The 60,948-nt window shown below is 38.0% G+C and overlaps 4 protein-coding genes across 7 annotated transcripts in view; 2 read left to right on the top strand and 2 right to left on the bottom strand.

Annotated features, from left to right (window-relative positions):
• Positions 1 to 5,726: 5,726 nt before the first annotated feature.
• DHX32 (DEAH-box helicase 32 (putative)) lies at positions 5,727 to 31,421 on the top strand (the record flags this gene model as incomplete). Its single annotated transcript, XM_084289911.1, has 11 exons — positions 5,727 to 5,996; positions 9,169 to 9,362; positions 10,814 to 11,186; positions 13,729 to 13,974; positions 16,055 to 16,154; positions 16,254 to 16,412; positions 25,360 to 25,551; positions 27,832 to 27,981; positions 29,019 to 29,209; positions 30,091 to 30,272; positions 31,178 to 31,421. 11 exons carry the CDS (start codon positions 5,727 to 5,729, stop codon positions 31,368 to 31,370), a joined length of 2,250 nt encoding a protein of 749 aa, XP_084146037.1. The 3' UTR covers positions 31,371 to 31,421.
• Positions 31,422 to 31,490: 69 nt separating this feature from the next.
• BCCIP (BRCA2 and CDKN1A interacting protein) lies at positions 31,491 to 41,218 on the bottom strand. The gene is made up of 7 exons (XM_084289912.1): positions 41,089 to 41,218; positions 39,147 to 39,221; positions 38,655 to 38,735; positions 37,424 to 37,516; positions 36,733 to 36,920; positions 35,202 to 35,382; positions 31,491 to 31,976 (listed from the first exon to the last, which is right to left on the bottom strand). The coding sequence occupies exons 1-7, from the start codon at positions 41,215 to 41,217 to the stop codon at positions 31,806 to 31,808; spliced, it is 918 nt and encodes a 305-aa protein (XP_084146038.1). The 5' UTR covers position 41,218; the 3' UTR covers positions 31,491 to 31,805.
• A 39-nt stretch (positions 41,219 to 41,257) lies between these two features.
• On the top strand, positions 41,258 to 57,202 carry UROS (uroporphyrinogen III synthase). 3 transcript variants are annotated; one of them, XM_084289824.1, is made up of 13 exons: positions 41,258 to 41,284; positions 41,852 to 41,933; positions 43,860 to 43,948; positions 45,707 to 45,832; positions 46,619 to 46,708; positions 47,469 to 47,552; positions 48,163 to 48,259; positions 48,988 to 49,062; positions 50,286 to 50,360; positions 52,248 to 52,331; positions 52,814 to 52,899; positions 54,582 to 54,680; positions 56,413 to 57,202. In XM_084289824.1, the coding sequence occupies exons 5-13, from the start codon at positions 46,646 to 46,648 to the stop codon at positions 56,578 to 56,580; spliced, it is 831 nt and encodes a 276-aa protein (XP_084145950.1). In that variant the 5' UTR covers positions 41,258 to 41,284; positions 41,852 to 41,933; positions 43,860 to 43,948; positions 45,707 to 45,832; positions 46,619 to 46,645; the 3' UTR covers positions 56,581 to 57,202. The 3 variants fall into 3 exon arrangements, with proteins under 3 accessions (XP_084145950.1, XP_084145951.1, XP_084145952.1); XM_084289825.1 differs by lacking the exon at positions 41,258 to 41,284 and having other exon boundaries at positions 41,542 to 41,933; positions 45,685 to 45,832; XM_084289826.1 differs by lacking the exons at positions 41,258 to 41,284; positions 45,707 to 45,832 and having other exon boundaries at positions 41,542 to 41,933.
• A 1,749-nt stretch (positions 57,203 to 58,951) lies between these two features.
• The window catches only part of EDRF1 (erythroid differentiation regulatory factor 1), a 20,341-nt gene continuing 18,344 nt past the window's right edge, over positions 58,952 to 60,948 (bottom strand). For both annotated transcript variants that reach the window (XM_084290620.1, XM_084290621.1), the window contains one exon: positions 58,952 to 59,752. In XM_084290620.1, the coding sequence (XP_084146746.1) occupies positions 59,581 to 59,752 (172 nt within the window). In that variant the 3' untranslated portion in view covers positions 58,952 to 59,580. The remainder of the gene's footprint in view (positions 59,753 to 60,948) is intronic.

Below are 60,948 nucleotides of genomic sequence, written 5' to 3'. Positions count from 1 at the left end.
CACTAACAGCTTGAAAAGAAAATGCTGGTCTAGCTTTTTCTAAACATCATAAAGTGAAAAGAAAGCAGATGAAGATATCCCATTACATAGAAGAACACTGATAAATTAGAGTAAAATTCCATTTAGGCCTCCTATCATTTGTCTTCTTTAGAAGTCCTGGTGTTTAAGTAACACTTAAAGCCATTCTCTAAAACAGCTCAGGAAAAAAAAAAAATACTCACAAATGATTAATATAGCTACTAGTTTACTTTTTATATCAACATCCAAATGAAGAGTAAACAAACAGATCTGATGCCTGGTTGACAGGTTTGGGGATAAAATCGTAACACAGCTATACTACAGAAAATGAGATATCCAATGGTTTTATTAAGCAAATGCTGGTGATAAATATGGTAATATGTAAGAAAACATGTTCTGAGCTTTCATTTCAATTATGCAAGTTAGAGGCATTCTGTCTGTGCCTCCTGCCAAGCCAGTCCACCTTGTGGTCCTTCTCTGGAGGTGACCCAAGGACACAGGGTTCAAACCTCTTCACCACCTTCTTCTCTTCCTGCCTCCCAGTCATGGGAAGAAGCCTATTTAATTTACTTTTTCTCTGTTTAAAAATAAAATTTACTTAAATTTCATCTCAAGATAACCTGTATTGAGTCCTGAACTCACTGCGACCCTTTGGTAGAAGTAATACTCAGGCAGTTTGCATTCATTGCCATTGCTGAACTGAGCAAAGTCATGGCCTGCTGGAATGATAAAACAACTTCTGACCAATACAGACTGCACTGCACATGAAAAGAGAATATTTTCATGATAAGAACCTAATTCAGATCAATAATTAGCTCATTTGAAGGTGAGTGGAGGAGGGAAATAATGAGTCACTTGTTGAAGGAGAGGGAAAACAAGCAAAGGAAGAAAACATGGGCAGAATTAAATTACAACACATTTAAAAACTTGTAGGATTGTGCTAATCTGAAGCCATCCTCTCAAGGCACTAGCTATATGACCGCACTTCCTTATCTTAATAAATCTGATTGGAATTTTTAAATATATTTTTGTTATTATTTACAATATTACTTAATATGTAAAACGACCATGCTCTGTATTTTCAATTTATAGTAATTCAACAATTCGATTTATTGAATTCCAATTTCAATCTACAATTAGCAAACAAGAGAAAAGAATAATAAGAAGTGTCTTTCAAAGTTTTACACTAATTTATGCACAAATTAATAATCTCAAAACCAAGCAAGTATATTGCTTACACAAGCAAATGGCAAAATTTCAGCTCAAAAAAACATAATGTTCTTATTCAGTGCTGGGCAATCAGTAAGTTAAAACTAGACTTTTTAGTCTAGTTTTTAGACTGCTTTCAGACTTGAAACTAGTTTTAGACTTGAAACACTTTGTTCTAAACCAATCTGTCAGTACTTTTAAGAGCAGTAATGCAAAACTAATAATATTTTACCAGCCAACAAAACCGTAAGTGGAAATTAAAACACAACAGAAGTGTGACTCATCTGTACCACTACGGTCTATTGGATATGAAAGAAATTCTCTATTTTAGTTTTATGGTTTACTCAATAAACAGTCATATAGTCACAGTATAAGCAAGGTTAAATGTTGCTGCCAGGAGGCCAACGGGGAAGTTAACACACTCTTCAAAGAAGAAGGAAATTTTTTTCCACATTTGTTTGCTGTCTGTTGGCCAAGCACCAAGCTTTCATATTCATATGATTATAAAAAGCAACAGAAAGAAATTCCTGCAGAGTATTAAAGTGTCATTTTTAGCAATAGGACTTCATAAATCAGGGAGATGTTCTCACTTCTAGGATCTAACAGTGCTTGGTGCCGCCTCCCCCTGCAATCAGATCTAGAGGGCTTATGTATACACATTACTGGTTCCACTTTTATTATACACAAGGCTATCTATCCCATCCTGTCCCCTTCTCACAATGGAAAATCTCTGCAGTGGGAATTTAATACTGGCCAAAATCTAGTTATCACCTGACCCTCTAACTTAAAACATCTGCCTTGTCACCCCTTGGGAACGGCGGCACCAGGGCATCATGTATGGTGATCTGCAGGTCCAAGAGATGTCCTGGGCTTCTCCTTGTCCTGGATAAGTTCAAGGCCCTGGACCTAATTCAATCACAGGGAATAAACTAAGCTATCTGTGCAGGGAAAACAGAAAGATGCTTACTTCTGGAGGCCATCTGTCTTGTGAAGTACGCTGACTACATAACCCTCCTTTGGTCTCATTAGAAAAAATAAAAAATAAAAAATAAATCAAAGAGATGACAACTCCTGGTCCAAAGCACAGTGGAGCAAGTGGATATAATAGCAGGCACGTTAATAGAAATATGTTACTACCATACCTCTTTTTATGTTAAAAGAGAAAAATAGCAAGCCTTCAGGACAAATATAACTCAGGATTAGGAATATTTCCTTCACTTTTTACTGCAAAGATACAGTTCCACATCCCAGTGGTTGCACACCCAGGAGTGTTGGTGGGGATTGGCATCAAAAGATTTTGTTCTGGAAAATAGGATGGAAAGAGGATCTGTTCTCGATAGCATCTGCTGGTTCTCATTGAACAAGAATAAGTTAAAATTTTGCCTTTTAAAATGTGATTCACTTCACATTTGTATTTCATAGGCTTCATTTGCTTCACTGTAAAGAAAATTTTATTTGAAACTTTGTATTTAAAATGACATTCCTGAGAAAGAAGTGACACTCTTAAATGTCCATTGCTATTGCAAACTATTGCTGCCAAAACGGGGGAAGAAAAATGGAACAGAGAAGAAAGACCATTGTATTACCATTGATACTCCAATTCCAAATTCTATATAATATATGCAGAGAAAATCCTCAAAGATTTAATAGCAAAACTCCAAACAGTACCTATAGATTAGCAAGGCTTTAGTAAAGATACAGAATATGTTATGGGGTAGTTACTGCTTTGCTACAACACATTATCATAAGCACTTAACACAACAACACATAATTTAAATCAATAGGAAAGCTCTCATTGATATCTTTAAAAGCAGCTTATGCCCTAATTTACCAAAAGCACTCATCTGCATTGGGTGTTACTGTTATTTATTAAAATTAATAAAATCCTACCGTATTATGCTAAAAAGTACATCTTGTAAATCCTTAAGGGCCTGCTATAATAGCAGCAATCAAGAAGAGATGATCAAGAAGCCTTATCAGAAAGGGTTTGCAACATTCTGGGGGGAAGAGCTCTCTCTAAACAGCAAAGCTGAAGCAAAGAACAAGTGTGGTGGGACCGAAGGAGACATTCAGTAGGCTGGCAAAAAGGAGGTACCATGGTGGAGTGACAGAGCAGGACAGACAGAATGACATCCAAAGGTCAAGGTCAAGGATTGGAGAGAAAAGATTAGAAGCCAATACTCTGGAAGAAAAGGGCAGAGTTGCAGCAATGGGGCATATTGAGCAGCAACAAGAATTGCTTGGATGTCTTAATTTGCAAAGGCAATACTCAATCATGCTCCTAGCCCAGCCCTTGGCTGCATTCATTAGTCTCCTCGTTTGCCAGGGAAGCTGGCTGCAGAGAGCTGTTGGGCTGGTGTGCCCGGGAGAGGCTCAAAGTGCTCCATTGGATACCTGGCTGCAGATCAGGACAAAACTTGTACATGGCCCATTTCTGCACAGATAAAGAATTTAGAATGGTTAGAAACTTGTCCTGTTAAAACATTCAATATCATGAAAGAAATGTTTGTTTCATATTACTTGGCTTTCAAATAGTAAAAGTTGTTCTTGATTTGGTAACTTGCTTAAATTTGTTTTTTTCTATCATAGGTACAAAAAAAGTAAGAACAAAAAAAATGTTGAGCTATGATCAGAAATAGAGATTTATTCAGTGAACCAGAAAATATTGCTTATGTTTTGAAGACAATAAGTCTATACTGTAGCTGAAGAAATTAGAGAGCATATACTACTGCTATTGCATATGAAAAACAAGCAAAATGCAGGAAAATAGCAATAGCAATCTTTACTTCGTGTCATTTTATGCTGGCTTTTGAGGAAACACAACCTTTGTAGGATTGTGCTCTGTTAGTGCCCTCAGGCATTATTGACTTATTTCAACCACATTTGAGAGAGGTAGTGATAACAAGTTTGCAACAACTTTGTGAAATTAAACAAAGAAGGATGTAACAGAAAGCCAGATACATCATCAGGTAGCAAGGGATCCACTAAGGTCACAACAGGAAAAGTGGCTTCCAGCCTCAGCTGAACGTGACCTAATTCAGTGTCACTGAGCATGAAAACCAGATTCCTGTCACCTTCACAGACATCATGATCAATCAGGTGTGTCCCCACGGATGGTTTGTCCAAAGCCTGTTTTGTGGCACTGATCAATCACCTGGTCCTTCTGCTTTTCAGAGATGCTCCCGCAGATCACATTTGGTTTTGGCCCTCAAACTGGGCAGTCTTTGCTGCCAGGCACACTAAGTGCCAATAATCAGCCTGTTTTGTGAGCAGCATATAATTAAACTTATCTCGTTTGGATTGAGATATTCAGGCTGCTGAACAAAAGATTTTCTCCTACTTCTCTGTGTTGGTTTTCTATGCTGCTGTCATCAAAGAATGCATTAGCGGCCTTGCAGCCCATATGGTCCAAGGTTATGAAACAAGAAAAATCTGTAAGAGGCAATAACTTTTATTATATTACTTAATACAGAAAAACCTTGACACAGAAAAAGCACATCAGCATTGTGCTCATGGTCTGTTTGTCAAGACATTATCAGTATCATTGTTCAACAAAAAACTTGCCTCTGGAACTGAAATAAAAAATGTTATTTAATATTTGTGTTACAGTACAGATCAGTCAAGATTAGGAGGCTCTATTTTGCTACTTATGAGCCCTAACAGTTGGAGTTACTGTACATCAGTGCTTCCCTCCTCTTTGAAGACCACTTCTGGTGCTCTTGAAGGATTAGAATTGGCATTGCTCTGCTTTTTTTAATGTATTGAGACTATTCTAGATTTTTAATTACAGCAAAGATTGATAAAGGACTTCCAAGAAGAGTTAATACACAGACTACATAAAAAGACACGTTACTACTCTCTAAAACTCTGCGTATAACATCAAACCGCTGGCTGCTCCTGGCAGATGCTTTCCAGCACCAGTTTCCATGCGTCAGCCCGCTCCCGGCCCCTGCGCCCAGGGGTGAGGCCCATTGTGCTGGGATTAGCTGCACACATGACTGTCCCACGGGGACAATAACCACCCTGCGGCTCCTATTCACAGCCACTGGGCACAGGCAGGAGCCACAGAGGTCAGGCTCAGCGCTCTCTGTCCCATTTATTCTCCAGTCCAGCCAAGCAGCAGCAGGCAAGAGCACCAGCAAACACGCTGGCTGTTACTTGTCGTCTGGCTTTTTTTTTTTGTTAAGTGCAAAAACTGCTACTGCTAGACGTCTTTTGGTGCAGTCACCGGTATTTTGAAACTTGGACCAACTTTAAAATGTATTCTCTTGAGGCTCATTTGGGTTATTAAGTGAGTTGGAGTGGGACGATCTGAGAACAAAGCAGGCAGCTGCACCCCATGACTGAACGTCAGCCCAACTTTTCAGCCGAAATACTAATCCTGAAGCAAGCAGGAATGGATTTCCTCAGGCTTACAGGGCCTGCGTGACCTACCGGTACAAAGGGCTCCCTCCATCATCCTTAATGTGCTTTTGCTGGATGTAGTATATGTAAGAAAAATGGAGTTTTTAACATTTTCTCCAGAGATCCACTGCTTTTCAGAACTGCTTGACTGCAGTGATGGTGATGAAGAGGAAATACTAGAATTTGGAGATGATTTACAGCTTAATCCTTTTGATGGCTTGCCTTACTCTTCCCGTTATTATAAACTTATGAAAGAAAGACAAGAACTTCCAGTATGGAAAGTGAAATATACTTTTATGGAAAGTTTGCTTCATAATCAAATTGTGATTGTGTCAGGAGATGCTAAGACTGGCAAGAGCTCACAGGTGAGTATTAGAAAATACTTTGTTGAGCTTTTCTTATTTTTAGAACACTTATTATTGTACACTTCTCAGAGATACTATTAATATTTTACTACTTGCACAAGTTTTTAAAATAGAAAAAAAAATGTTCACTTTACTGTTCACCTATACTAGATGCATCAATATCCAGATTTATGTTATCCTGGTGTCTGGTTTTGGTTAGTAGTGGGCTGTTGCTACACTGAGTGCTGTATGGCATTGTAATATAAAATAAAACAGCATCCAGTTCGGAAGAGTTCAGCTGCAGTGCAGGCACACAGCTGTGCTGGTGTCCAGCAATTCTGTGTGTAAAAACAGATGTGCAGCCATCTATCATAATCTGAGGTGTTAAGGCCAGAGAGAGTAAAGTAAAAAAGGTGACAGAAAAATCAGGCAAATATAGATGTAAAATGTATATAAAAATACACATTTGAATAAGTTTCTGCAAATACTTAGAGGCAATTGACACTTACTTTATGTTTCTCCATAAAAGCCATTTTTACATAGTTGATGGTGTTTTTGAGGCTTCAGGGTAAGCTGTGCACTCAGTAATAATAATTTTCAGCCTGTGATTGTCTACCACAGTGTCATAAAACAACTAGCAACAATCTCAAGCTACAACTTTTTACATTCTAAATACTAAATTTTAAAATTTCAAACCCTTTCTAAATACTGGCATGTGCATTAACTACTGTATCTTAAAATTCAGAACCAAATATAGAGAGAGGGAGAAAAATGTTGTATAAAATATTCTTGTATCTATCAGTACATGTACTGCAAATTTTTGTTTTTTTCCTATATGATAACATCACATCTCAACTTGAAAACCTACCAACTATATACTTTAAAACCCGTTACAAAACATGTCAGACACAATCCTTCCGTACTGATGTTACAGGTGCATTTCCACTGTCTTCAGAGAGTCCAAGGCAAAGTCTAAAATAGTCTAGGACTTATTTCAAGTTGCTTTAGTATTTTATCAGTAAATCATTCCTTTGGCATTTTGCTGGCTGCTATTTTGCTCAGCTGGAAAATTTTATCATCTCCTCCCTTGTATTGACTAAACTTGTCATTTTATCCTTTTTGTCCATCATCACATCGAACAGCAAGTGGAAATGGTAAACTCTGCAGTACCTCTGTTGGATTCAGCTCATATCCTTACTTGGAAAGCATGGTTTTGATCTGATTAATGTTATATCAGGAAAGAAATACAGTGGATTTGCAGGCAGGTCATAAAAGAAGGTGGAGAAGTTCTCAGGGAATGAAGGACTGAAATCAGTGGGGCTGTTTCTCAGGGAGAAGCCATAGTCTTTCTCTCACTCCAGCTAAGAGCAAATGGTTTTTCAAGAACACATGATTTACAGAATTAATGGGAAATGCATCACTGAAACCAAGATCTCAGTTGACTCCAAGCATATACATATCTAATAGGGCTATTAAATTCTACTGTTATAATAATGTATATAACAACCTAAGTCTGTTACTCCAATAAGCAGAGAATTGTCAAGCAGATATTATCAGCCACAGTATGAGTGTTTATGACTGGGAATCAGGAGGAAACTTTCCTGCATGTAAAGCTATAGGATAGCTTACTGTTACAGGGCTTCTCATACTTGTCAGAGACTGATGCTGGACACTGCTAGAGATCACATATGGAACTAGAAACATTATCCTTCAACTAAGAATTCCCATCTTTCCATAAAACATGCAAACAGCGCCTGGGGCCTGGAATATTTCTTGGAGTGGGAAGTCTTCACCCCCTGTAATTGACTGTGATTTATATAAAAGAAATTTTGTATAATAATAAACTACTTATTAACAACCTTTAGCTCTTTCAATTGTCCTAAAACAGGTTTAACAAGATGTAATACATTACTGGCTGTTTAACCATTTTTATAAACACAAATAACTATACAGAAATAAATCATATCTGGATGATGTTGTCACACCTAGTTTACATATATTAAGTAAAGCAAGGGATTTGAAACCTCATCTTTTCACTGAAATAATATTTACAATGGAATTGTACATTCTTATAGCAATAACACACTGATTTAGTATTTTCCAGTATTGATTTTCTACAGTAAATATATAAGCTAGAGAGCTACTGCATAACTTTCTGGAACAGTTCAGCTTCAGATACCTTGTTTGCAGAGTAATTAATCTGCAGTTGTTATTTATTTATTTATTCAGGCATTTATCAGTTTGAAATCCTCTTTCTCCTGGGACACATTCCTCACACAAACACCTGAATTCAGCACTCAGTGGCTGGGTTGCTGCTAAGCCAGCTAGAAGCCCCTGCCAGCAGATGCTCACAGTGACACTGTCCATGCTACCTGTTCTCAGATGCAATATATTTTCTCCTCAGCAATATATTCAAACTATTCCAAGTCCAGTTGAGAAACTCCCAGATGGACCTTTCGGCCCATGTCACTTCAACTCTTGACCATTTAAGAGATTCAGGCTCTTGACATTTAACTGGTGGATATTTTCCGTGCTCATCTGCCCTTAGTCAGGCAGAGAGTAAGCACCGGGCGCTCAGGTCGATTCAGTTCTTCCACAGTCTTCTCAGAGTACTTCAGGCCTCACCTGGAGTACTGTGTCCAGTTCTGGGCTCCTCGGTACAAAAAAGACAGGGATCTCCTGAAAAGAGTCCAGTGGAGGGCCACAAACTTAATACGGGGCCTGGAGCACCTTCCTTATGAGGAAAGGCTGAGAGACCTGGCTTTGTTCAGCCTTGAGAAGGAGGACTGAGAGGGGATCTCATCAATGTGTATAAATATCTGAAGTGTGGGAGACAGAGGGATTTGGCCAACCTCTTTTCAGTGGTTTGTGGGGACAGGACAAGGGGCAATGGCCACAAAATGGAGCCCAGGCAGTTCCGCACCAACATGCGAAAGAACTTCTTCACGGTGAGGGTGACGGAGCACTGGGACAGGCTGCCCAGGGAGGCTGTGGAGTCTCCTTCTCTGGAGATATTCAAGGCTCATCTGGACACCTACCTGGGCAACCCGCTCTAGAGAACTGCTTTAGCAGGGGATTGGACCCAATGATCTCTGGAGGTCCTTTCCAACCCCTACAATTCCGTGATTTTGCATGACAGCCTCTGTTAAATGTGTTAAGCACTGAAGATGCCCGTTTTCTTGTTCGCTCACAGATCCCCCAGTGGTGTGCTGAGTACTGCCTGTCCGCCAGCTACCGGCACGGCGTGGTGGTGTGTACCCAGGTGCACAAGCAGACAGCCGTCTGGCTGGCCCTGCGTGCAGCTGATGAGATGGATGTCAGCCTTGGCCATGAAGTGGGGTACTTCGTCCCATCTGAAAGCTGCTGTTCAACAGAAACCATCCTGAGGTTTGTGCGTTTGGTGTGGTTTTATCCCTTCAGGCTAGTGCTTGCCTTACAGTTCTTTGCGAGGATGCTGCAAAGGCTCACAGAGGGCAGCAGCCCAGTCCTTAGCTCTTCACAGCCCCGTTGCACTAACACAACAGGATGGACAGCCAACAACTGCATGTGAACAGTGATTTTGTGGCAAAAGGATTTTGTATCCAGATTGGGGAAAATCAAAACAAAAAACACTGCTTTGTAAAGTTGCTTCTAGTATTTTAAAATGTAACTGCTGGAGATTTTGCGATTAGCCAGCAAACTGTAAAATGCCTGAAAGAGGTATTTTGTATTTAATTGCAGTAGGGATTTAAATGATGTAATGTTAGCATCTGCACAAAAATTCATTAACCATCTCAGTAAACTCCGTATCCTTCTACTGTTTCTTTCTCTGTGTTCCAGTACAGGAGTGTTTGTAGCCATAAAAGAAAGCAAAGCCAGAATTTAAAAGCAATCAAAATTCTCTCTAATTGAAAAGGAAAATTCAGTAATGAGAAAAGCACTGTGGAAGATTTTTAAGGGATAAGAAATGTACATGAAATGTCAGATACAGATAAATAACAGCAGCAACACAAGGATCCAGATTATGAGCCACTATGAAAGCTCGATTTGTTTTCTCAGGTTATTTAATATGGCATATTAATAAATGACTATAAACTTTGAGCCTTTTACCCAGCCACATGAGCTCCCCCTGATTTCCAATGCAGGCGAGGGTACTCACCACTTCTAAAAATCAAGTTCAACTGCTTTTCCTTTTGTGTGTCCTTTCTCTTTCATGAAGAGATGCTTACCCCTCACCCTGCAGTATGCTGTGTATCATCTGCACCTGATGTGAAAGGGAGATGAGTCCTATCCTTACACATATTGAAACCTGGTTCAAGAAAATTCAAAGTCCTACTGAGCAACACAGCACAAAATAATATGCTTTGTAAAAATTTTGAGTAGCAGGAATAATAGGAAAAAAGTGGGAAAGGCCTTACAATATGAATTAATCTCTCGTCTTGCTTCTAGCAGTGCCTCAAGTGTGTCTGTACGCCTTCATTTCCTTATCTGAAAACATTAGTTCATAGCTCAAGGATTAGTTATTGCATGCAATATGCTTAGATAGTTTGGAAGGTGAAAAGCAATATAAGTTATGATTTTAGGGCAGAATTATTTCTTCTTTTGCCTAGAGCATCTTTTCAACTGTAGTTTCATTTAGCATCATTGACTTTCATTGAGTTTTTAGCCACTTAGAAGGGATTTAAAGAGGAAGCTGAGACAGTGATACCATCTACAAAATAGGCAGTATTCATTCTTATCAAATCTTTCTTAGTAGAACAGAAAGAGCAAAGCTGTCCCCAAGACCTTGAATTAATTTCTTAGAGTAAAACCTGAATATTCCAAGAAACTTTGTGCAGTTTTCTGTTTGCATGATGCAGATACTGTACAGATGATATGCTACAAAGGGAAATGATGTCTGCTCCTCTTCTGAACTCCTATGGAGTCATCATCCTGGATGACGTGCATGAGAGAACTGTTCCAACTGATGTGTTACTTGGCATTCTCAAAGATGTCTTGATATCAAGACCAGAACTGAGGCTGGTAATACTCACTGCACCTCACATGTCCATCAAACTGCAGAATTACTGCGGCAGCGTCCCCTTCATAAGAGTGGAAAGCAAACACCACGCAGAGGTTGTATATTCCTGCAGCATTCAGGAAAACCATTTTCTGTCTGCACTGAGACTGCTCTTTGAGATACACCACTCAAAAGAGAAGGGTGACATTGTGATCTTCCTGGCATGTGAACAAGTAAGTTATTAGCTCATTCTAGGATTTCTGATTTTAACCAAGAAAAAATTTACATCTGTGTTTTTATATGACCTATAAATATCTTGGTGCCAAAATTTAAGATGTTGGACATTGCCAACAGCTTCATTTCAGTTTTGTTGTTGTTGTTGTTGTTGTTTTCTGCAAAGGTGTTTTTGTATATATAATGCTGCATTATCTGCCCAAGGAAGTGGTAGAGTCCCCATCCCTGGAGGTATTTAAGAGACATGTGGCTGTGGTTTAGTGGTGGATTTGGTAGGATTAGGTAGTGGTTGGATGTGATCTTATGGGTCTTAACTCAAATGGCCCTATGGTTCCATTATTATGCATATAGTGTAAACTAAGAATCTATCAATTTTTTGTAGGTTTGAAGAAAAGCCATCCTGTGTGATGTAAAAAATAGCAAAGGTGGCATACAGGGACAGGAGTCACAGATGTAGGGAGTTAAGCCCTACATCTAGGTTACAATGCATTATCACACTTTATTTTATCTCTTTTTGGCAGGAATGGACACGTCCAATTCGCATAAACATCCTACTTCACATGAATGTTTTTACCATAAACCTGCCTACAAGGTCTTTCCATTTGCATTCTCTTTTACAGTTGCAAACTTCCCAACCATTTGTGTACACAGCAGCAGGAGGCAAATGTCACTCCAGAGGTGCTGCAGATAATTCAGGAATCCGTATGGATTTAGCTGTTCTAAACATTGACATCTCTGAATCCCTGAAGTGATGCTCTAAATTCATTGCTGTCAGGATTGCATAATTAGGTCCTTCTCAGAAAAATAAATAAATAAATGAATAAATAAATAAATCGTAAAACTTTATACCCATCAAACCGATGTGCCTATCAATGTGCCTGTATTCAAATAAACATTTTAAAACTTGGAATTATTTTAAAATATTATTATTTTAAAATATTATTATTTTTAATTTCCTGATAGTGGTCTCCATCCTTCCACTTCGTACAATTAAATCTGCTTTAGAACAACAAATTAACTTTCATAGCTCCAGATTTGTGAGATAATGACTTTTCACAGGCAAAGATAAATCACTTTGAACTACCCAAGGGTTTTTGGTTTTCTATTTTTCTTTTGATTTTATTCTTACTCATTGTAAAAAAAAAAGGGGGGGGGGGAAGGATATGTAACATTTTTAATGGTGCTAATAATCTGTTATAAGCTTCTTAGACACAAATTTTGCAAACATTAATGAATTCCCTGTATCAGTTCCTATGATTACAATACATAATGTTAGAGAGAAAACACAGTCTTTCTGTTTGGAAGTTCTGGGAACAAAGTTTTATTTCTGTTAAAAACACTTCTGATAGGCAAGCCCCACACAATACTAAAATAATAATTCACTTATTGCTGAGAAGAGATGACTTAGTTTTCTCTCTCATGATGAACAAAATTCTTGTTATGAATCGCTACCCCACAATTCACATCCCATGTGTTCTTGCTTAACTGTGATTTAAAGTTTCAGCTTGCTAATGGCTCGCTGTTTGCTAGCACTCAACTATCTTTTCTACTGAACAAAAACATGAATGAACCAAGAGCATTAACATTTTTGATGTTGTCTTGGTGCCAGTCTTGCTATTAGATGTCATTGCCATACTTTTATAAGATTTTTTTTTATGGGATATTGTAACTGTCACTGCTTCGAATGTAGTATCACTCTCAAAGAGGAGCTCAATGTGTTTTTTCAATTTTGAAAAATATAATAAATTAATAATTTTTTTTAATAAAAAAAAAAAAAGCAACACTTCAAAACTGAGTGAGTCTATGCCTTTTAAAAGTCATGCACAAAGTAAACTCTATTTTTAGAAAAGACAAAACCAAAACCAAAAAAAAAATTTAAATTTGTTTTTGACCTCTGAATTTGTGACTGTTTTTAAAGGTGGTGCTCCGTTAATGTACCTTAGGCGCATTTTATCGACTTTATTAGTCTCCACAAAATTTATTATTAACTAAGAAAACACAATAAAAACTTATATAAGTTTTATATAATAAACCTCACCAACAGCTCACCTGAGTATCTGTTACAGCATTTCCAGGCCTGCACACATGAAAAATTTGCAGCAAAATAATCTTTTTTCAGAACTAAATCACAGATGTGGATGCATCCTACATGTCCTATATACATAAAGGTTAGAGGCCATTTCATAATTTCTCATTCTTGATGTTCCTGTACTATATTTATGCACATCTGTCTTCCCCTGGAGGTGGGTTTGGATAAGATTAAAGCTGGAGAGAACTGTTTAGGAAATTGCACAGGAGAAAAAGACATTTCAAAAAACAGCCCGGATTTTCCATGGTCTACATTTAGTGGAGACATTTGTTAAATTCTCATATATACTTCTATTCCATTTTGTTTTTGTCTTGTAATGATCATTCAGTCAGTTTTAAATGTTGTTATAGTTCGATACATGGTTAAAGTTCATTTTAGATTAAAAATGTTTTGAATATTGATATTTGTTTTTCATATTGATGATAAGAAAATAATCTTTCACCTGATTACAGGAAATTGAAAAAGCCTACCAAATTATCAGACAGGAACAGGCTAATTTAAATCCTGACCTTGGAGAACTCATCCCAGTTCCTTTATATCCCACAAAAAGAGACTTAATTCCCAAACCAAATCAAGACAAGCAGAAATGCTACAAAAAATACAGAAGAAAAGTGTTGCTCACCACAAGCTTTGGAGAATCTTTGATTTGGATTAAAAATGTAACCTTTGTCATTGATGTTGGTGTTGAAAGAAGAAAGGTTAGTAAAGATAACCAAAATCAGGATGCCAAAAATGAAAAATGCATATATATATATATATATATTTTTTTTTTTTCAGAGTGCAGAAAAAGGAAAGGTATAATTGGTGCAAATGGTTTCTAGATATATGTATATTTCAATTCTTTCATAAATCAGATTGTATAACATGTTTAACATTCCAATTCCCAAAACGTAAATAACTTTCAAAGACATCGGTACGTCTTCAGTTTCTTAAAGACAGAGCAAAATACAATTTGTTCTTGGCTACCTGCTGGCATTTTACCTGGTTTAGTAAATTAACCTCATTCCTTGTTTCCTTAATTCCTGTGTAAGCAGTGTAGTGCCACAAATCAAGTAACACAGAAGGGGGCTCAGACAGGAAACCACTTCTTTTTGGAGCTGCTTCTGCATATGTACTTCCATTCAAGTAGCTCAAAACATTGCAATTTATTTAAGACCTTTTACAGTTCATTCTATGTCCTCAGTTCTTGTTTTGCGTGCCATCGTCGGAAGAACTACTGCAGCTGCAAAACTAGATCTTATTTCATTTATTAAATTTGTTTAAAAAATGATGTGAAGTCCTAACGAATGAGTGACTGTAGGAACAAGTCACTGCATGAGCTGGAAAGCTGCACTACTACAGGCTTTATAGCTGCCCTACATGTTCTGCTAGACAAAATAGGCAAAAGGAACAATATCAGAGGTTCTGTACATAATCTGCTATTGAATCACCCAAATTGAAATTAAGTGTTCCTAAACTTTTCAAACAGAGATGACTAATGCTTATTAGCCTTATGGGTTAGTTCAGGCAAAAGGCTGAGAACTAACACTGCCTCTCATTTTCATTACAATAAAAAGTGTCTAAAACTGGCATTTTTAAGGGTTCTCATTTGGGGGTTATAAAATAACTCAGCCTCAAGTCAAGGAAAAAAAATGTTCATACTTTTGTGTGGGAGGAACAAAAGTCTAAATACAGTTTTCAATTAGACTATGCATAACCCAGTTATTTCTGAACTACAGTTGTTGTTTCAGGTGGATGACTGAAATGAATTTCACTTCCATTTTCAGTTGGATGGAGATGAATCTCAATTCCACTTTAATTTGAAGCCTAAAGTAGAAGTCAGTGCTTCCAGATTTCTGTGAATCTAAAATATGAAGTGATGGGAACAAATCAGTTTCAACGCAGTCCTGATGGCTGTCAAATCACCTTTATCAATTACACAGTTTCTACCCTTTAATTCAATTACTTTGTCATAACAGCTGAAGCTCAGTCCTCTAGTATTCATTCCTCAGCAAATCAAACCTACATTCAATCCATATGGCTGGAAGTCAGTTCAATGTAGGCAAACGTTTGTGCAGAAGGAAATCCCACATAAGTCTTGCAGTTGGGATATATAATGAATTTACTCAGTGGAAAATAAATTTGTCTGTTGCACTGAAGCACATTTTATCTTTTGATTGAAATCTTGCTTAAAGTAGACAAGGTTGAATGAGATGACTTGACTAGAAAAATGCCTTACCCAGCTCTTGCTGTATTGTACAGAAACTTATGGACATCACCTGGTGGTTGGAAAAGTGAGTAAATCAGCTCCTTATTCTGACAAAATAAATGTAAAATTAAGGAAAAATAAATACAAGGGGACCTTGTAAATCCTCATTACAGTCCTTGTGTCCTGTGCTGAACTGACAGATTTCAGAATTAAGACAAAAATCTGGAGTTATGGAACAGAATTTTATCAGGCAGTGTTGGGATTCTGTCATTGAAAGAAATAAACTTTTTTCATGCTTTTATTAGTGATACCATAGTTGCATTTTTTTGTGCTTTAGTACGTTACATTTCTTCAGAAAAAGACATCCATCTTAGAGAATACTTACAGAGCTATTGCAAAACTTAAGCATCTGTCAATTTATCAAAGTGTTGACTGTTTTCATTCCCTAGCTGGTGAAATATACGGTATAAAAAGAAATGAAACTGTTAGTACACACTGGATTCGATAACCTAGACAAAAATGCAGTACAGAGCAATACTTTTGTAGTCTTCACTTACTTATCTGATGTTTAATATCTCTTTTATTTAAAGGTGTACAATCCTAGAATCAGAGCAGACTCTGTTATAACGCAGCCAATCAGCAAAAGCCAAGAAGAGATGCATAAACAAATTCTGGGCATGTCTTCATCAGGTAGAATTATTAGCTCAAAATGCAAACCCATCAGCTTAAATTATTAATAGGATCAATGTGACAATGCAAACAAAGTAATTTTCCTGAAAACTCTTCCAGGAAAACTCTTCTGCTTGTATCCTGAAGAATTTACACACAAAGAAATGAAACCAGATTTACCAGCCAAAATACAGGAATCAAACCTGACTAGCATGGTTCTCTTCCTGAAGAGGATGGATATAGCAGGCTTAGGACACTGCGACTTCTTAAGTAGGCCAGGTAATGATCATGCACCAATTTTCCATATAGTTTATATTACTTTTGTGGTTATTTAAAGATTAATTTTGCCCTGTTATTCACAGTACTGTTTTTACTGAAGTACTTGTAATCTCATTGCCACTGTTTTTAGCACTTACCTACTAGAACAACAGTTCATAGTGCAATAGTTGCACTTAGAAAAATGGTACCCGATATGAACCATTTGCTCTGAAAAAGACCATCAAGCATCTGAATGGAATTGGAATTAAAAAATAAAAAATAAAATAAAAAAATCAATATTTCAGATATCTTCTCATCTAGGTTTCATATTATTTTCCTGGAGCTCACAAAGAAAATTTGTGTCCCATTGTACAAGGCATCGTACAGATACCTAACAAAATATATTCCTTTAATCAAAAGTTTACAACCCAAATAAACTACTATTGTTACCTTGGAGATACATTTAGAGGAATTCAGTTCTCTTCTTATCCTCCAGCGTCTCCAACCTCAAATTTACCATAAGCTGTTGCTTAAGGACAATATTATTTATAAAATAAACCCAAATAAACTTTCAATATTCGGCAGGAAATACTCTGAATTTTGAGTTAAGAGAAAGTGGTTGTTTTATATTACTACTATTATTTTTTATTTTGCTGACTTCATATTTGGGGGCTTTTTCTACAAAAGAATATTCTCTTCTGTTCTGACCTACCTCAAAATGCTGTTGATTTGAAGCTAATTACAGTGAGGGAAATACCACGGATATAATTGTTTTGGAGATCATGTTGCTAGTTTCATTTATGATCATTTTCCAGTGCAAATAAGAAGACCTTTCATTATTGTCCTCCTTTTCCCTCTACACATGCATGGAATTAGAACAAACACTTGTCCTTCACATCCTGTGCACCGTAACAATCAGTGACAAAGTTTAATTCCCACTGTTGGGTGTTGTGCTACATTCCAAGTGGAATTTTAAGTGAAATTTATTCTGCTTTTCCCTTGTCTATCTGCTTTGCAAAAGCATACCTAACTGAAATGTTGAAAACAAACAACCAAACAAAAAACACCATTGCCCTCCTGAGCAGTAACTAGTTGAAGATTGATGAGAATCAGCAAGTATTTTGGCCTTGTGAGTGTCACCTCCTGTGCTGAATCCAGGAAACCTTCATGGAAAATGGTTATGGAACAGAGTTGGTTTCCACTAAAGTTTAGAAAGAGTTTTACTAAAAATAAAATAGAAATAAAAATCTAAAATATATTAGTGCCTTTACTGCATATGAAGAAAGCTGTTCTTGAACTGTAGAATGAATTAGTAATGTTACACTAGAAAAAGCATTCAGCATTTTTGGATTTAAAAGCACAATGGAGATAGAGTTGGTATTCAGTAAGAACAAAATGCTAGAGGCATTTAAGGATTTCACAGATGTACGAATTCTAAGTTTTTTCTGTATTTTGAGATAATGCAGCTGAAGAAAGGGTCTTGCTGATGTGTACAAAATCGTAAAGGCATTTGATGAATGCGTCAGCTTCATTTGGATGGGCATTAAATATGAAAAAGTTTTTGCTAACTAGATGAAAAGTGTGAGTTCAAGGTATTGAGAAATTTGAGGAATTACTGAAACAGCGTGAGGAATGTTAGATACATTGCTTGACCAAAGAAAAAATCCCACAAACACTGTAGGGAGTTAACTGAAATGGGATGAGAAAGTCTGCAGAAACTTCTGGTTTTCCTGTCTCATGGCCCCACAAAATTAAACATTTGAAAAACTGCTTTAATTGTGTAATAAAACTCTTCCCAGTTTATCCTAGGAAAGACCACACAATGACTTTATTTGCCTTGGGGCTTTCTGCTTCTTAGTGGGCAAACAACCGCTTTCCTACTAAAACTTGAGCTGTATTCCTACTGCAGCTCTCCAGAGATGGCTATAGAAGCCACCCTGCCAGACCACAGACAGCTTCAAATACCTGGTGCTAAATACGTTTGTCTGAAAGAAACAGGACTACTGATGTAAGGGTATTTGTAAGGGGATTTAGTTATTTCACTGCACCTGCCAACAAACTCAAAACATGTCAAGCTTTCAAGCAGTGAAGACCTCCTTTTGGGCCCTGCACCCTCCCGAGAGCTTTGGGTCAACGATCCCCACCTGTGGAAGCCCGAGTTCCCTCACCTGAGCTTGGAACCCCTGACCTGCACACTCAGTGGCCTGGTGGCTAAAGCAGCAGGACAGCACCCAGGTGAACCAGAGACTGATTAAAGCCACATCCTGGAATTAAACTGGTACCCAGTTAGACTGGTATCCAGTTCATTTACAGCCCTGCAGCTTTTTCATCAGTAGTCATAAGGTCAAGTTAAACCTTTGTGGATTGCAAATTGCAGGGGAGTGTTGCAAAAGAGGTGAAGAGAAAGCTACCAGAGATGGAAAGCATCCTCTCCTGTGCAAGAGATCCCAGCTTCCCAAGAAAGCTTCGTTATCTTTGCAGCAGTTCAGTTTAGTTGCATAAGCCTTCTGTAGTCTGCAGTGATGAGGAAGGCTGAAGAAGACAAGGAGGGATCTCCAAGATGGTATACAAGCCTAGAGTGGAGATGATAAGCAACAAAGCTCTCAAAATGAAAGCCGTTTTGCCCATCTTCAGCCAAAGTTGGTACAAGACCAACTGGAAAACAAAACAAAAAGACACTGCAATATTTCAGTATGCTCTCATTTGACCTAGTCAAATCAGTTGCTGTTCAGAGGATATAGGTATTAAAACCAGAAATAGCCTATTTTTTCCTCTGCATAGTTTGTCCTGAACTTGACTACTTAATGGCTCTTTACCTCCTTGATTTCCCTTTGAGCAGAGGGAGCAAACATATTGCAGTTCCCCTGCACCGTTCACTCCCAGAAACAATGTGCTACAGGAGTACCCAGGCACCATTTCTGTTTAGCTAACATTCTTAAGTTTTCTTTACAATGGAAGGAGGAGGGTTGTGTTTATTTATTTATTTATTTATTTATTTATTTATTCAAAGGTGAATTTCTCCTAAACAAAATGACTTCACTGAAGTGTCAGAGAAATGTATGAGCATGATCTGGTGAACAGAAAATAAATTAAATGTACACAGAAATTCATTTATAGATGCATAATATGGAAAGAATTTCTTCTGATTGTGTAAAGTACTCTTTCACAGCCCATTCCCTGCACACAGATTAGTGAACATATAGTAGATAAGCAAAGAAACAGAAATTACATCAGTAAAATATTTTATTTCTGTTCAACAACATAATGCACAAGGGTTTTTTTTTTTCTGCTGCTCTTCCAGAAAAAAATAAAAGCCTGGATTAACTCTGACTCATTACTGCATTATGAGAGCAACAAACATGTCAGGCTTACAGCTGCTGCATTTAATTCATGCTATAATCAAGATGAGCAAATGCAGCAGACTTGTTACCCTTTTTAGAATTCATGAGCCATATGAAAATGTATTTGGCACTGCAGTTCTGAAGTGCATTATTTGAATTCCTGTGCCACTATAATAGCGATGTCCTTACATGTTTATCAGTTAATCAGCTAGATCTTTATTGTGTTATATAACAGGAGAAAAGAACTCTTTCCACGTAGATTGCCGCAACACTATGCATCTCTGCAAATCACTGGAAAATCCTTATTTAAACTATGCAAATCAGCATAAAGACTAAGCCATGTAACATTTCCATAAGAAATCAAGGTGAAAGCGGTTTGCAGATTCTGCATTTGTACAGAATTATCATAAGCAATTTTCAGATTAAAATGTTTGTTGATGGCCATGGATCCCATGACATTTGAGAGCTATGCTATTGTAGCTCCACTGAGCAGGTATTTCTAGAATATCCATAGTAACAGGAGTTGTATAAATGTGTATCATTTCAAATCATTTCAGAGACAAAATTTGTTTGTGTGTTCTTTCATTAGAAACAGAGTGTGTCAAAGACAGAAGCCACATAAGGTCTGCTCAACAGAGCACTTCATGGCAGATTTGTTACTCTAAGCTCAGTTGTCGATACTTTTACGTTTTAATTTCTGAATTTGATTGATTAAATAGCATTGCATAGCACATAACGGAAAGCTTTCTGATAGTGTAGATATGGCCACACACTTTGTATTCTGTACTGCAGTCTGGGCACCCTACAATGGAGCACATAGCATGCTGCATGTAGCCAAACTGCTTCAAACAGGGAGCTGATATCACTGCCCCCAGAGGGTACCCCCAAAATGGGGAGGGCTGTCCCAGTACTGTTAAAGCTAGACTAAGCTCATGTCATTCATTAAAAAGTAACAAAATAAAGCATATACATTATTAAATATTATTTATATTAAATATTTTTTCACACCAATACAACGTTCTTTAAATTATACTCTGTGGATAACTGCATGTTGCACAGTCATCTACGTGCCTTGAGGATGACACAAAGCAGAGACAAACCTGACTGGCAGTCACTGCTACCCCTGCAGTGTGACTGTAACTCAGGGTGTTTATGTCAGGAAAACACAGGTCAGCCCCCGTATCCTGCTGTCCCCGCTGGCAGAACAGCACAGTAGGGTCCATTACCAGCCAGCTCGGAGGCGTGAAGCAGCAGCAGAAGCAGGAATAGAAAGGCTACAAAGTATGAGTTTGGCAAAGGAATTTTAATGATCAATTATAGCTATAATTTCAAAATAATAGCTATAGAATTGGTAGCATCAGAGCATAACAGACTCATAAAAAATGCAGCCTCAGAAGTTACAGGGGAAAAGAAAAGAGATGCAAGATGAAATCTGCACACAGAAGCTTTTCCTAAGAAACAAATACCAAGAAAAAAAATAAATCTTTGCATAATTTAAAGAAAACCTGGCACTAGATTTCTCCATATCTTCAGTTTGTTATCCAAACAGTAATGTTAAAAACAAACAAACAAACAAACATACAAAAATACAATAACAGAAAACTCCATTCCCCAGAGCTGGTCTCCCTGCAGTAATTATTTTGGCAGCTCTTCATGCTGTTAAGTCTAACAGAAACTGGAAAAACTTGTGGTTTGCCAGGCAGTGAATCAGCTCCTTAAAGACGATGTCCCTTCACCTGACATCTGTTTCAGCTCCAACTTTCTAAGAGTTACCCTGACATCCACTTCAGCTCTAACTTTCCTGCAGTTATTTCTGTGGAAAGAGAAGATCTATCAAGAAATTGGTATTTTAGACACTCAAAATTTTCACTGAGTAGGAGACGAGAATACAGGACCTGTCAAGTTAGATCCTCCAGATAAGCATGATATGCCAGTTAAATGGACTATTAATAATCATGAAATGTACCTTTCATTCCTATCTCTAATACTCATTCTTTGTAGAACTTTGGGCAAATCACTAAATCATTTGCGTCCTTATGCAACAAGAGTAACACTTTCATATTTATTTTATCACCTGGTAAGGGCTTCAATTTCTGGCGTGTAGGATGTGATACAGAAAAGATTAAAGGTGCAGCTACCTTTAGAAACAGCTTACTCTGTTCATGTCAAAGCTGCAAAAAGCTGTGAAACTAAGAATATCATTTTAAGTTAGCTTGAAACCCTCAATAAACAATTTCAAAGCTAACAATGACATTTAGCTGCACATTTGCTTTACAAAGCCCACGTGTGATCATCACCAGTAGGATGTTTAATTAATAAAACTGGTCCAGCTTCCCTGAGACACGTCTAGAGCAATCCAGCCTTAAGTAGCCAAAGAACACAGGCAAGGGAAAGAAAATATCGGATAAGGAAACAACTTTCAAACTTCCAGGGATGTGACAGCTTCTTGTTGAAAGTACAGGATATGTCTTGAGAGCTTCTCTTTGACTTTGCTCCTGTGAAAGCAGTAGCTGAGTCACCAAGCCTCACGGTTTGCCTCCATGGCAGCAGCAGCCCTAAAAATAATATATAATAAATAATGCTAGCATCATTATAAGATGATGCAGGTGGTTCTTTAAAGAAAAGCTTTCCATATTTAAGCATTTATACTAATTCTATTTATCATGCATTACATTAAATGACATTACTACATATAATTACATTCTATTAAAATAAGAATAAAATCTAAAAGAACCCTTAAATGAGCATTTGCTGCCTTTATGATGGCTTTTTATTGATTGAGTTTGTGCCTCAAAATTCAGACTAATATATGAAAACCCTATTCCAATTTTCATTTTCTTACTGTTCCTTCACCTGCTTAATCAACTTTTACCATCTTTTCTAACACTACACAACTTTAGGAGTCAACTTTTTTTTTTTTTTTTTTTAACTTTTTTTTTTTTTTTATAACACTGATAGCAAAATTGGGAAGTAATTTGTGCTTATAAATCTCAAGGCAACTAACTCTAGTGCATAAAAATGCAAATTACTGATGCTATCAGGGAATTGAAATTGACTTCCACATAACCATATATTTTGTAACTTATGGCACAAACTACTTTGTTGATTTCTGGAAATTAGTTTTCCTTGATTTCCTCGTAATTACTATATGTCTGAATGACAACTCTAATTTCCCTGTATTTTCAGTCACTGATAACTCTTTCCTATCAGTGACTCTCATTCTTCATCAGATGTTACTTTTCTTTTCCTTGAATGCCTTAAGTATTTTCTTTTCAAATGCTTCAGCTTTTGCAAGGGTTCACCTCTTACCCTGTTGAACTTTGTATGTCTGATAATAAATGTTCTCTCTAGGCAGAAACCCACCATGTTGTACAAGCACATCACAGATGTGCACTCTAATATTAAATTAAACAGGTTAAAACTGTAGAGTTTTGACAGAAATTTATAGACTCCTGAGAGAATTTCTCTGAAAATGAAGAGTAACAGTTTTAAGAATAAATCCTAACACTAACAGATTTACACTCTGGAGAAGTTCTGCAAAAGCAGAAAAAAAAATGTAAATGGAATTATTATTTTCCCTTCGTACATTATTAACTGAAAAAAAAAAATAAAAACAACAGGTGTTTGCTTGCTTCTCATTTCATTTGTTTCTTTAATTCATTATACCCAGTTAATTACAGAACAGACTGATGACAAACAGTTCATTACCAAAGAAGAAAAAACCCAAACCCAAGACTTTGCTGCAGGAAGGCCGGGCACCCAGGAGGTGGTGTTATGGCTAACGGTCACCTACCAGTTCTTTACTGGCTTCTTTTGCTTTTAATCTTCATGATTCAGAAGCAAGCAAGAAATGATTTCTAGTCTTCTATTAACAAATATACAAGAGAAAACACACACCCTGCCCACATATTTTTTATTTTTTTTTTTTTAATTTAGAGCTTTGGGGCAATTATATTCAAACTGGCAGCAGCCCACAGAAATCTGAAAAAATTGATAGTGCAGTCATCAGTTTTCCAGTGCATTCTTGGCTGAAGAAGGGGCAAGTCCCGCTGTAACGCAATTTTTTGCCACAAACTTCAGAGGGACTGGGGTTTGTCATCCTCAACACAGAGGGAAAATATCGAAGAGCTCTTAAACTGGAGTAAGGGGAAAGCAGTCAATAATAACAAGGCCAAGATATACATATTCTGCCTTCCACAGCCTCAGATGCAGACAAATTAGTGGAAAAAAAGTAAAGGAGAAATTCAGCAGGGTACTTGATGAAAAAGGAGAACCTTTGTCATTCCCCTTTGCTGTTTATTCCCATGCAGCTGAGAGGTTCAGAAGAGCTACTGCAAATACCATCTTTTTTCTCTTGAGAAGTAACCGATGAGATGTAGATAATTGATGAGAAGGGGATATTTGTATCTGTGCATATGAGCCATTTTCTGCATCTTCAAATCTCGTGGGTTGTTGTTTTCATTCACCCCCTTCCATATGAGGAATGCACACCTATGACTTGTAGAAGTACTCTCATCCTCACAGAATAAGCTTAATAAGCCACTGATCAAAACTGGTTAAGTTGTGTCCATACTCCAGCAGTCTTCAGAAAAAGAGCACTTCAGCCTGAAAGCTCGGTGTTCAATGTATGCAGAAGCAACACTCTTTGCTGAACACTCCTGGCAGACCTCCACTTGCCTTCATCTGACATCGAAGATATGAAAACCATCACTTTGGTCCTTGTTCTGCTGTCACTGTTCAGACTTCCACCTTAAATATTCAATTCTAGCTCATGATCTCCCTCATGTTAGACTCAAACAGAGGCAATCTCATACATGTGCTCCCTTCTCACCCTACGCGGCCCAAATTCACCCATTTATTTGCTACATTTTTCTCTTTTTCTCCCCCAAATAGTCTCTCAGCCTACCTAATTATTTTCCTATACTCATCATTTTTTTCTGCCTCGCTGCTCTCGCTTCTCATACAGGTTATAAGCAAGTTATAACCTACAGTAAGGCAAAATTGAACATTTCATTTTGTGTGAACAGTGAGAAAGTACAGCCATTTGCTAGGGACACATTTTCTTTTACTATATTCCCATTTTTCTTTCGACATCGTAAGAAACTCTGTAAAGAGGAAAAAAAAAAAAAAGAAAAAAAAAAACAAATACTCCAAATACCTGCAAGAATGGTAAGACATCTACAACTCCTGTAAATGCTTGTCTTCTCCCCTGACCCTGGTTTCATGGTTATCATCACCCTTCTTAGAGCTGTTGTTACTTAACCACCAGTCATTAAAGAGTATACACACAAAAGAAATAAGTACTCTGAGTAATTTTTTAGCTTTTAATACTGTAGTCAGCATTGTCTTGACTTTTAACAAAAACTGTTCTTATAGAATATGGGTCAACATTTATTTTCAGCCTTGCAATTCTTACCCTTTATTTTCCTCCTTAAATTTGCTCCTGAATGTTCTCAGCCTTCAGATCATCTCATTTACTGCTACTGCTTCTTACTCATCGTCAAATAATGGAAGCTGACTTCCATTATTTTCACATAGAAAAACACAGAAATATTGCAATTAGAATCCAGACATTCATTTACATGCAGCCATTCTCAGGAATTTGAAGTATTTTTCCTTTTTGTTAGCTCCTGAAAGCCTGATGCAGGCTTTGGAAGACCTCGATTACCTAGCGGCCCTGGATAACGACGGAAACCTTTCTGAATTTGGAATCATTATGTCAGAATTTCCCCTGGATCCACAACTGTCAAAGTCGATTCTGGCTTCCTGCGAATTCGACTGCGTTGATGAAATGCTCACCATTGCCGCCATGGTAACAGGTACTCCTAATTCGGGTCTTACTGCATGGCTTGGGCCACCTGCCAGAAACACATCAACTTTTTCAAAGTCTCTTCACAGGGACAATCCAAAGGCAAAACTTGTATTGTTCACATCCTGCTTTTCCAAGTAAATGAGTGTCTTTGGCTGCTTAAGTCCTGATTTTGAGCATGCAATGAAAGACAAGTACCAAATTTGTAAGTAGCACTCCAATTCCGTGCTTCAGATGCCCCGTTAGCTTCCAGCCTTTTGTCAGAGCATGGACAGAACATTCCTTCCAAATGCACCTTCTTATCTCGTTATGTTCATGCACATTTGTTACAGAGTGTAGAGAAGTAAATTAGGGGACATTTCTAATTATGAACAATATTGAACTGTTGACCTACAAATAATTACTTTGTGATCTTGTTTCTCCACTTCTAATATAATAACTTATGAAATAAACATAACTTAAAGTGCTCGTACCATCCTGTCCTGGTGGATCCCTCTGCTCCTACACAGCATTATCCATGAAGAACTGGTTGGTGACCTGCTACGGCACTTAGATGTGCACAAGTCAATGGGGCCGGATGGGATCCACCCAAGGGTACTGAGGGAACTGGCAGAGGAGCTGGCCAAGCCACTATCCATCATTTATCAACAGTCCTGGCTATCAGGGGAGGTCCCAATCGACTGGCGGCTAGCAAACGTGACGCCCATCTACAAGAAGGGCCGGAGGGCAGACCCGGGAAACTACAGGCCTGTCAGTTTGACCTCAGTGCCAGGAAAGCTCATGGAGCAGATCCTCCTGAGAGTCATCATGCAGCACTTGCAGGGGAAGCAGGCGATCAGGCCCAGTCAGCATGGCTTTATGAAAGGCAGGTCATGCCTGACGAACCTGATCTCCTTCTATGACAGAGTGACGCGCTGGGTGGATGAGGGAAAGGCTGTGGATGTGGTCTACCTTGACTTCAGCAAGGCTTTTGACACCGTCTCCCACAGCATTCTCCTCAAGAAACTGGCTGCTCTTGGCTTGGACTGGCGCACGCTTCGCTGGGTTACAAACTGGCTGGATAGCCGGGCCCAAAGAGTCATGGTGAATGGAGCCAAGTCCAGTTGGAGGCCAGTCACTAGTGGTGTCCCCCAGGGCTCGGTGCTGGGGCCGGTCCTCTTTAATATCTTCATCGATGATCTGGACGAGGGCATCGAGTGCACCCTCAGTAAGTTCGCAGATGACACCAAGTTAGGTGCGTGTGTCGATCTGCTTGAGGGTAGGAAGGCTCTGCAGGAGGATCTGGATAGGCTGCACCGATGGGCTGAGGTCAACTGCATGAAGTTCAACAAGGCCAAGTGCCGGGTCCTGCACCTGGGGCGCAATAACCCCAAGCAGAGCTACAGGCTGGGAGAGGAATGGTTGGAGAGCAGCCAGGCAGAGAAGGACCTGGGAGTGATGGTGGATAGTCGGCTGAATATGAGCCAGCAGTGTGCTCAGGTGGCCAAGAAGGCCAACGGCATCCTGGCTTGTATCAGGAACAGCGTGACCAGCAGGGCGAGGGAGGTGATCGTCCCCCTGTACTCAGCTCTGGTGAGGCCGCACCTCGAGTACTGTGTTCAGTTTTGGGCCCCTCGCTACAAGAAGGACATCGAGGTGCTTGAGCGGGTGCAGAGAAGGGCGACGAAGCTGGTGAGGGGCCTGGAGAACAAGTCCTACGAGGAGCGGCTGAGGGAGCTGGGCTTGTTCAGCCTGGAGAAGAGGAGGCTCAGGGGCGACCTTATCGCTCTCTATAGGTACCTCAAGGGAGGCTGTAGCGAGGTGGGGGTTGGCCTGTTCTCCCACGTGCCTGGTGACAGGACGAGGGGGAATGGGCTTAAGTTGAGCCAGGGGAGTTTTAGGTTAGATGTTAGGAAGAACTTCTTCACTGAAAGGGTTGTGAGGCACTGGAACAGGCTGCCCAGGGAAGTGGTGGAGTCACCATCCCTGGAAGTCTTCAAAAGACGTTTAGATGTAGAGCTTAGGGATATGGTTTAGTGGGGACTGTTAGCGTTAGGTTGGAGGTTGGACTCGATGACCTTGAGGTCTCTTCCAACCTAGAAAATTCTGTGATTCTGTGATTCTGTGATTATGGCACAAACCAGCTGGCCCCAAGCATTGGACATGTGAAATCTGTAGCCAGAACATTTAGATTATGGAAGGTTGTTAACAGTTGTTTTTTTTTTTTCATGGATGTGCCCTGTTTGTGCATGTACCTGAGCATCTTAATAACTACAAACTTGATTTATTTATTTATTTATTTTTTCCTAAGCTCCTAATTGCTTCTTACACGCGCCTCCTGGAACAGAGGAGATTGCTCTTACTTGCTGGCGAAAATTCTCACACCCTGCAGGAGACCACTTCACTCTTATCAATGTCTTCAATGCCTTCAGGGAAGCGGCTGCAGACTCCACAAGCCAATGTAAGTGTACCCGTGTCAGGCAAAATAAACCCAGTAACTTTTTTATTTTTTAAGGAAAAGTCATTGTTGGTATTAGGTTCATGAACCCTTTTTGAATTCTTCCTAGAATTGTTAATTTGCAGGGAGAGGAGAAACCTAAGATAGCAGCCTTTGCTAACGAACTTTTGTTCATTAACTAATTAGAAGTGACCTAGGACAGCACAACTCACCTAACATTAGCACTTTTACAATTGTCATTTGAAATGACATTGTACAAAAACACACACAAAAAAAGATGTTTCCTTCTTTAAGAGGACACAACCCAGGTTTCAGACATGAAATGACATGAGGGACTTGATTCCCCAGCAGCCCAGCAATTGTTAAGGTTTACCAGGTGGTTGTCAGAGTAAAAGGAAGGTTTAAGGGAAGAAATTGAAAGTTGTAACTTTTATGCCGTTTACATGAAGCCAAATGAAAGCCAGGGGACTGTACAGCAGACAAAAGGACTTTGAGGGACTCTTCAGGTGAAAGAAGCTTCTCTGCTGATAGGAGACATGTCAAAACACCAGTTCCACTTCCTAATACAGCACAGCAGAATTGTTTCATGTTCAGTAATGTTGAATTTTGGAGAGGTCCAAGAGAAAATGTCCTTAAACAGCTTATGACAATCTCTACAAACATGGTTTCACTTCTGTGTCCCAGCCTGAATCCAGAAAGTCAGGAACTACAGTTGCCAGTCATTCTGTTTGAAGCTATTACCTTTTACATGCCAAGTAAGGGATTTCTAATATTTTGATTAAAAAATAGCTAAAATTTGATAAAATTACGTGAAGATATCAGGTATTGTCCACTCACTTTATGGACAAGATCCATGAGCCTAAGCTGTCCATGTGGCTCTTGATAGCAGAATTTTGGACAGCTCTGACACAGCTACTTGCTCTAAATTGTGTTTAATTTATTGTACCAGTAAAAGAGCATTTTACAGAGCAGTATCTCTGCAAATAGTACCTATCAGTAAGACTGTGCTTTAAGCCAAAATACTGTTTTTCCCTCCACAGACTACAGTAATGAAAAATGGTGTCGTGATTATTTTCTAAGCTGTTCTGCACTGAGGATGGCAGAAATTATCAGAGCCGAACTAGTAGAGATTATGAAGCGTATTGAACTTCCCATTTCAGAGCCGGACTTTGGATCACAAGAAAATGTACTAAACATTAAGAAAGCTCTCTTATCTGGTTACTTTATGCATGTAAGGAAAAATACTGTGGTTTTATCTTACTGTGTTGTTAGCTTACATAGAATTCTTTCAGAGAACTTCAGTTCCGTAATAAAATCTTTTGAAAGGGTAAAAGCCCCTTTTCCTACACCGCATCAGAGAAACACTTTAGCTGATTCCAATCTTCTCTCTGGTGTTCAGCTATCACAGCGTGAAGTCCACATACTTCGCTGCAAGAAGAACGCTGTCAATATGCCTTTCACTCAAAAGAACTTTTTCACCTCAAAAAACTCTTAACTTGTAGTGTTCCCTCAAATATTATTTCCTTTTTGAAGATTTTTGTGTGGAAATACACTGAATACGCTTGTCTTGTCGAATGTTTAGGTATAAATAATACACAGCTTTCTTCATCTCAAGCAAATGAGGTATTCTAACTATAATTGTGCACATAAATAAGAAAGATTAACGGCTTATTTCTGCTTGAAAGCATGCTTTCCCGTACATCACTGTGCTCTACCTAAAAATACAAGAATGACTCCTGCAGATAAGTTATTACTTCAAGTGCCTCATACACATCGTTTTTTAAAGTCTTCTAATTTTTTAAGAATATCTCTGTTTATACACAGACCCTTCAAAGCCCAGCACCCAGTTCATACATTTACTGTATAAGCCTGTCCATATTTGTTGCAGATGGTTTCCTTTCAAATACACAGGTAATACTCTCCTTAACAGTAAACCCCATTTCACAGTACCCAGTCCCTAGCTTTCCCACAGAAATTTGGGAGTAGGTTTATGTGTTCCCCATGCAAATATCTGAAAACAAGTTTAATGTCTGGACTGAATATAATAGGGAAACACAGGTCTATGTGTTTTGTACATTCAATTAAGTAACAGATAACTCTGCTTTTTTTTAGGTTGCTCGTGACGTAGATGGCTCAGGTAACTACTTAATGTTAGCACACAGACAAGTAGCCCAGCTTGATCCTTTCTCATCATATTATAACTCCAGAAGAATTCCTGAGTGGGTTTTGTTCCACGAGTTCAGTATATCGGAAGACAATTCCATCAGAGTCGTCTCTGAGATATCCCCCGATCTGTAAGTTAACAATGGTGAAACCATTTCTTCACTCAGGTCTCTAGCACAAAAACAAAACTTAAGTCATAAACAGGGTAAGGATGCACGTGCATATTGAGAGCAATGCTTGCAGAACAAATCAGCTAGTGTCTTTTCCTTTTTTGATGTCATAAAAGTAGCTATCTTCTAGTTCAGCCAAGAAATCCTTTCTTGCATAACTGATTCAGGCACAGAGTGAGCCTCAATGTCTGCCACTGTAACCATTACCAGTTCATCCACTGAAAAAACACCTTACAAGATGCAAAAGCTTCTTACAAGGTAAAATATACGGAAAAAAAAAAAAAGAAAAAAAAAAAAAAGGGAAAAGTTAACACTGCTGTGTACTTACAGATTAATCTAGCTGGAAAATTCTTTGTTTCCAGAAAAGCTATTTTCCAGCAAATCTTTTTCTCAACGTGTTTTATGTACCCAGCCAACTAAATCATTCCATACCAACTGTTTATGAATTCAAGAAAAGACTACAGCCTCTTCTCTGCAAAAAGCTCTTTGTACTGGAGAATAAGCGTTTCACTGTCCTCTCTTTTTTATTTCCAATGGTTATAAGAAAGCCTTCTCCTACTCTTATTGAACAAGAAATATGTTCAAATCCAGAGAAATTACTATTTAATGCAATCTGCAGTACTGGGAACTGAACCACAATGAACCAAAATTACCTGATGCACAGACAGAGTCCAGCAAGCCTACTGAAAGCACAAACCACTACTACATCTTTCAGACAGCTTTGTTTTTGAGTTTAAACACCAGTTTTGTGGCTGTATGCATCAGCGTATTGATGCTCTCTTTTGTATAAGCCTGAAAATAGCTATCCAAACACTTCAAAATTCAATTAAAAAAAATACTCCTGTTTTGTTTTACTTCCTCAACAGGTTCGTGAAGCTGACACCTCAGTACTATTTTAGCAATCTTCCTCCTAGTGAAAGTAAGGATATTCTGCAGGAAGCGATCAATCACTTGTCACCTGTTTCAGCCACGAAGGAGGAACAGAAAACTAACAGTGACAACACAGAAAATGAAAAATATCACCAATCTCCCACAGAACAAAGATGTATTATTCAATGATTTTAGACTATCATATATTAGATCAACATAAATAAAACCATATATGCACTATACATCCCCATCTCAACTCATGTAATTATTTTGAACTTTTAACATAAACATATTTACTAGAAGAAAACATATAGAAGCACTTTTATTAACAAAAAGAGTTGCAGACATTGTTTTGTAACATCACAATATATGACTTCGATCTGGTTAAAAACATTTTGAGCAGTTCTTCAGTTGTTTTTTTTGTACCACTGGACTTTTATTGACCGTTTAATGATGATACCAAAGATGTAATATTTCGAAATATTAATTTGATGGGTATTTTTAGTTGTCTTTTAAGCGTACAGAGGAAGCATTTCAGCAGTACAAAACCGTTAACTCCATAGTAGTCTTCTGAAAATATTAAGTTTTGCATTGCTGCTTTATAAAAAAACTTTATAGGAAAGTTCATGGAGAGAGATAGTCTTTGAGTTTATCCATAATTGCATTAATTCCATCGGCTGGAACTATCATAACAGTCCGCAAAGGTTTCATTGGTACATCATCGAAGGACCATCGGCCGCCCAAACAGGTGTCACTTTCCTCTTGCACAGAATAGTTGAACTTCAGAAGAGCTTTCTAAGCAACAGAAATAAATGCATTAGGATTAAGTGTGTTGATTAGCCTGAAGATAATACATCACCTAAACAAAGTAAAAATAACGATCCTATCATGCACATGCTTGCTAAGAAGAAAAAGTTATTTTCTTCCCTTTTCAAAGTCCACCAAAACAACCTACAACAGAATCCCCTATTAAGTGCATTAAACTATTTGCTTTTCACCTTTATTTTATAATTCATATTAAACTCTAAAGTAACTGACATCATTACATTTTGGTAGCATCAGAATAAAAAACAAAAAGGAAAAACTAATGCCCCTTTTTATTTGCTTACTGTGACTCATTGTTCACGGTTTTAAAAAGACTATTGTTCATGGTTTTAAAAGAGCACCTTTAGTGGACCCTTAGAAGTCATAATAGTAAAATGTTATAGTAAATACAACAGAAATGGTTAATAATTTTATCAATCAATCAATAATACTAGACCTAGAGAATTAGCAGATCAGCCAAAACCCAGGGAAGAACAGTCAGAGACTGCAGGCAGATTGGAGCCTGCATGGAAGGGGATAGTTTGGTGCAGGCAACATGTGGAAGGCCTGATGGATAGGAAAAATTTACTTAACAAGCGTTTCTAGTAGTCACATGAGCCAGTTTATGAAGTATAAACTGAACTCCTAAGGAGAAAAACTAATCTAACATCTACCCTTTGCAGGGAAAGTTAAGTTCCAGTCTCCCTGTAGTTTGGCTATTTACTAACTGTACCTCAAGGCTGTAAATTGAATTTGGGAAGATTGGAAGAGCCATCAAATTAATTGAGTGGCTTTGCTAAAGAACAAACAATTTGAGCAATGGAGGCCCTAAACTTTTAATCAACTCCAAGTCTGTTTGTAATAGAGTTTTTCTTCTGCTCCCTCAATAACATTTTAAGGACCAGAATAAAGCACAGCCAAGGAACTGACAAGTGCAAGAAGGCATCTCTCTCTTTTATTCAGCTCTAAGTATCTGCCTCACTGCATTTAATACCATTTTATGGAAATCTAATTAAGATTGTGTGACTGAGGAGGATATACACTCCAACTCTAATTTATTTAGCACATATATATTCTTAAATTCAGAGACTAATCTAGAAGGATTAGAAAGGAATTCTAATATTAGGAGGACTCTAATATCCTTCAGAATGTGTTAAATTATTTTGTTAAAAATGCTAGAAAGACTTACAAAGAAAAGCATGTTCAGTTAGAGTCTACCCACTTGAGTTGGAAATTATTACAATTTAGATGAAAACGTACAATTAGTCTTTAAAACACTTCTCAAAATAACATAAAAACAAACGTAAAACAGGTCTTCTAGAATGTAACACCTGTGGACACATGGGCATCACAGGCTTCTCCCCTTCATGTTTTTAATAACGTGTTTACACAGAGTTCATTTTCGGTTGGTAAAACTGCTGTGACAAACACAAAAAGGAAACCCTAAACTTGTTGCTGCAGAGAGGCTACAGTGGTACTCCCTGTAATTATCCAAGAATGCGCCCAGCTACATTTTTCTTCTTCCCAAGGAATATAATCATAGCCGTATCATAGCCTCTACAGAGAGAAACGTCATGAATGATTACACATGGAACTTGTGCCATTAACCATGATGCATGTGCAAGGACTTTATCCTGTAGGCACTGCCAGAAATGAAGAAACAATGGGCTCTTCACAAAACAATAACATTATAGAATAATATTTTTAAAGCTTTGGAAAAAGAAAAAAGAAAAAAAGAAGGAAAAAAAACAAACACAAAGTTTCTATGCGTTTCAAATTACGTTTTTAATTTAATTTCCTGCATCCTTGCCTTTCTTGATTTCGCTTGTGACCAGAATTGTGTAGGCAGCCTGCCTTGGGAAATTGGAAGCAATATTTTCATCTCAGTATTTTTACACTTAATATTAATATACTTGTTCTGAGTATAATAGAAATAGAAAAGGGAAGCGATTTCTACTTGTGTTGATCTTCAAAGGGCATACTCTGAGCAGTCTTTGGAAATAACAAGCATCCAAAAGGAAATCGACACATCAGCTTTGCACACAATACCAACAACACAACTGCAGAGCTTTGCATCTGTTACGTTTCTTGGGAAGAATTCTGAGAGAAATACGTTTAATTGCATTACTAAATCTAAACAAAGCCTCAACAGCTGTTTTTCGGACATTGCTCTAACTGCATTAGAAGAAAAGGAAATGAGATCTGTGTTTTTAAGTATTGCCATGTACTGAAGGTTCTGATTGAAAGTCCAACAACAGATCCCTCTGCATCTTTTTTTGGAAACTTTATTCTTTTAAGTGTTTAAAGCTGTGACACATGATTAAGTTAGAGCACCCTGCAAAGCTACTACCTGTTGTGTGAGCTGCTGCTCTCAAATGCCATTTGTTACGTAGATCATGCTAGCTTAAATCCCTCTGACAAAGCTAACCTGCTCAACCAGCAATTCACAAGCTCACAGCCAGTCTTCTTTAGTCAGCAGTTTAGCAAGTCTTCTGCATTTGCTATTATTCAGATTAAAGACAAGAACTCCACCATTCCCCAAACTAAAAATGAGTATCAAATTGTTGCAAGGGAACACTAATAAGTCCTGGGACACGCAGTTAAATTCAATGCCCAGATTCATTACCATTTATTCATCCTCAAAATGTGGACATTTCATTTACGAAATTTCAACAAGTCTGACAATTATTACATTCAATTAAGGCTCTTGAACATCGCTACATAAGTAAAGAGATGGAGTTAATTCTCTGAGGCCAGGACGCACAGAAAATATCACTCGCTATTTCCCCTGAAGTCTCTGCCTGTTGCAGGCATCCTTCACATCTTTTCATCCTCCTCATAGCACTGGTATCAGGTAGCAATGCTGCCACAGGCAGAGCCTAGGCAATACCATTCTTACCATCATGCTAATTGTGACCACGTTGAGATCACATTAGTAAATTTATGCCAGTGCAGAGGGTTAATCAATAGTTTGGACTTATGGGTGCTTGTCAACAGCCAGCTGAACATGAGCCAGCAGACTGCCCAGGTAGCCAAGAAGGCCAACAGCAACCTGGCCTGCATTGGAAATACTGTGCCCAGGTATTTAATTAAAAGCTGTATTTAATTAAGAGATATGTAACCATATCTTTGTAAAAATACCTCTCAAAGTGGGTACACCTTTTTGTAGATGTTGTAAAGAAAAACATTTTGAACTAATCAAATCAAGTACGTTACCTCATAAAAGAATTCTTCCTCTGCATTTGCAAACATCAATTCCTCCTTTTGCTGATTTTTCTTCCCTTCTCTCTTCTTAGAACTGCTCTTTGTGGCTTCTGTAAAGGTCTTGCTGATAAGAAGGTAATAGTGGCACTTTCCGCACGGTTTGTTTGTTCTCTGTGCTTCCATCAACTCTTTCCTAAAGATAAATGAATGTTTACAGGTACAATTTAAAAATAAATGTTTACACACACAATTTAAACCTTCAGCAGTGTAGAAGTAAAACTTGTGATGTATTAGTACAGAAAGCATATTTGTACTGCATTCTATTATTTTACTGGTGCCTCAGAAAAAAATTTGTATACGCATTCCTAGTACTTAACATACTATTTGCACTTCAAATCAATAAAATAAGGATGTCTTTTCACCTCCCTCTGCCAACATCTCTTTTTTCCAGAATATTGTTCACAGCAAAGAAAGTATTTAAAAGGATTTGAAGTGCAGCTCTCCTTCAAATACATCACTTTATCGCTTCCATGAGGAGCTCTAACAGCCAGAAGATACTCTTGCCCACCCTTGTGTTACACATTATCACTGCAATGCTCCAAAACCACTAAAGACGAAGAGATGGAACTGAATTTGAGTTGTGGCAAGTGCAGTCCTAGTAGTAAACCTCAAGATCAAGTCCTTAAGTACCTCATTTTTTAATTTAAAAACTTTACTGACTAACCCTATCTATGTGTTTTTTTCCACACCAAAGTAGTAATTCCTTGAAGGTCTACATGTATGTTATTGTTTGAACGATCCATAACAGCAGCCAACCTAATCTGATTTCTCATCTCACTGAAAGGGGAAAAAAAAACAAACACACGCATCTTCATTCAATTACTAGAGTTCCTCAACCAACATAATTTCCTGGTTCTCAATGTGGCATTAAAAAAATATAACATCGTATCACAGCTGATTTATTTACTTGCTGTCACCCAATCTATGATGTAAATAGAATTCAGAAGAGAGCAACCATCACCTAACCTGCTTCACTCATTTATCCCAAACTAATCAAAATATTGCATATGGTTTTCATGAGCCAGAACTTATCCACCTGATAAGACTGTCCCTCAATCCAAAACTTCAGTTCCAGAGCCAGATGATAACAAACAATCAGAAATATCCAAGTTGATCAACATTAGCCAAGTTACAATTTTTAAATTTTCCTAGATCAATATGAAAATAATCTGCAATACAAAGAGAAACTATAATATACACATAGCTATTTCTTTAGAGGAAATCGCTTAAAAAAATATGTGCTGTGATAGTATCTTAAATATATTGAAAAGTTTGAAAAGCCTGAGGATAGAAAAAATATTACAAAAACACAGAGGAAATTTCATCTCATATGAGACAAAAATTGTTTTTTCAGTTCATGTCTTACTTATACCTATGGTATCAGTTCTCTTAACACAGTTCCATATAAATAAGAATTCTGAAGAGATAGGAAGGAAAAGTACTGTTCAACATCACATTAAGGAAAAAAAAACACACAACTTACTGAAGCTGCTGGTGCATGGGCAAAGCAATCTGTGGTGGTACATTAATGAATCTTTCACTTAGTAGTAAACCCACAGGCTTAGTATCATCTTTTAGGAGCTTATCCAGTTGTTCAACTACATGCTGTTCACAATTTTTCTCACACCGGCTTAGAATCAGCTCTTTGATTTGTTCAGCACATTGTGTACCCTAGAATCAAAGTGTACATTTTCTTTACGTTCACACAAGAAAATTATTATTCACACAAGAAAATCTTGATATTGAACTTCAAGAGAATATTCAACAGGTCTATCAACTTCCTTAAGTGGTTCCTAAAGCACTGTACAATGTCCCTGAAATTATTTACCAACCCTGAAGCTGAGGGCAAGCAACAGTTCTTAACTGGTAAGAACGCAAGTAGGAGCTACAACATCAGTACATTCAGCAGCAAAATCTGAAATCTGCAAAAGATGAAAGTGAAGAAATACAAGAGGATGACAGTCCAGTTGCCCTGGAACTACTTGTCACACCTAATTTTAATTATCTACTCCAATATTAGCTTAATGTTTGACCTTCAGCAAGTTATGCTGGACTAGATCCAAAAGAAAAAAAAATCAGAATACTGAACCAACTGTCTAGGCTTGTTATACAAGGCAGAAAAGCAGAACAAAGCCTCACTTACGACGGCCTAGAAGTTAATCAGGAATACCAACCTTCCTTTCAGTTAAGTTTAAGAAGCTTATAAAACCAAAGACTTCATCGTCGTCATCATCATCATCACTGCTGTCTTCTTGGACTTCTGCTTGCTGTTTAATAAAGAAAAAGCAACAATTCATATTGACATTCTATTTCCACTCCCAGCAGCAAAAAATGTTCTTCTTTCTAGAAGATGCTCGGCAGATGACAACCATGTAGGTAATCTGTACCAACACACAACCTACAAATTCTGGTTATGGTTATGAAAGTGCCACATCATGGAATGGCTCTGTGTATTTAGAGCCAGCTATTGAGAGCAAGGTCATGCATCTCCTACAGCAGGATCTTTTGAAAGGCACTAAAATCTGATAGCTCATATTTAATATGCAGCTTACTGGTATAAGGGATAGCACTACCTTAAGCAAAACATATTTTTTTTTTGGTTTCTAATGCAGAGGAATAAACCTACAAAGCCTTAAAAAAAGAATGTAGAATAGAGATTTAATAAGAAGAGCAAGAAAAAGGTCAACAACACATTAAGAAACTTGGCCAAGGAATAGGGGATCATGCAGTTGTAGCATAAGGATTATGTTAACCTTGGGCAGAAAAACTGGTGGCACGAGAAAAGGGAAAGCATAGCAATGACACAATGCAACCCGGTACCATGGCATAACTGTGCCCTGCAGCCACAGCTTGTCCGAGTTTGAAAGGAACAGCACCACGAGATCCCGAGCACTATACAGTACAGTACTGAACAGCTTCCTTGGCCAGCAATAACTCAGGAGTCTCTGCAGAGTGCTCCACTGCCATAGGAAAAGGAATTCAGGGCTTGCTTCAGGGTCCTTTCCTACACCCAAAGAATTCTGTAGACTACTGAGGAAACCACAAGAAGAAATTGCACAGGGGGTATTTTTGGTGTATACTTCTGTATATCCTGAGAACGCAGGGAAATTTTAAGATCCTATTTCTTACTGTAACAGAGATACTTCAATGTTAGGACTCTACCACGCCAAAACTCATTAAGAAAACTGAGGAGACTTCTGTATGTGAGAAGAAAGCAATCAAATTCCTTGCTTGGTTGAAACTAGACACAGAAAATCTCACCTCCCATAGAACAATTATTCTCAAAGCAAGAAAGCAAGCAAATTGCAAACAACATTAAAGATGGGAGCCACTTCTGGAAGTGTGTTATTTTATTTCAAAGTAAAAGGTATTGTGCCTAATTTACAGAAGTGATTTCTATCTTACCTTGATAATACTTCCAATATGATTCTGTTGTATTAATATATCCGTTAACTCAGCAGTGTTAACGGGAGCTTTGAGAAACAACTGGAAAATAAGAAACAAGTATTAAGATGTTTTAGACCTGGTACTGTATCATGGGCCACTCAGTAGAAAATAAAGTCAGAAATTTCTCTAAGTTGTTATGCAATGGTGTGTACCTTCTTTAATTTCCATTTAGTGGGGTTTGTTTATTCCTACAATGTGACACCATAAAGACTCCAAAAAGATGATTAACACTGAGTGAGGTTTTCCAGGCGGCAACTAACATAATGAAGAAGGAAAGATTGTACACACTGTGGCCTACGGTTCATTGGGTGAAGTTCTTGAAACTGTGGTTTACTACACATTTAGTAAAATGGGGGTGTATTTAATTTCACTAGCACGGTATAACTATGAACCCATACAAGTAATGTGAACCAACAGCTCTGTGCAACTCTACTACTGAAACCAAAGTACCTGTTGAAGCAACTTCTTTATCCCGCTGTAGTCATTGTCGGATATTGAATGCGCTTCAAATTCAATATTCACTTCCTACAAAGAAGCAAAATGCAGAAAATCAAACATACTTGTCAGGAAGCTCTACCAAAACAAAGCTAGATCATAGGAACTTGAAAAAACTTGAAGTAGTCAACATCAGAAACTGATCTTATTTCCATCTTTCGGTAACATTAGCCATTTTACACTTTATCATTTTTTCTGTATTCTTCAGAGCGCACCTGTGAAAGAAACTTTTTAAAATTAACTTTAAATTGCATTGTAAACAAACCTGTAATGCTTTGTTCCTGCAATCCGGTTCCCATAATTATGCTTATTATAACCACATAGACTCTTAGTGTCAAGAAGTTTGACCCAGTCATTTAACCTCTTAAAACTGCAGGATTGGAGTACAATGCCTTGGCTAAAGATGAACTTTTCTGCAGACATTTAGACTATTACAACCAAAACCATGCTTCTGTTATTTCCTCTAATACCAATGGAATCGTTATCCGTCTCTGGAAGGCTGTTTAGTAGACACACAATGAGATTCAGTCAGGGCAAAACACGAACCCAAACTGTACCTTCTTCCAGAAGGAACGTGGTGCATCCACCAAACGTTCTCCTGGTATTCCATATAACTAGCACTACCTGTCAAATCTGTATTGCCTACTTGTATTTCTGTGAATCACTGTTCAAGATCATCCAAACTGACTTTGCTATTTAACTGTGGGGTTTCATTCCACTTTCTGAACGATTTAAACAACCCAGCCTTACTTTTTCACCCATTAAGACTCATAACTCTCTCTGATCCCAAATCAAGGTCATGGACTAGACTGCCTGCTGGGAGCACAACCTTAATAGCATACTTATAATGCAGAAAGCAGGTATAAAACTAATTTTGAAATGAAAATCAGGAGACTCACTGTCACATATATTCTGCTATGGTCTAGCACAGGTACATGACACACAGAAAATATCCTCAAAGGCCCACTCAAACAGTGCTCTGAGGCTCAAGACACTTCATCCACAAACACCACCATATAAACCACCATTCTACCAACATTTTGAAGGAAAGCTACCTAACGCACTTAAAAAATATGTTAGGTCAAACTAAGTCAATACCCATTTTATGTGGCACGTGTCTCTAGCAAGTGGTAAATGTGCTTTTTTGTCCTGTTAATATGACTGATACTAACTTTCTATTGTGATGGTTTAAAAAAAGTATTTTTTTTATTTGGTAACAAGCTAACTTAGGCCTTATCTAACAAAACAAACCAAAAAAAAGTTAATTAACTCAAAGTAAAATCCTAGTACATAAAATAAATGAAATATTTGTTTTGAAATATACCAGGTTCAAAAAATAAAAAAAAAAAAAAGGAAAAAAAAAAAAGGATACTTCTACTCTTCTGATCCATTTAAGCCCTATAAAAATGAGAAATTTCCTGCTCACCCTAAGCCTATAATAACACTGAAATCTGGGACCCATCCTCCCAGAAAAATGCCCCTGCCCAGTGCTGTGTTCCCTGTTTGTGCAGGTACAAAACCAGAGAGCTCAGGGAGGAAATCAACATTGCTATTGGTGCCTGGTGCGGGTCTTTTTTCTCTAAACACACCGAAATTAACGCAAATCGGCGCACACGTGTGCTGAAGGCACTCCTAGTAAGCAGCTGGCAGTGGCTTCATAGAGGAGCTCGTTTGGTGGCTGCACCACTCGCTGCAGCCCCAGTGAGCACAGGGGTGTCCTCAGCGGTATCCTACAGCCTCCTTCTATCGCGACAGACCCCCCTGCGACGACAATCGCCGACCTGGAAGCGCAAACCAAACACTCCCGGAGAGAGGCAAGGCTTACACGCTAACCACGAACCGGGGGGCGGGCGAGTCGCTGCCCTGTCCCCCCCCGAGGTACCCAGGAGCCACTCACCTCCTCCACCCGCTCCTCCTCCGATCCCGATTCCCCCGAGGACTCGGTCTCGGAGCCCGATTCGGACTCGGAGCCCGGCTCCGGGGCTGGCGGCTGGGCCCGGGCCCGGCGCTTGGGCGGCGTGGCCATGGCGGGGCGGCGCAGGCGCTGCGGGGCCGGAAGGCGGCGGGCGGTGCTCGGGATGGGGCTGGCTGAGGTGGGACGGGGACGGGGTGATGGTGCGGAGGGGGTGTGGGGGGAGATTAAGGGGGTTTGGCTCGGTTTGGGAGGGATTTGGGGCTCCCCTGCGTGCTATTGGGGCGGTGTGAGCACAGGGGAGCAGTCAGGAAGCCCTGGGGTGTGTTTAGGAGGAGCCAGAGCTCTGCTGAGATGCCTAAAATTGTCCTGTAAATGTGTCCTTGTCACCCCTCTGCTTCAGCCACCTCCATGCTAGCCTGCTCCTGGCAGGTGCAGGGGGTGTGGGAAGGGGTCTGGGGCCAGAAAGCAGGCCTTGGTACTTGTAGTAAAGAAATTTCAAAAGAAATTTAATGCCTGAACGCAGAATTGGAGGAAGCAAGTGCTTCCTGCTTGCATTAATTCCTGGGCTAGCTAGGGGTAATGCCGGGCAAACGAACAGCAAAGGTAATAAATTGAGGCGTAAACACCATGGAAATACGGTCTTCCTAAACAAAAATTGAAAATGCAGTGAAATCCTTAGCGCTAAAAGTATAAAAGTAGCTGTTAATGTTTGAACCCCTTTAATGCAGCTGATGTTCTGCCGTAGGACTTTGGGTCTAGTTGATGGAAGTGGATGAACCCGTCTGAAGAGGACGGGGCTGCTGCTGACCAGAAGCACAAGGCCTGAGGTACAATTGTGGCTTTGTATGTACAATCCGGACAGGTCAGAATTTGTGTGACCCTTTGAGGTGTCCGTGATGGGCGCTTCTGGTTGTTTGGTTGTTGTTTTGGTGTGGTGGGGGTGTTGAGAGCTGTATTTGCTCTGGAGCACTGCCAAAATATAAATGCTGATCCATAGGGAGAGGGGGAAAAACATTGACAAATTTTTTTTTGACAAAGTGTGGGGAAAGACATTGACAAAACCCTCTACTGCTGCAGTACCCCAGCCTCAGTGGGGCTGCATGCAATATATACCTGCATACAGTTCTCTGTTGTATGTTTGAAACTATATCAGTCAAGAATCATGTTAATTATCACCACTGCTCCTGGTAAAAATCCATGATGTAGTGGGAAGTCTGAGTTCTTTGCAGCTCCCCTGGACTGGCATGTCGGGGAACCAGTTTTGTGGTTGGGTTTTGTGATATAGACACCTAAATAGCAGAAATTATTCTTTTTTTGTTTGTTTGTTTGCATTTAATGATATGTGTATATTACCTTAACTAGGACTTAGTAGATTTTGGAAACATGATTCATAGTAGCCTCACAAGTAATCCTTTTTCCTTCTCTGATTATTAAACCCAGCTAACTTCTGTAGAAGAATATTTGTAATAAATATGTAGTATCAAAAATCGTAACTCAAGGTTTTTCAAAGTTTTTTTTTTTTTTTTTTTTAACATGTCAAGGGTGTCTCCAAATTCATCTCCATTGAAGCTTATGATGGAACAGACAATTCCTTCTACACTTGGCAATCAAACCTTATTGTGTGGCCCATACAGTTTCTTACAATCAAAGCAGGGTTAGAGAGTTCAAGATACTTTGCAGCACTGGGTGTCACCCAGAAGCAGAAACAAAAGGACCCATTTATTTCTTTTTACAGGCTGTCCTCTGTCCTAAAGCTAGTTCAGTTAATTTGGGGAGAGCTTTTCAAGTGCAAATAACCTGCAGAGTTCTACTCTGTAGCATGGCTTTACATTTTAAGAAATGGCAAAACTGTTCTAATAGGACAGAATACTTTTCTAAGGGAGCAGGGACCTGGAGATACACAGCTAATAATCAGCTCTGTATTTTAACTGAAGGCACAGTGATGTTGAATTTCTGTTCAATGCTGTGAATGGGAAGCATTTCAATGATGTCTGTAAGCGTTAATAGCGCTCTGAATGCACAATGTGACCCAAAAGTACCCTTCTAAGTTAAGTAATGTGGACTAAGAGAAATAGCACCAAACTACTTTGAGCCTTCAGTCACAAAGAAATGCCTCAGAAGTTCTGATCACTCTTCTGGTTTCTTATCAGAGCTAACTGAGTGGTTCCCTAACTTCAGACTGGCCAATACAAGTGTTTATCGTCTTTTGTGTGTGTATTTGCTCAAGACAGAAAATCTGTTGTCCTTTTATTAGCTGTTTGCAAGCCTAATGGGTTTTAAATGGTATTTTCTTAACATTTGAAAAGCAATCATTGCAGCGTTGTTATTGGCACACAAGCAAACACTGTGCTTGTTTCCTGAGCCAAAAGTGGGAGGCCAGCATCATCCTATAAACTTGGCAGTGTAAAACTTACTAAGGTTATTCATACACATTCTCATTTCCAGATGTAAACTGGGCACCCTTTGACTCTGCAAAGTCCATGCTTTGCTCTAAGTAGAAACTTTTTATGGTTGTTTAGAAGTTTATGCATTCCTCTCAATATACCCATTTCATTTCATATATTATTATATTTCTTCAAAATAGAATATCTCTAAAATATATTTTCAGCAATTCATAAAAACCTGCATGTAATTTTTTTCCCCATAAAATCATCCAGCTTGTGATGCTCCCTAGTGCAGTTTCAACCTCACCCTAGAAATGTATATTGACGTATTTTGGTTTGGAACTGACCAGGTGCGTTTGTTCCTCTTAGATATCTGTTCAGTCTTCTCTCCTGCCTGCCTGTTAAGACATCACTTTACTTGGATTCACAGCGATGTGAGCAGTGTTGGGACACAGCTGGTAAGAAAATGGGTTTGGGTGGGTTGTGGCCCTAGTGCTGGGTGTGCCAGCCCTGCTTTTTGGGGATGGGTGTGTTCCACTGTTTTCTGCGTGGTCACACCTGCTACCAAATGTGTGTAACCTGTCTGAACTGCTTGGGCAAGAAGAACAGAATGGCCTGGGAGGCTTATGGCTGCTGAAAAGGACACTGATTTTTCAGCAGTAATACCAGAAGCTTTCAGGGGGTACTTGCTGATCAAAACAAATGTTATTCATGACTGTACAAACTTATAAATTCCCTAGTTCTGATTCAGTTTTCTATTGGGCACTTGCAGCCCCTTTTTGGTGTCAATAAACAAGCTGCCTTCTGGCAGAATTGAAAATAAGCCAGTGGCTTCTAGCAGCCTTCTTGTGGTTGTGCAGTCTTGCTCCTTTTATAAATAAGCCAGATGGCTGAGTCTAAAAGGCAGTTGTATGGTTTCTTTGTAGAGCAGACAGCTAGGTAATTGCACCTTGCAGTAGTAGTTCATGATATTTTGTAATTATTCTTTGGTTTCAGTATATGTTTTCTATCTAGGGTCTAAGTGAAATAATTCATTTGATTATTGTAACTCACCATGTTAAGCACGGATGTTTACTGTGGTAAGTAATGAATAATAAGAAATGGGTAATAAGGCATAGATGGGAAGTTAATTCATTTCTAACTAACTAAAGGAATAATCAGAGCTCTGCTTTCCCCAGGTGTACCTGAATAGACTCTCATGTCATCTGGGGTTTTTATTATAATACCTTCGGAAGTCGTTCTTTCCAAAAAAGACTTACTATCTTATCCTTCCAAAGTGCACAATACTTTTGTTTTTTTTCTGTACATCTACGTTTTGATGACTTCATAACATTGCTAAACACTAAATATTTAGCAATGTATACTTTGGAAATAGGAAGGTTGGGCTGGAGTAAAAACTTTGAATGTAGAAACAGAATTCCATGGTGCTATTAGACTTTAATAGTACTTGTAGGTGTATGGTGCTTAGAGCCTAAGCACTGCAGCTGGAGTTGTAGTGAAGATTGTTAGTAACTTCAGTATCACAACAATCAGGGCTACAAAAAACTGCCTGCAAACTCTGTTTACAAGCATGTTGGATTTTTTTTTTTTTTTTTAAATACAGGCTATTACAATCTTAGTGACTGAGGAAAAGTCACTTAGGGCTACTTAGTTAGGCTTAGTAGCAACTGGATACTCAGAAGTATTTGGGAATCTAAATCTTGAAAGCCATGGGATCTATTTTAGCATTTGCTATAGGTTGAAATCGGTGAGAATTGTACTTTTTAAGAATATGACACCCCCCCGAGTCCTTGTTTCTTTTTCTGTGTGTATTTCTAATTGCTGCCACTGACTTCACTGGGTATTTCAGAACTGCAGAGCTCAAATGGTTCCCATCATGCCAGTTTTGAGTACTGGAAGTCTTATAGAAGTGGGCACTTCCATGTCATTTCATAATTGAAGAGTTTAATTCCATGCACCTTATTATTAGACATTAACCTAGGTTTTAAAAAAAAAAAGTTAAAATCCACAACATGACCATACTGTGACAGTCAGGTACTGAGTTGCTGGAGGTGGTTTGCTTTAGATGCCCTTTCACAACCTGCATTTTGCAGTGCTTCTGGCTGTAGAGGATTGTGTGATGCCAGGCTTGTAACTTGTACCCAATCTGTCTTAAGCTGCCTTTTCAGAGAAAAGTGTTTAAATATTCTTTCAGAGACAAAAATTTGTCGAAACAGGTCTTCTTGGTCTTCGAAGTCCTGAGGATTTCAATGCATCTCATGCACATGAACCAAATTTAAGACGTTCTTTACGTCTGAATACTTGTACTTGCTCTTCTTAAAGAGAATTAGCAGCAACATAACGTAAGTAATTAAGGTAAATGTGCAATTAGAGAATAGATTTGTTTGTTTCTATTAGTCCATTTGTTTACTTAGGTGCTTGTTGGATTTGCCTAAGGGTTGTAAACCATCACTGAATTCAGCACCAGAGTCAAATTTTAAACTGAGAACCTTCTTGCATTTTTCCTATCGTCCGTTTTAATGGCAGAACATATTTTTTTTTTTTAAGTCTTGCTTTGTTTACTACAGATGTATCAAAAAAGGCATATGAATAATATGTGCATTATGTTCAGATATGTAAATGTGTGTATATATGCTTGTTTGCATTTAAAAAAATTGAAATGCTGTCCTGCACATGCTTGCCCCTATGAAAAGGGTGAGAGACCAAGTCATCCCGTTATATCACTTGAACATGCAAACTCCCTACAAGGAGCATAGGGTTGAAACTGGCACAGAGAAGGATAGAATAGAACAGAGTATAATAGGATAATATTGTTACAGATAGGAGCATATTATGTTGCTGAATGTGACTGTATTGTAAGGATTGTTTCTTCCTTTACAAAATATTTTCTTTAAAAATTCATTTTCCTTGATGACTTTCATTGTAGTTTCTCCCTTAAGCGGTGTTATCTAAAGCCAGCATGTTATTTTCTGGTCTTATCAGGGTGGATATTCATTCCCAGAGAATGTACATTAACTGCTTACTCATTGTATAGACAGCAGTGCAAGTGTTAGCAGCCCAGTTTTCTTCTGAAGCTGAGCTATTAAAGTTGCTCTAGATCTAATTTAGATTTTTTTATTGTATTTCAGAGTTCTTTTGCAATAATTTGGTAAACAATGAAGGTTCTGTTACTGAAGGACCCCAAAGACAAAGATTCAGGACCAGATCCGTATGTTAAAGTGAGTAAGCTTAATAAAAGTAAACAGTTGTGTCACTTCACTATTGTATAGTACTATTATATATATATATACTAGTTAGTTAAGATGAACGAATCTAATTGTTTCAAGTGAAAAAGCTGCTTAAGGAAAACAAGGAGTGCATGTCTGAAATTACAGTATATTCTAAGAAAAAACATGCTAGAAAATTGGCTGTTAGAGGAAAAAAAACTACTTCAGTTATGGGAAACTGGTACTGAATTCAGCAATAAAATTCACAGCACAATACTGATATTAAGACAACTTTATTTAAATTAATATTGGTTACGTTGATGTGATAGTTCTATGATATAAAAATAATAAAAAGGTGAACTTAACCAGAAATGTAATGGGCAATGGAGGCTATGTGTTGCTGTGGCACTTTCTGCTGTAGACTTCATTGATGGAGTAGTTTTTGCTTGTGAAAGCAGTTCTGTTGACTTCAAGGAATTACGGAGATGTTCAAGAATATTGGCAGGGTTAGTTGATTATTCCTCACTTAGGGAGTTCAGGGCTATGTGCTGATTCCTACTGTAACTACACAGTAGGAGACCTCAGTTTCACAGCTGTTTGTTCAGAATCATGCTCTAATACTAAATCTACCAATGTAGATTCACTAATAAAAAAACAAATCAGATGCCATTGTATTTTATTTAGGAAAAAATACTCGTGCTGACCTAATCAATTTTTTGAAAAATTATTTAAAATGTAGAAACTTCAAGAACTGTACATCCTTTTTCCATAGGAATTAGGATTATATGGACTTGAAGCAACTTTGATTCCAGTTCTGTCATTTGAATTTGTATCTCTTGAAAGCTTATTTGAAAAGGTAAGTTTTGAGTTATTTGGGTTGTCTTATTTTCGACAGTTTAGGGCATAATTGCCAAGGTGCAGTATTTTACCTTGATTTAATACTACTGCTGCCTGTTTTAGCACTGCTTTATTTTTCTACAAAATATTGTACCCAATAACAAATATGTTGATGATATTTGATAAAGAAATAAGTTAGATAGAATAGCAAGGGATAGATTTTCACAGGTGGTGTAGCATTTTGTCACAATGAAAAAGTAGATTTGTGACAACTGCTGGCTGGGCAGTACCGCAGTATTACTGCTTGGGAAAGTAGCTGACTCTTCCTGTGTAAATTTGGAACACTTCCCATGTCATTCACCTATCCCTAAGCTCATTTCAGTGACAGGGAGCCTTATCTGTTCCTACTGACTTTTCAGTGTTAATATCACACAGGAAATACTCAATGTTTGTATACATTTATCTTGTAAATGTCCTGCTACTGGTAGTAATCAAATATTTGCCTATTTCAGTTTCAGATATTTATTGAAGCTGCTTTGTTGTTCATAAGATTATAAAGAATTGATCAACTTATATTTTTAAAATGTATTTATTCATTTTTACTTCTTGTATCTGCTGTTTATAAATAGCTCTCTCAACCAGAATCTTATGGGGGTCTAGTTTTCACTAGTCCAAGAGCATTAGAAGCCATCAAGATATGTTTGAGAGAAAATAGTAAAAGTGAAGGTAAGTGATTATTTATATTCCTTGTTCTTTCTGTTTCAGTATTTTGTGAAGTTTGTCATTTTATTTCACCCATCAGAAACTGTTTGGAGTACTCCTTTAAAGAAAAAAACATCCTATAGCTCTTTTGACATCATAAAGGCCTCATACTAAATAGAGCTTTTAAGGGATTAAATGTTGGGTTTTCTGCACTTACACTGCTGTTAGAAATGAAAGGATAAAGCTTTTGGTGTAAATTACTAATTAGCGTGGCTTTTTCCTCAATCTGTTGTGGTTATCTTTGTTGAAGCTACAAAGAGTTATAAACAAACTCATGGATGAGCAGTATTTTGCTGCAGTGCCTGGTTTTGCTTACTAAACACTGTCCTTCCTTTAAGGGAGGTGCTTGTTACAGAAACTGACCACTACTGCTACTCGTGTAATTCATTTGAAATGTTAAAGAAAAAGCTATTTCTGTGTTGCATATAAAATTTCTAAATCAATTTAAACATCTGCTAAAAAGTAGTAAAGAAACGGTAGTATGTAGAAACCAACATATCAGTTGTGAGGAAGAATCCTGCAGAGTGCTAAATACAAATTCTCATACCAATAAGAATACATTAAAAGTTCATTTTGTACATCCCTAGATTTGCTGGAACATGTAGTGATGTATTAGTATTCTGCTGTACTTGTATTTGGGCTTCTGTTTAAATCTATACATTACACATGTGCTTAAACTTAATGTTTTACAGCCTGGTCAAAATCTCTTAAACAAAGATGGAATACCAAACCAGCATATGTGGTAGGAAAAGCTACAGCTTCTCTAGGTAAGCTGGAAGTTGAATTAAGAAGTCAAATCTGTTTTGTAAGTGCAATTTTTGGAGTATTGGCAGCTATTCAAGGGTGTTCAGAAAAATATAGGTAAGTTTTACAAATTGATAGTTTGAAAAACAGATAATGTGTCTACAAGTATCTGAAGTAAGCATGTACAGATCACCATCTGGTCTCCCAGTACCTTTCTTGTAATTTGATGGTAACTACTCCAAAAATTTGGTCAAAAAAACTGTTCTTAATTCCCAGATTATTTTTTATTATTTTCAGAAACAAAATTGGGTGACAGGAATTACAGCATAATTGTCTGAGATAGTAGGAAATTTTTGATACCTATCTTTCCTTCTGTTTCATTTGCCAAACAGAAGTCACCAGTATGCAATCCCCTGACTTCAGTGGGCTGGCTGCTTTATTTGCCTTTACACTGGTTTTAATCTGATGCAATATAAACTTGATGTGCACAAATAAAAATTCAGTGTAGGTTTTAGTTTGTGTGAGACTTTCTTGTTGTAAAATTGCATTGAAGCTGTACCTTCCTGCTGAGCCACACAGGAAACATCACAAAAAACTATCATTTGAGAATTTTAAGTCTTTGCTTTTCTGCTTCTAGCCCAAAAATAATTTGGGTAAGTACTGGCTACTTTCATAAGAGGAGTTCTTGCAGGCAGGATGCTGACAACACTGGATCGTACAATGGTGACTCCTAGCAACCATCGCGAATCAATTGAGTCTAACCCATATCAGTTAACTTGTCAGGGATTCATATCATGCCTATTAACTTGCTTAAATAACAGCAGTGTTAAACTCTGTAGCAAAGGCAGAAATCCCACCGGAAAATCTCAAAAAACAGCAATAGCCTCACTGGGAAGCAAGCTGCAACCAAACCATGTCAGGAACTGAAGTCCATTCAGCATGGGCAGGCAGTGCTTTTTTTTTTTTTTTTTTTTTTACCACTTCAGGTAAAACTGAGTTAAACTTTCCAAAACAGCCTTGCTATCCCCAGAATTCTTCTGTATTCTTCACATATGTGTCTCTAGAGACAAAATTGAATCTTTCATAGCACATTACTTGTTCAAATGCTCAGATTTTTTGTTTTCAAAGTATTTGCGTGCTTAGATCAAATTGGGTCTCCCTTTCCAACCCACATGTTTCTGTGACTGTGAGTCTGAATTACTCTTATTGAATTGTGTTGCTGTTGTTTTGCTGCTTTTGGTTATAGTGGAAGAAATTGGTCTTTCCCCACAAGGAGAAAAGACTGGAAATGCTGAGAAATTAGCTGAATATATTTGCTCAAGTAAGTATCTAAAATCCTCTACTTAAATTAAGCTCACGTGCACTGTTTATTACATACAAAGTCAGGTGTACCTTGAAGCAGAGATGTACTACATAATTCATCATATGTAGAGTCTTTGAGTTCAGCTTCTGGGGAATACTAGTGTTAACTCTAAAAGATAATAAACAATATTTTGAAATCCCTATTAAAAATACTAATTTACGTGAAATCTTAGACTCTGTAATTGAATACTATAAGACCCAGTAGACAAAGTGCTTTTTTAACTAATGGTCAGAGCTGTAATGATTGGAAGGTGCTGTTTAATCATGATTTAAATGATTCTGACTGTAGGTGTGCTGATTCTCTGAACTTTGAATGACCTGACTTTCTTTGCTTCAAACCAGCTGATGCTGGGCATTTTTCACCAAGCCATAATTCAAAGTAGACAAGGGGAACTCCTTTCCTCAGAATGAACATGCAGTTTCAGAGACAGCTGTTTTTTAGCACCAAAGGAGAGGGGTTCTGGAGTGGTTTTGAAGAAGCAGCAGCTTTTGATAGCTGCTAGTGGGAAAGCAAATTACATGGTTTACAGCCTTTCACATAGAATATCTTGAGCAGAGGACAGTTTCTTACAAGAACACTGGCAAACTATAGAAATTAACATGCTGCTTTAGCATTTTCATTATCCTTACAAAAATGCCTTAAAAAATCCTTAAATCTTATATTCTAAATCCTTAAAAATCCTAGAATACTGCAACATTTAATTAAACTGTGTTAGAGTTGAGTGTCTTCACTCAACCACTTTTCTCATGTAGAAATGTGATCTTTCTAGGCTATTTGATCTCATCTGAATCTTCCCTAGATTCAAAATGTTCTTTGTTGGCTTTCAGAGCCCTAATATTCATTTTGTTAGATAAAATGTAGTACTGAAAAACTTTCCAAAATAATTAACTCACGTGAGAGCCCTAAAATCACCAAATTACTGAGAATCTCATGTAATGGTGCCATTTCATTCTTCTCAAGCCTGGTGTTGGAATTCCCCATCATTGTGTTTTCCTGTGAGTGCACTCAGGGTGTACAGAGTTAGGATGGCTGCAGGAATAGAGGTGTAACCCAAGAGATGCATGTGAATAGCATTATCTGGTAGGATATTTTTTTGAGCAGATTTTTTCTCCTCTTCTAACTTATTAGAAACATAGAAGTCCTATGAAAACTGCATCCCAGGTGTCATACTCTACAAGAGAGAAGTTATAAACAGGACCAGAAAAGTCCTCCTTCCAAAATAACCAGGGGGATTTCATGTGTAGGCAGTGCAACAATAATTAAATCTGTTCTAATCTTAAGAAGTAAAGGATAAGAGGACATGAGGATACCCACTTCCACTCTAGCATTGGAAGTAGAACCATTCTTCCTTGGGGAAGTAAGAAAATACTTTCAGATAGACTGAAACTTTCCAGCAAAGTATTTCTGTCCTCTTCTTTGACTGCCTGAATATTCTTTTTATAGAGAGAGTGCTGTCATGTACAAAGTGGGACTGAAGTTTTAAATATAAGAACTGGGGAAGATTGCTTCTCTGAGGGAAAAGAGATAAATTGTGCAGTACTTGTTTTTCTTTGTAGAATTTCAAGGGGAATAGAAATGTACTTTATCTTTAAGATCTTTTTAGTCAATGTATTCATATTATAGTTATGGAATATTTTTTAATTTACATGCTAAGTAGCTCTGTCCTCTGAATTGTGGATGCAGTTGCACTGCAAATGTTTTCAGCTATTTTAGGGCTGTGTCTGGTGAAACATACAGCATTTGCAGCAGTGTTCAATATTTGATACCTTTTAAAATGTATTAAATCTACCATGTTTGTTCTCTATTAAAAAAGTTAGTTAACTGTTTTTGTTCCTATATTTACAGGAGAGAAGGGTAATTCATCATGCCTGCTTTTTCCTTGCGGAGCCCTGAAAAGAGAAGTACTTCCTACAGCACTTAAAGAAAAAGGTTTAACATCCTTTAAAGGCTCATTAAATTAGTCAGTTACAAGAGAATTTGTATCTAGAGATTTTGAACCAAATTTGAATAAGTAAAAACTAAGTTTTCTGTTATGTTGTATAGAGGATGGGAGTAAAAACTGAGGTTGGAGTGCTGTCCACAGTGCTGGGACTGAGCTGTAGTATGGCTTGAGCAAGGTTCTTTGCCTTAGTTCATCTTCCTTCTGTGAGAAGGAAAAAGACTTATTCACAGAAATGTTGCAGGACTTGCCACTTTTTCCTAACATGCATCAAGGTCCTCAGGTTACTAAAGTTTTGTGTCTGCTATAATTGATAGCAGAAATAATTAGGAATCCTTCACACAATTTTTTCTGTATCTTTTTAATCTTTTTAGCCTGAAATTGAAGTGCAATTAGCATATTAAAGTCTTTTACTGAAATAATAGAAATTAATGAAATACTACTTAGTTATGCACATCTGTTCTGATTGCAGGCATACCTCTGGAAAGCCTTACTGTATATCAAACAACGGAACACACCAATCTCCAGGAATCATTGAGCAGTTATTTCTCACAACAGGTATTGGACGCTGATGTATCCTTTCATACATTGTCTAACTTCCAGAAGATAAGTAAACTTCAGAATCACTGAGAAATAATGGCATAAAAAATTATGTATCCACTTTCATCCTTTGAACTGGATGACTGCTTTTTAGATAATAAAATGTCAGAAATTACATTTAGTGAAGTTGCTTTTTGAACAGGATTTTTAAATTATTATTGTTACTCTGATATTTCTGGACAGCTTTGTAACTTTGTAGGGTGGAAAACTACTGTTGGTTTTTGATTCATAAGATAAAGCCCTGTTCTTCCCCTGATTATCCAGTTTATTAACATGGATCTAATTGAAGTGTTAAAATTCCAAGCTGTTGACAAACATTGAGTTATATTTGCTAGAATTTTCATTATTTTTCTCCTTTGAAAACTGTCAAATGTCACTAAGCAAGGATCATTACATAGTAAAAGATTTGAAGCTAGTAATAATTGGCTTTATTTTGCCAGATTGGCTTTCTGAATTTTCCATTTGTAAGAGTCTACGTTATATTTAGGATTAATTTTATTCAAAATGCAGCCTTTCTTTCTTGGAGAAACTTGGCCTGCCTGAGCATGTTGCACCTCTTTTTAAAATCTATGCATTAATGTCTTGTTAAATTACATATTGATTTTAAAGTCCTTTTTCAAGAGGTCCTAAGAGGCCATGGCATGGGCTGTCTAGCTGATACATTGCAATATCCTGCTATTCCTAGGTGGATATTACAGTTCTAATCCCCATGGAACTTAGTTTATACCAGTTATAAAGTGAGTCAGTAGCAAATACATATTCTGTAGCTTCCTGAATTCTTCTTATGGAACTCCTTACTTGCTGCAATTAGTATGTTAGTTTCAGTGTGAAGCTATTAAAATGTGTTTCTCATGAGCTTTTTGGTTGTCGTTAACTGACAACATTGTTAATATTGTGGTTATATAGTGCCTGGATAGCTGATACAATATGACAAGTATTTAGCACTTTGACACAATGAACAGGGCTGTGTTGAACTATCATTCTCTTCTCTATGAGCTAAGGCGAGCTTCCAAGTCATGCACCGTAAAATAACAGCAGATGTAGAGCTAGCATATCCTTCTAGCCAAACAGAAAATCCATGATAAAGAAGGTGTCTGCTTCGGGTCTGCAGGTTGGGAGCTTCCAACCTTCACGCCAGACAGAATTTTGCAGAATTTTCTCTTGGCTACAGAATGTTTCTGCTATCTTAAGGCAGCCTTGTTCTGGGAGAAAAAGCCCTCCCAGTGCTGTGCAGTCTTAAGCCAGCACCTCATCTTTGTCACAGCATCTCTGGGTGGGCAGAATTTAGGATAAACAACATAAGCTGGGAAACAGGGAAAATATCCAGAACTGAGACTGTGAATGGATTTAGGGAAATAAATTGTCAAGCTTATTTTTCTAAACAGGAAAATGAGTATGGCTGCAGAAAAAAATCAGTACTTTTATCACCAGTTTGTGTGACAAAGTATTTAATTAAAGATGCACCTGGATTTCAGCTGACTATCTGCACCACAGGAAACCCTCTTTGTTGGTTTAACATCTGTTTCTCATCAACAACAAAAATTCATCTCTGTATAGAGACAGAGGCTTTTGTGGAAGTATACTGATATTATGCTGGAAATGTGAGAAATCTGTGCTAACCTGTGGTTAATTTTACTCAGGGAATCCCAGCAAGTATTGTGTTCTTCAGTCCATCTGGTGTCAAGTTTTGCCTCCAGCACATTCAGAAGCTATCTGGGGATTTTATCAACCACGTGAAGGTACTTTTTCTTTTCAAATGGTGGTGAAATACAGTAGGGTATAAGCTTAGGTTGGGAGACTGAAGGGGAGGGAAGCTGTTACACCCTTTACAAACCTCTGTTATCTACCAAGAGTGCCTTAGACCAAAAAAAAAAAAAGAGAGAAAAATACGAAGTCTGGAAAGGGTAGGACTGTAAGTGTAGTCTCTAGCAATCTATGCAAGCTAAATAGAGGTTAAGAGTGCAAATTGTCTGTAGAGAAGCAGCAGTTTACTTAGGTGAAGATTGCAGAACACAAAATTTGGGAATTGTTTGAAAACTGTTTTGAGTTGAGAGTGCAGAGGACAATGCTCTGTGTTTGTTCACAATACAAAACCAGCCATCATAACATAAGCACATGGAATATATGAATGCATTATTTCTTGAAAGTGATCAGGTATCTGTGTTAAATGTGAAGTAACGATCTGAAAACTCACAGAATAATTCACTTCCAAAAAAAATAAAATTGTCAGTTAAGCCTAACAGAGCAATACCCTGAGAAATTGAAATATGAATTTCTAGCTTACATTTTTAAAACAATAAGTCTGTGCATGTTCTGTCATAGTATTACATAAAATGAGAGAAAGCTAATGCTTTTGCTAGTTAAGAGTCAGAAGAAGCATGTATTCTTGAATTAGGAACTGCTTTAGGCTCCAAGGAGAAGAGTTTGCATCAATATTACTTGACACATCTTAGTGATCCTAGGAATTAGTGCAGAAATTCTAGGAAAGAAGGAAACAAATCATTCTGTAATAGGCTTTCTTAATAGCAATTAGAGATGGAAAATAAATAATTCAAGTTCTAATGTCCTTTAGAGTTATGAATATATAACCATGTGTCTCATTGCAACATAAAGAGGAAGAAAAACATCTTATTGTACAGGATTTTTGAACTTTCTATTTACATAAAGCGTAATCTCCTTGGGATAGCAGATAAGAAGAATGCTAGTTTGTAACTTGTGCCACTGAATTCCAATAAACTCACTAAGCTGGTACTGGCACCTACAAATCATGTACCTTACATGTTTGTTGGTAGATTTCGGTGTGGGGGAAGTAAGGCCAATGGCTGTATCTGAAGGAAGCACACAATACTTCTGTCTTCAGCAGCACAAGGTAGCTTGTAATGTGATTGTCCTTGTTTGTGTGTTCAGCCTAACTGCAGATGGGCTATCACCTGCACCCATCGAGCTGTTCACACAGTATTCCTTGTAACTTCTACTTGTTCTGCTTTCTTATTGGCACACTATCTTATCATGAGAACTCTTTTAAAAAAAAAAAAAAAGTTATTTTTTCACCTAGATTTATTTTTACCCAATAAGTTGCCCAGTCTCCACTGGGTAAAGGCTTTATCTTCTCCTAGTGAAGGTGTGATTAGTTTTTGCTTGAGTCAGCAACTACAGGCTTACACATATTAAAATTCCTCTCACATTTCCTGTTTCTTTTTTTTTTTTTGAAGTAACAACTTTAAATGTTTGTAATGGTGGAAGAAATAATGTTTCCTAAGTTATTTCCTAAGTAATTTCCAAGTAGCTCAACTTGTAGGTAGTTTTTTGTACTGAGAATCTTCAACCAGATGGGTTAGTACAGTTCAGTAAGCTCAGGCATGCAAGCCTGACAAGGTCAGCAAATAAAGCAGGATGTGTACCTAAGTCACTGTTAAGAGCTTGTATCATACCTGCCTACACTAATTGTAACTGCAACCAATGTCATTTCAGTTTGCAGCTATCGGTCCAACAACTGCTGAAGCCATGGAAGCAGCAGGAATCCCAGTAAGCTGTACTGCAGAGAGTCCAACTCCCCAAGACCTTGCTGCTGGGATCCAAAAAGCACTTCGCCTACAAAACTGTGTTTGTTCTAAGAACACAGCACATATTTCAAGCTGAGTGTGGTTCTCTAGAAGGTTCTTAATTTTGTAGACCTGTTATCCTACAAGAAATTGTTTGGGAATATGCAATGCTGTCCTTGTCAGCAGCTTGTGAGAGCAGCTCACATCTAAATATCTAAGAAATCTAGAATTTGTTCAGCATGTTTTAAAGCCTCTGGCTATTCCCCGTCATCGTATGTGTGCAGTGTAAATATTTTGTGTGGGCATTCCTGGAAAACTAGCTGCAAGAGGCTAATCTGCATCAGTGTTATGTTGGCATTTCAGGTTGAGTGCGTTACCTCAGGTATCTTCCCCGAGTACACAGGTTCTCATTCCTGTGCATAGTCAGTTTTATATGACTATGTAAATAGTTTTACACCTATTTCTTTTGTAAAAGAAAATCATGCTTACAATGAAGTATTTTCTGTTTTAAAGCTTACTTGTTTGTTGTGCTTTCAAATATTTATATTAAAATGATTGCAGATCCTCACTGGAATAGGACAATTCCTGGAGTAAAGTTGCACTGTGTGGAGCTGATAGCAGGTCAGTTATTGACACTTTAATATCCCTACAGTACAGCGCCTTAAAAATTAGGTTTTGATTTCTGTTTCTGTAAAGAAGGAGGATTTATTAACAGAGAAATAAACTGGCTTGTCATTGTTAATAATGGTGTTAGAGTTGTCTGATTTGGTTGCAGCTTATGCTTTAATTGTTTATCTGTGAAAGGAGAAAAAGTAATCCTATTTAGCATAGATGCTACCTTCAGCCAATGCTATGAAATTCATAGAAGATTTAAATCATAATGCATTCAATTATAATCCTCATGAAAGTCACTTTTGTTGTTAGTGTAGTGCTAAGGTTCATAAAATAACAGAAATCCTTATTTGCTTTAAGTTTTTATTAGCTTAATTCTGAGTATATGACCTGAATTTCCAATTAGGTAAGAAGCTTTGTACCTAGGATAAGAGTTAATCTGAACCCAATTATGTTAATATAAACAGAAATAATTTCAAATTGTATATGCGGGTTCATCAGTCAGACCGGGCACAATAACACAACCATTTTGAAGCTTTATGAAGCAGTTTGGTTTCTTGAGATGAAATAGGATCTCAGAAGTATAGTAATTGCTGGAAGATAATGTTGAGCAGTGGGAGGAATATTTCATCATTAAAGAACATCCTGTAGGATCCGGGGATCGCTATGGTAACTGGATGGAGCTGCAGGACTCTGTGCAGACATGCCCCCAAGGAGAGAAGGAAGAGAATGAACGAGAAAAAATTGTTGACTTTCTCTGCCACTTCTTTAAGGACGATTGAAGTTAAGCTGTTTAACATTCAGATGCAGCTGGGTAGTGTCATTACAGCATGGAGTGTGCAGAACTGTTCATCTCTGCATTCAAAAATAAATCTGCAGCAGACTGGGGATTTGGAAGTCAGTTCAAGTCCCCTGCAGTACTGCTCACATCTGTGGTGTTGAAACAGAAGACAGCTGGAAAAGACTTGTGTGAGCTAGTGCTTAGGGACAGAAGGAGGAGAGGTAGGGTCAGTCAGAGAAGAGCGAGAACTGGAAACAGAAGGTGTTCACTTGGGTTTGTGCTTCCTTGTATTATATGGTGAATATGTCTGGTATCTAAGTCGTATCTAATTATTTGCCTTGTTCATCAGCTCAGGCCCTTTCTACAGGTCTCTCCAGGAGACACGATCTGTTCCCATCATTTCCAAGTAAGACATACTTATCACATTTAATATAACACCATAAAAGAACAGCAAAGGCCTCTGACAGGAAAGGGGGTTGCATTTTACATCTGCTTTGACCTATAGTGGCAAAGATATCTTGGAAGACTTGATCTGAACTAGAGGAGGTTGATCTAAGGGGGGAGGCAGAGCTGGCATTTGCTGAGGAAGTTGGAGGCTGTGCAAGCTTGCTGTGACTCAGCTGACATTGCTTTGCTACCCTCAGCTCTGATTGTCATGAACATGCTGCTCCTACCCCTCCCCACTGCCAGGCTGCCTGAGGATACCAATTTCAAGCACAGTGCTTTTAGGCATCTTGCCTCAGAAACCTGTTTACATGTAAACTATACATTTGTTTAAGTGACAAATACATTTCTACCATCCAAAATGAGCTCTACTTCTCATTTGCAAGAGAAAAAGATTAAGTAAATACACCCATAGAAAAACAAACAAAAAGCAAGCCCCCCTTCCTTGTTCCAAAATAGCAGCTGCCCTCCCTGCACTGGGCCTTCCTCCCTCACCAAGTCTTACCTGGAACTGACCCTCTGTCGAACAGTTTGCTTCTGACAGAAGCAAAAAGGTCACAAGCAATGAAAACAAGGCACAAGGTTGCATAGGTTTATTTAATAAATAAGAATTTATTTAAAAATAAGCTTTTATTTATTCACAGTTTCAAGTCTGAAAAACATAATACTATTCTCCATCAAGTCAAAACACAGCTAAAACCATTCATTCCTGTTGTAAATGAAATACCAGTGATGGCTAATATTTGCAAGGACCTTGCAAAGGTAGAAAGGCACCCATTTTTGTGCAGGACAGTCACTGCAATAAGAGAAACATGTCCACATATTCAACAGGAATCTCCCGGTACAACTTCAGCTCATGTTACTGGTTAAAGTGTTCCAATAAAGCTTTGCTTACAAAGTATATTTCATTAAATATCAAACCAGAGCAACTGTGAGATTACATTTTTATGCAAAATATTTGCCTCACTGCAAAGCCCATTACCTTTAAGAGAAAAATGTGCATTTCTCCAAGATAAGAAATTAAATTTAAAGTTACCCAGAACTCCAACTTTGCATTTCAAACAACGAAATGCTAGTAACCGAACCATTGTGGAACTCCCACAGGATAATAAGGATCTCCTGTTCTTTCCCAGGTGTACTGTGTAACAACGTAAGCAATATTCTTATCACCTTTGATAAATCCAAATCCCACATGGGAAAAATTACCACTGATCCCACGTAGATGCAAGGCACTATTTCTGCTCATTCGCAGCACTTCAGTCACTGAACTCCTCCAGTAGCAGCTTCACTACTTTGTGTCAGCTGCTCCAGTAGATTTAGGATTACCTCTATCCGCTCCAGCAGAGTCATGCTTTTGTTAGCAGTTGCACGCAACAGAAGAGAGTAAACTTGCTTGTTTGTTTTAAGAGTTATTTCTTCTTCACTAATGGCCCTGAAAAGGAAACAGGTAAAAGCTATTAATCTGACCACAATATTTAATTCTACAAATTGGCAAGGCAATTATTACACAATAACCTTGATGATCATCTCTTTGAAACCCCATGGTTGGTGCTTGGGTTTGGGGCTCCTATTTCCTTAGTTCTTACTTCCTGCCATTTCACAGCATTGCAGGCAGAACCTCTGCTTATACTGCAGGAGGGATAAGGAGTTCCAGTTTTTCTTCAGCTCCAGTCTGGCCATTTTATTAAGTTACAATCCCAAAGCACTTTGTAAACCCTCCAGTCAATGTCTCTGTGCCAAACCTCTGTATTTTGTCAGAGTTTGGCTAATCTGATCAGGCCAAATGCAAAGAGACACCTGAGCATTCATGAGATGCTATTTGCTCCTGTGCAGTTGCCTCCCATTTGCTCAGCCCTACAAACCACTACGGACATCAGCTTCCTGTTGAAGTCTGAAGCCCGTGATCTGGCCTCATTCTCTCAAGTTCCATACACCTAAATTACTTCCATGCGACAGAGACTTTTCCATGGCCAAAACCTTTACACAGAAGAGCTTTTCCCCTTTTCCCAGTCTGCAGTCAGAGCTCCCATTAATGTTTGTCAAAAGGAGAAAACTGATCTAAGTCACTTATCACACAAGTGCCAGCTTCTGCTTCAGCAGTGTCACCCCACGTTTAACATCCAAGACTAATAACAACCCAAACAAGAAAAAAATGCTACTACTGGTATTGCAATTAAATCAAGAGTGCATGCATGCAAGTAGCAGTCAGTTTAATTATAAATGCTTCCGGAATTAAAAATTTAATTTGCTTTATCTTTTTTGTAACACTTGGCAGAAATCAGATTCATTTATTAAACAGAACAGGTAGTCAAAAACAATAAAAGCCATTGAAATGCAAAGTATTTCCAGGATAAGCTACAAGAATTCCCAGAACAAAGTATTAATTTCAATTACTTCTTTCCTCCAATTTACACAGCCAAGTTCAGTTATGCTTATGCATTTAACTTCTAGAAGGTAAGACTGATTTCATTCAGTTTTATTGCTAGTCTGCAAGTTTCACTATCAAACAGCTTTACCACATGTTCTGCTCTCTGCCAGAATGCATCCAAGACTCTGAAATAGCATTCGTGAGCTCTAATTTCCTCCCTTTTCAGCTTGCCCATTATTAAAACCCAAGACAGACATCAT

The sequence above is a fragment of the Netta rufina genome (assembly GCF_964035555.1).
Source record: "Netta rufina genome assembly, chromosome: 7".
Lineage (NCBI taxonomy): Eukaryota > Metazoa > Chordata > Aves > Anseriformes > Anatidae > Netta > Netta rufina.
Note: the sequence above shows the minus strand (reverse complement) of the source record. Positions and strands in the feature narration are given on the sequence as shown.

Excerpts from the sequence above, each read along its gene's own strand:
- BCCIP (XM_084289912.1), bottom strand. The coding sequence starts at position 41,217 with ATGGCCACGCCGCCCAAGCGCCGGGCCCGGGCCCAGCCGCCAGCCCCG. Across the intron at positions 37,517-38,654 it reads ATATTGGAAGTATTATCAAG|CAAGCAGAAGTCCAAGAAGA; the intron begins GTAAGATAGAAA and ends TTTATTAAACAG. Across the intron at positions 35,383-36,732 it reads CCCATGCACCAGCAGCTTCA|GAAAGAGTTGATGGAAGCAC; the intron begins GTAAGTTGTGTG and ends ATTTATCTTTAG.
- UROS (XM_084289824.1), top strand. The coding sequence starts at position 46,646 with ATGAAGGTTCTGTTACTGAAGGACCCCAAAGACAAAGATTCAGGACCA. Across the intron at positions 47,553-48,162 it reads TTGAAAGCTTATTTGAAAAG|CTCTCTCAACCAGAATCTTA; the intron begins GTAAGTTTTGAG and ends GTTTATAAATAG. Across the intron at positions 50,361-52,247 it reads AGCTGAATATATTTGCTCAA|GAGAGAAGGGTAATTCATCA; the intron begins GTAAGTATCTAA and ends CTATATTTACAG.